Source organism: Oncorhynchus mykiss, chromosome 23, assembly GCF_057628025.1.
Source record: "Oncorhynchus mykiss isolate SJ-2025 chromosome 23, ASM5762802v1, whole genome shotgun sequence".
NCBI classification, from domain to species: Eukaryota; Metazoa; Chordata; class Actinopteri; order Salmoniformes; family Salmonidae; genus Oncorhynchus; species Oncorhynchus mykiss.
Window position 1 is genome coordinate 47,640,709 of NC_143044.1, and position 62,964 is coordinate 47,703,672.

General features: G+C 42.4%; 1 protein-coding gene across 1 annotated transcript; it reads right to left on the reverse strand.

The window, feature by feature from the left end:
- Positions 1-30,485: 30,485 nt before the first annotated feature.
- On the reverse strand, positions 30,486-53,779 carry LOC110503002 (polycomb group RING finger protein 5-A). The gene is made up of 9 exons (XM_036960866.2): positions 53,635-53,779; positions 52,505-52,808; positions 44,462-44,558; positions 44,263-44,318; positions 44,050-44,109; positions 40,555-40,700; positions 40,326-40,424; positions 35,814-35,903; positions 30,486-33,978 (listed from the first exon to the last, which is right to left on the reverse strand). Exons 2-9 carry the CDS (start codon positions 52,680-52,682, stop codon positions 33,931-33,933), a joined length of 774 nt encoding a protein of 257 aa, XP_036816761.1. The 5' UTR covers positions 52,683-52,808; positions 53,635-53,779; the 3' UTR covers positions 30,486-33,930.
- Between the last annotated feature and the right edge of the window lie 9,185 nt (positions 53,780-62,964).

Genomic DNA, 62,964 nt, shown 5'->3' on the forward strand with positions numbered 1-62,964 from the left:
TCCTGAACTCGACTCAGGAAACACTAATGTGTGGTCCTATTAATGAGAGTAAACAAACTGGCTGGCATAGCTTTATGAGTGACAGAAGAGCTCTGACCACTGTCCTCCCTCTCTCTTCTCACACAGCTATTAACATCCCTGAATGAAGGCATCCAGTTCCGGATGACGCTACACGCAACCCCATCCTGAGCCTGTCTCAAGTTGAGTTGAGCTGTCAGAGAACCCATTGTGTAGGGGAGAGAAGAATGCTGTGAGAAAGAAGGATAAGAGGCCGAGACATAGAGGAATACAGCAGGCTAGGTAACCCTTTATTTTATAGCTCAGTATTAGCCAAGTACTTACTTAGAAATGACTTGTTCAAATTTAAGTACCATCTTAAACTGGCCTGAATAATGAAAGTGTTATCACAGTCAATATAGACACAAAGACTGCATGGATAAAGATGTCTATTAAATACAGGATACTTCTGCCTCACATTTACATTGTTTTGCCATTGATTCTTGAAGAATATGAATATAAAATCTTCATGAGCTTGGTTAAACCCCATCAGCACCCAAAATACCCCATCAGCACCCAAAATATGAGTTTTTACTCCATTGTTTGTAAACAATGTAATTGTGAACAGACACAATATAGCTTCAAAACTATCATTTTGATATCACGGATGGTGCTTGCATCCATAGCTGTGTATAGAAATGTGAGTGGTTCCATTTCTCCAGCCCCATACCACAGCTGTATACCAAATCAGTGGCGAGGTGTCATCTTTGTTTGTTTTTTTACTGCAGATTGCCCCTTTAACTATGAACCTGCACTGTGCTTTCAATCACATCGCAGTCTGTAGTCTAACAACACGACATGAAACTCAAACTTGAATACTCAGCAAAGCATGGCCATAGACCTCTACTAGACACTGTGTAAAGGACCTCTCCTGAACCTTGTCAAATTAACCAGGAGATTAACTCTTGAAGGTGTGAGTTCCACTGTGGTACCAGTCCAGTATGGTGTCATGTTCCTGCCCGCCGCATAATGCCTCCTCCCTACCCATCAGAGGGCACTGTTCTGGGCAGAGTGCTCAACGTTCCAGCTAATGTGGCCAACCCAATGCCAGTCCTCATCTCTGAATGGGCACATAGTGTCCGCATGCATAATGTTCCATCACTGCAGTTGATTATGTGCAAGCAGAGCGGAAATAATCCAATATGAATTGAACAATGTCACTGATGGGAACTGATGGCATGACACAGATCATGAAGGTTGTTAACCCCTGTGATGCACTGCTAGAACACAGGAAGGTACAAGGCTGAGGAGAATCTACCTGCTCCTCATGTTCCAATGCTGCTCTCTATTTCCTATCGCTCTTCTCCTCTGCTGTCCTGGACCTATTTGTTCATTAGTATATAATAATAATATAATATAAGCCATTTAGTAGAAACTTTTATCCAAAGCTTACAGTCATGCATGCATACATTTTACGCATGGGTGGCCCCAGGAATCAAACCCACAACCCTGACATTGCAAGCACCATGCTCTGCCTTCTGAGCCACACTGGACCACTGAATGTGAAGTGGATAAAACAGCTGAATAATGACTGAACAGCCAGCTTGTACTGTAGAGTCTAGTCGTATTCAGAATGCTGGATAAATCAGAAAGAGGATTGAAAAGGATCATGCGTTGACCCCTGACTTACCTGTGGGACTGCCTGGTCCCAGGGTCTGATGGACTGATGGTCCCAGGGTCTGATGGACTGATGGTCCCAGAGTCTGATGGTCTGATGGACTGCCTGGTCCCAGGACCTGATGGACTGATGGTTCCAGGGTCTGATGGGCCCAGGGTCTGATGGACTGATGGTCCCAGGGTCAGATGGTCTGATGGACTGCCTGGTCACATGGCCTGATGGACTGATGATTCCAGGGTCTGATGGGCCCAGGGTCTGATTGACTGCCTGATCCCAGGGTCTGATGGAATGATGGTCCCTGGGTCTGAGGACTAATTGTCCCAGGATCTGATGGTCCCAGGGTCTGATGGACTGCCTGGTCCCATGGCAGCTGCCTGATGGTCTGATCCAAAGGCAGTTTTGTTTGTGTTATGCCCTAATCCCAGGGCAGAATGTTTATATCTCACTAGCTAGATTTCCATAAAATTGACAACATATTTTCAAGCAAATAGTCTTAAAGGTACACTATGAAAAATTGCTCCACCATTTCCTGGTTGCCAAAGTTTGAAAAGTTTGCCTAATTTCAGTTTGTGACAAAACAAGCAAGTATAATGTACCGCTGTGAAAAATCTTATCCATATCCCAAAATATAATATTTTCAGCTGTTTGTAGCTGGTGTACAAAACCTAAAGTAAAAGATGCAAAAACAAAACTTAAGAATGGGAAGCATGCTTTCAATGAAAATTGTATTATCTATAACTCACATTTCTATGTGAATTTGGTCAGGTTGCCAGTTTTACAACCTTATAAAAACAATTTTCATTTTCCCACCAGAGATGCGATACCATCAAATTGACTTGTTGCTGATAAAAAGCTGTGTGATGTCAAGGTGCACATAAAAACACCCTTTGCTGATAAATTCATATGTACCAAACACAAAATACAAGTTAAACGGGTTTCCATTGCATTTTCAACTATACTGATGGTTTTCTCATAAGAAATGTTGCATTATACAGTGCCTTGCGAAAGTATTCGGCCCCCTTGAACTTTGCGACCTTTTGCCACATTTCAGGCTTCAAACATAAAGATATAAAACTGCATTTTTTTGTGAAGAATCAACAACAAGTGGGACACAATCATGAAGTGGAACGACATTTATTGGATATTTCAAACTTTTTCAACAAATCAAAAACTGAAAAATTGGGCGTGCAAAATTATTCAGCCCCTTTAAGTTAATACTTTGTAGCGCCACCTTTTGCTGCGATTACAGCTGTAAGTCGCTTGGGGTATGTCTCTATCAGTTTTGCACATCGAGAGACTGAAATTGTTTCCCATTCCTCCTTGCAAAACAGCTCAAGCTCAGTGAGGTTGGATGGAGAGCATTTGTGAACAGCAGTTTTCAGTTCTTTCCACAGATTCTCGATTGGATTCAGGTCTGGACTTTGACTTGGCCATTCTAACACCTGGATATGTTTATTTTTGAACCATTCCATTGTAGATTTTGCTTTATGTTTTGGATCATTGTCTTGTTGGAAGACAAATCTCCGTCCCAGTCTCAGGTCTTTTGCAGACTCCATCAGGTTTTCTTCCAGAATGGTCCTGTATTTGGCTCCATCTATCTTCCCATCAATTTTAACCATCTTCCCTGCCCCTGCTGAAGAAAAGCAGGCCCAAACCATGATGCTGCCACCACCATGTTTGACAGTGGGGATGTGTTCAGGGTGATGAGCTGTGTTGCTTTTACGCCAAACATAACGTTTTGCATTGTTGCCAAAAAGTTCAATTTTGGTTTCATCTGACCAGAGCACCTTCTTCCACATGTTTGGTGTGTCTCCCAGGTGGCTTGTGGCAAACTTTAAACAACACTTTTTATGGATATCTTTAAGAAATGGCTTTCTTCTTGACACTCTTCCATAAAGGCCAGATTTGTGCAATATACGACTGTGATTGTTGTCCTATGGACAGTCTCCCACCTCAGCTGTAGATCTCTGCAGTTCATCCAGAGTGATCATGGGCCTCTTGGCTGCATCTCTGATCAGTCTTCTCCTTGTATGAGCTGAAAGTTTAGAGGGACGGCCAGGACTTGGTAGATTTGCAGTCTGATACTCCTTCCATTTCAATATTATCGCTTGCACAGTGCTCCTTGGGATGTTTAAAGCTTGGGAAATCTTTCTGTATCCAAATCCGGCTTTAAACTTCTTCACAACAGTATCTCGGACCTACCTGCCTGGTGTGTTCCTTGTTCTTCATGATGCTCTCTGCGCTTTTAACGGACCTCTGAGACTATCACAGTGCAGGTGCATTTATACGGAGACTTGATTACACACAGGTGGATTGTATTTATCATCATTAGTCATTTAGGTCAACATTGGATCATTCAGAGATCCTCACTGAACTTCTGGAGAGTGTTTGCTGCACTGAAAGTAAAGGGGCTGAATAATTTTGCACGCCCAATTTTTCAGTTTTTGATTTGTTAAAAAAGTTTGAAATATCCAATAAATGTCGTTCCACTTCATGATTGTGTCCCACTTGTTGTTGATTCTTCACAAAAAAATACAGTTTTATATCTTTATGTTTGAAGCCTGAAATGTGGCAAAAGGTCGCAAAGTTCAAGGGGGCCGAATACTTTCGCAAGGCACTGTATATGTGCCCACTGGTATTGGCACGTGCACTATAACCAACAGCTCGATATACACCTACATCAGTGGTTACCAACCATTTTTGGTTACTGTACCACCAACTGAATTTTGCTAAAGTACAGTGCCTTGCAAAAGTATTCATCCCCCATGGCGGTTTTCCTATTTTGTTGCGTTACAACCTGTAATTTAAATAGATTTTTATTTGGATTTCATGTAATGGACATACACAAAATAGTCCAAAAAAGTGAAGTGAAATGAAAAAAAAATCACTTGTTTCAAAAAATGAAAAAAAAAATGGAAAAGTGGTATGTATTCACGCTCTTTGCTTTGAAGCCCCTAAATAAGATCTGGGGCAACCAATTACCTTCAGAAGTCACATAATTAGTTAAATAAAGTCAAACTGTGTTCAATCTAAGTGTCACATGATCTCAGTATATATACACCTGTTCTGAAAGGCCCCAGAGTCTGCAACACTACTAAACAAGGGGCACAACCAAGCAAGCGGCACCATGAAGACCAAGGAGCTCTCCAAACAGGTCAGGGACAAAGTTGTGGAGAAGTACAGATCAGGGTTGGGTTATAAAATAATATCTGAAACTTTGAACATCCCACGCACGAAGCACCATTAAATTCATTATTAAAAAATTGAAAGAATATGGCACCACAACAAACCTGCCAAGAGAGGGCCGCCCACCAAAACTCATGGACCAGGCAAGGAGGGCATTAATCAGAGGCAACAAAGAGACCAAAGATAACCCTGAAGGAGCTGCAAAGCTCCACAGTGGAGATTGGAGTGTCTGTCCATAGGACCACTGTAAGCCGCACACTCCACAGATCTGGGCTTTATGGAAGAGTGGCCAGAAAAAAGCCATTGCTTAAAGAAAAAAAGAAACACGTTTGGTGTTTGCCAAAAGGCATGTGGGAGACTCCCCTAACATATGGAAGAATGTACTCTGGTCAGATGAGACAAAAATGTAGCTTTTTGACCATCAAGGAAAACGCTATGTCTGGAAACAAACACAACACCTCTCATCACCCCGAGAACACCACCCATATTATCCAGATGTTTTTCATTGGCAGGGACTGGGAAACTGGTCATAATTGAAGGAATGATGGATGGTGCATAAAAAGGTTGCCTGGTTAATGTAAACAAAACCCCTCTTTCTCATGATAGTTGCAGTGGATTCTTGACAAACATTCAATTCTAGCCATTCAGATTCTTATTATCAATGTTTCCATATTTATATGCCTTCAAATAAAATCTACACAACTAACAATAAAAGATAAGACTAATCCATGTAGACAAGAGCGTCAACAGAAAAGGTCAGAAAAATCACCCAGAAAAGGGTCCTGAAAACAATGTTCAGGCCTCTGTTTGTCAGAGTAGCCAAAATAATCTAAAAGGAGGTAAATGCGAGAGAAAGCATCATTGTATCTTTTCATTCAAAGAAGAAGATAAAATCACATGGACTTCAAGAGAAGTACCCATAATGAAGCCCTGGTACATTTGATTAGCAATCTCCTCCCTCCTTGCATTGGAGGACTAGTTTTAACAAAATTGAGCATAGATATGATCATGTATTCACTAACTGTTCAAATTCGGTGTGAGAAACACAAAGTACATTATCAGAAACTAAGCCCCTTGCCTCTCCACTATTCAGTTTGCATGTCAGGAAGAAGCCAAAAACAGGTGATTTTACATAAATACAACTCAAGTAGACAGGGTATCCTTTACAGTACAAATGGAAATAAACTAATTCCATCAAATAATGTGTCAGGCAGGAATCATTCATCAGGATGTGTATTATAGATAAAAAAAGGTTGCCTGGGTTTTCTTTCTTCGTTTTGTGTTACATAAACATTCAATATTAGGAGTTAAGATACAGTGGCATGTATTCATGGATGCCAATGTAAGCCCGGCTTCCCCCCCAAAATGTACCAATAAAAAAAATATATATATATATTTTGTCTCTCTGTGTTTCATAATTTTCCTTCAGTTCGCAAGAAGCTGAATGTGTCTCACAGGAGAAAGCATCAGAGCGAGCGAAACAGAGCCCCTAATATCTGATGCTGTCTGGTCTGACAAGTATGATATTGTTGCTGCCCGTAGCATTGAAGGCAAGGGAAGCCAGCGAACATCTGGCCTCCCTTGTCAAAATAATCATAAAAAAGTGGCCAATCAGCGTTGAGCTAAATTGATCGACCTCAACTGTGAATGGTCCTGGGCGCACCAAAAAAAGTGTCAAAGGAAGCCAGCTTGTATTTGGCTAATGTTAACTAGCTGGCGTTGTCCATGAATGGAAGTTCAGATAGCAAGCAAGCATTTTAGCCAGGTAGCCTAGAACAACAAAAAAATAAAAGTGTGTACTGTATTTGTATTTATTATGGATCCCCTGCTGCCAAAGCAGCAGCTACTCTTCCTGGGGTTTATTATGGATCCCCTGCTGCCAAAGCAGCAGCTACTCTTCCTGGGCTCCAGCAAAATTAAGGCAGTTTATACAATTTTAAAAACATTACAATACATTCACAGATTTCACAACACACTGTGTGTCCTCAGGCCCCTACTCCACCACTACCACATATCTACAGTACTAAATCCATGTGTATGTATACTGTGTATGTTATCGTGTGTGTATGTGTGCCTGTGCCAATGTTTGTGTTGCTTCACAGTCCCTGTTGTTCCATAAGTTTTTTTTAATCTGTTTTTTAAATCAAATTTTACTACTACAGTTACATGATGTGGAATAGAGTTCCATGTTGTCATGGCTCTATGTAGTACTGTGTGCCTTCCATTGTCTGTTCTGGCTGTGTCTGTGTCTGAGCTGTGTGCCAGGAGTTTAGACAGACAGCTCGGTGCATTCAACATGTCAATACCTCTCATAAATAAAAGTAGTGATGAAGTCAATCTCTCCTCCACTTTCAGCCAGGAGAGATTGACATGCATATTATTAATGTTAGCTCTCTGTGTACATCCAAGGGCCAGCAGTGCTTCCCTGTTCTGAGCCAATTGCAATTTTCCTATGTCCTTTTTTGTGGCACACGGCTGAACAGTAGTCAAGGTGCAACAAAACTAGGGCCTGTAGGACCTGCCTTGTTGATAGTGTTGTTAAGAAGGCGGAGCAGCGCTTTATTATAGACAGACTTCTCCCCATCTTAGGTACTACTGCATCAATATGTTTAGACCATGACAGTTTACAATCTAGGGTTACTCCAAGCAGTTTAGTCATCTCAACTTGCTCAATTTCCACATTATTCATTACAATATTTAGGAGGGTTTAGGGTTCAGTGAATGTTTTGTTCCAAATACAATGCTTTTAGTTTTAGAAATATTTAGGGGTAACTTATTCCTTGCCACTCACTCTGAAATGAACTGCAGCTCTTTGTTGAGTGATGCAGTCATTTCAGTTGATGTATTAGCTGACATGTGTAGTGTTGATTAATCCGCATACATAGACACTCTGGCTTTACTCAAGTCAATGGCATGTCATTAGTAAAAATTGAAAAAGCAAGGGGCCTAAACAGCTACCCTGGGGAATTCCTGATTCTAACTGGATTATATTTGAGGCTTCCATTAAAGAACACCCTCTGTGTTCTGTTAGACAAGTAACTCTTTATCCACATTATAGCAGGGGATGTAAAGCCATAACACATATGTTTTTCCAGCAGCAGACTATGATCAATAATGTCAAAAGCTGCACTGAAGTATAACAAGACAGCCTCCACAATCATTTTATCATCAATGTCTCTCAGCCAATCATCATTAATTTGTGTAAGTGCTGTGCTTGTTGAATGTCCTTCCCTATAAGCATGCTGAAATTCTGTTGTCAATTTGTTTACTATAAAATAGCATTGTATCTGGTCAAACAGAATTTCCAGAACTTTACTAAGGGTTGGTAACAGGCTGATTGGTCGGCTATTTGAGCCAGTAAAGGGGGCTCTACTATTCTTGGGTAGCGGAATGACTTCAGCTTCCCTACAGTCCTGCGGGCACACGCTCTATAGTAGGCTTAAATTGAAGATGTGGCAAATAGGAGTGGCAATATCGTCTGCTATTATCCTCAGTAATTTTCCATCCAGATTGTCAGACCCCGGTGACTTGTCACTGTGAAAGACAACAATAGTTTTCTCACCTCTTCCAAACTGACTTTACGGAATTCAAAAGTACAATTCTTGTCTTTCATCATTTGGTCCGATATACTTGAATGTGTAGTGTCAGTTTGTTGCTGGCATGTCATCCCTACGTTTGCTTATTTTGCCAATGAAAAATACATTAGTTTGCAATATCAGTGGACTTTGTGATGAACGAGCCATATGATTCAATGACTAAAGGAGCCAAGTTGGCTTTTTTCTCTAAAATTTAATTCAAGGTGCACCAAAGCTTTTAACTATCATTCTTTATATAATTTATTTGTTTCATAGTGTAGTTTATTTTTATTTCGTTTAGTCACATGATTTCTTAATTTTCAGTACGTTTGAAAATCAGTTGGGCTGCCAGACTTAATTGCCATACCCTTTGCCTCATCCCTCTCAACCATACAATTTTTCAATTGCTCATCAATCCAGAGATTTAACAGTTTTTACATAGGTTTTCTTAATGGGTGCGTGCTTATTAGTAACTGGAATAAGTAGTTTCATAAATGTGTCAAGTGCAGCATCTGGTTGCTCCTCATTACACACCACAGACCAGCAAATATTCTTTACATCAATATATTAATCACTACAAAACTTATTGTATGACCTCTTATACACTAGAGTAGGCCCAGCCTTTGGAACTTTGGTTTTCCTAGATAAGGCTATTATATTGTGATCACTACATCCAATGGATTTGGGTTCTGCTTTAAAGCAAATACCTGCAGCGTTAGTAAAGATGTGATTAATACATGTTGATGATTTAATTCCTGTGCTGTTTGTAACTACCCTGGTAGATTGACTGACAACCTGATTCAGGTTGCAGGCACTGGTTACAGTTTGAAGTTGTTTCCTGAGTGGGCAGTTTGATGATAGCCAGTCAATATTTAAATCACCCAGAAAATAGACTTTTCTGTTGAAATCACATAGAATATCAAACAGTTCACACATATTATACTGACTGTTAGCACTTGGTGGTCTATAGCAGCTTCCCACAAGAATGGGCTTTAGGTGAGGCAGATGAACCTGTAGCCACATTACTTCAACAGTATTTAACATATGATCCTCGAAGCTTTGCAGGAATGTGGTTCTTAATACAGACAACAACACTGCCTCTGTTGGCATTTCTGTTTTTTTGGTAGGTGTTATAACCATGTAGTGCTACTACTGTATCATCAAATGTATTATCTTAGTGAGTTTCAGAGATCAGATTATGAGAGTCAGATTATGAATGTCCTCGGTTACAAGCAAGTTACTGACTTCATGCACCTTGTTTCTTAGGCTACATATGTTAATATGGGCTATTTTTAGCACTTTTCTTTGATGCTTGATTGATTTTAATCCTCTACTGGGAAGCTTGTCAGAGGTAGACTTACTCATGTTATTTACATTGAACCTGATAGTGCAGGGTGAGCTGCATAAAGTGGTCTTCCTACTATTGCACACCGCCTCAGTGCTAACAGTGTAACTCTGGTTTATAGGCTCATGATTACTGCTTACAATAGCTGTAGGATAAACAGATGTATTCGGTGCAATTAGGGGTACATAAATTAAATGACTTATGTTGTGTTTGCCAATGCCCCTAAGATCATGTACATTTGATGCAGCATTATGACGACGTATTGTCACAATAGTAGGGATTGACGAAGCTGCTCTTGGATCATTTACCAGTCATTGTTTCAACGCAGCCTTGAAATGTGTGGAGTCGAGGAGCCAAGATGATTTGGATGGACTCCGTCATTCCTGTAGAGTATCTTCTGTTTCCAGAAGGTGTCAAAGTTATCAATAAAAGTGACGCTACAGTGGTCTTTTAGCGAGATGTGTAATGCCAGCAGTCTGCTGAATATTTCACACCCGTGGCCCAACAATGGTCCTGGACGTGAAATTATTGGCCATTTTTTGGAGTCTTTTAATGCTAAAATCAGTTCTTTAAAATCTATTTTCAAATGTTCCGAGCTAGCCCTCCTGATGTCGTTTGACCCCACATGGACTACGACAGTGTCATCTCTCGGCATCTTTGGTAGAACCGTCAGAAGCAGCCTTGTTGTGTGCCGTACTCGTGCTCCTGGGTAGCACAGGGTTTTTGCCTTGGGGACCCAGATGTTTCTCACCATAGAGCTGCCTATGATGACAGCTGGTGATGTTGAATGGGCCGGTCTCTCAGGCAGCCTCACGGTCTGGTGAGGCTGGGAGCTCCGAAGAGGATGGCATTGTCATTTCTCTACAAGTAGGGTGATTCAACATGAAAGAGAGGAGGATGGCATTGTCGTTTCTCTACAAGTAGGGTGAGTCAACATGAAAGAGAGGAGGATGGAATTGTCGTTTCTCTACAAGTAGGGTGAGTCAACATTAAAGAGAGGAGGATGGCATTGTCGTTTCTCTACAAGTAGGGTGATTCAACATGAAAGAGAGGAGGATGGCATTGTCATTTCTCTACAAGTAGGGTGATTCAACATTAAAGAGAGGAGGATGGCATTGTCGTTTCTCTACAAGTAGAGTGAGTCAACATTAAAGAGAGGAGGATGGCATTGTCATTTTGCTACAAGTAGGGTGATTCAACATGAAAGAGAGGAGGATGGCATTGTCGTTTCTCTACCAGTAGGGTGAGTCAACATGTTATTCTACTTACATGAATGCGCACTCACACACATAAATCAGAACCATGGACAACCACATCATATTTAGCTTACGTTGATTGGACTAAATTGTTTTTGGTATCTTTGAGTTGTCAATGTATTTGACTAAGCAGAGGTGACTTGATGATGTTGAAATTGAAATGGTGCTGGAATTGTGGAGGCAGCTTCTGTTTAGTTTGCGACTTGCGGTAACAAACTTGGTTCTAAATAAATAGTTGTTCAGTGACCATGCTGTTACTGTTACTGTACATGCAATATGCTTGATTGACTTCACTGAACAGAGGTTGCTATCCGGATTTGGGATAAAAAAGGTGCGGTTGAATTTATTCTACCACGTCTTCTTATTGTCTCGGCCTTTAGGCCAATATATCACTTTTGCAAGGGATATGGATTAAAAGGTTATAGAGCAAACAACTCAATTTTCACAACACATAGGTTGTAATATGGCTTTTTCTTTCGGGGGGGGGTGGGGTCTTGGAACCCCAAGTGATGGGAAAGAGCAGGAAAAAGAGTGGGAAAGAGCAGGAAAAAGAGTTGGAAAGAGCAGGAAAAAGAGTGGGAAAGAGCAGAAAAAAGAGTGGGAAAGAGCAGGAAAAAGAGTGGGAAAGAGCAGGAAAAAGAGTGGGAAAGAGCAGGAAAAAGAGTGGTAAAGAGCAGGAAAAAGAGTGGGAAAGAGCAGGAAAAAGAGTGGGAAAGAGCAGGAAAAAGAGTGGGAAAGAGCAGGAAAAAGAGTGGGAAAGAGCAGAAAAAAAGAGTGGGAAAGAGCAGGAAAAAGAGTGGGAAAGAGCAGGAAAAAGAGTGGGAAAGAGCAGGAAAAAGAGTGGGAAAGAGCAGGAAAAAGAGTGGGAAAGAGCAGGAAAAAGAGTGGGAAAGAGCAGGAAAAAGAGTGGGAAAGAGCAGGAAAAAGAGTGGGAAAGAGCAGGAAAAAGAGTGGGAAAGAGCAGAAAAAAAGAGTGGGAAAGAGCAGGAAAAAGAGTGGGAAAGAGCAGGAAAAAGAGTGGGAAAGAGCAGGAAAAAGAGTGGGAAAGAGCAGGAAAAAGAGTGGGAAAGAGCAGGAAAAAGAGTGGGAAAGAGCAGGAAAAAGAGTGGGAAAGAGCAGAAAAAAGAGTGGGAAAGAGCAGGAAAAAGAGTGGGAAAGAGCAGGGAAAAGAGTGGGAAAGAGCAGGAAAAAGAGTGGGAAAGAGCAGGAAAAAGAGTGGGAAAGAGCAGGAAAAAGAGTGGGAAAGAGCAGAAAAAATAGTGGGAAAGAGCAGGAAAAAGAGTGGGAAAGAGCAGGAAAAAGAGTGGGAAAGAGCAGGAAAAAGAGTGGGAAAGAGCAGAAATCGCTCCTAAAACCTTCCATTTCCAGACAGATTTTAAATTGTCTGCATTTTCTGTCCATAAACAATTACTATTTACAGCCCTGTACAAAAGTACAATTTACCCCTAGAGTAAAGGATTTGTAGTTTGTTCTTGGGGTTATTGATTTTTGTTTTTTGGGGGGGGAGTTGCAGAAGTCGTTAGCAGATTAGCAGAAGTTATTTAGTTCTAACCTTAGGTAGGTCATGTCATATCGCAGTGCTGCTCTCAGTTCTAACCTTGGGTAGGACATGTCATATCCCTGTGCTGCTCTCAGTTCTAACCTTGGGTAGGACATGTCATATCCCAGTGCTGCTCTCAGTTCTAACCTTCAGTAGGACATGTCATATCGCTGTGCTGCTCTCAGTTCTAACCTTGGGTAGGACATGTCATATCCCTGTGCTGCTCTCAGTTCTAACCTTGGGTAGGACATGTCATATCCCTGTGCTGCTCTCAGTTCTAACCTTGGGTAGGACATGTCATATCCCAGTGCTGCTCTCAGTTCTAACCTTCAGTAGGACATGTCATATCGCTGTGCTGCTCTCAGTTCTAACCTTGGGTAGGACATGTCATATCCCTGTGCTGCTCTCAGTTCTAACCTTCAGTAGGACATGTCATATCCCTGTGCTGCTCTCAGTTCTAACCTTGGGCAGGACATGTCATATCGCAGTGCTGCTCTCAGTTATAACCTTGGGTAGGATATGTCATATCCCAGTGCTGCTCTCAGTTCTAACCTTCAGTAGGACATGTCATATCGCAGTGCTGCTCTCAGTTCTAACCTTGGGTAGGACATGTCATATCCCAGTGCTGCTCTCAATTCCAACCTTGGGTAGGACATGTCATATCCCTGTGCTGCTCTCAGTTCTAACCTTCAGTAGGACATGTCATATCCCTTTGCTGCTCTCAGTTCTAACCTTCAGTAGGACATGTCATATCGCTGTGCTGCTCTCAGTTCTAACCTTGGGTAGGACATGTCATATCCCTGTGCTGCTCTCAGTTCTAACCTTCAGTAGGACATGTCATATCGCTGTGCTGCTCTCAGTTCTAACCTTGGGTAGGACATGTCATATCCCTGTGCTGCTCTCAGTTCTAACCTTGGGTAGGCTATGTCATATCCCTGTGCTTCTCTCAGTTATAACCTTGGGTAGGACATATCATATCCCTGTGCTGCTCTCAGTTAAAACCTTGGGTAGGACATGTCATATCCCTGTGCTGCTCTCAGTTAAAACCTTGGGTAGGACATGTCATATCCCGGTGCTGCTCTCAGTTCTAACCTTGGGTAGGATATGTCATATCTCTGTGCTGCTCTAAATTATTTATTTATTTTATTTTACCTTTATTTAACTAGGCAAGTCAGTTAAGAACAAATTCTTATTTACAATGACGGCCTAGGAACAGTGGGTGCCGCCTGTTCAGGGGCAGAACGACAGATTTGTACCTTGTCAGCTCGGGGGTTTGCACTTGCAACCTTCCGGTTACTAGTCCAACGCTCTAACCACTAGGCTACCCTGCCGCCCCATTATAGCCTTGGGTAGGACATGTCATATCTCTGTACTGCCCTCAGTTTTAACCTTGGGCAGGACATGTCATTTCCATGTGCTGCTCTCAGTTATAACCTTGTGTAGTACATGTTATATTTCTGTGCTGCTCTCAGCTATAACCTTGGGTAGGACATGTCAAATCCCTGTGCTGCTCTCAGACCTACCCATTTCTAGGACATATCATGTCCCTGTGCTGCTCTCAGACCTACCCATTGCTAGGACATGTCAAATCCCTGTGCTGCTCTCAGACCTACCCATTGCTAGGACATATCATGTCCCTGTGCTGCTCTCAGTTCTAACCTTGGGTAGGACATGTCATATTGGCAGCAGGTAGCTTAGTGGTTAGAGCGTTGGACTTGTAACCGAAAGGTTGCAAGATCGAATCCCCGAGCTGACAAGTTAAACATCTGTCGTTCTGCCCCTGAACAAGGCAGTTAACCCACTGTTCCTGGGCCGTCATTGAAAATAAGAATTTGTCTTAACTGACTTGCCTAGTTAAATAAAGGTAAAATAAATTTAAAATAATATTGCTGTGCTGCTCTCAGTTCTAACCTTGGGTAGTAGATGTCATATCCCTGTGCTGCTCTCAGTTATAATCGTGGGTAGTAGATGTCATATCCCTGTGCTGCTCTCAGTTATAATCGTGGGTAGTAGATGTCATATCCCTGTGCTGCTCTCAGTTATAATCGTGGGTAGTAGATGTCATATCCCTGTGCTGCTCTCAGTTATAATCGTGGGTAGTAGATGTCATATCTCTGTGCTGCTCTCAGTTATAACATTGGGTAAGACATGTCATATCGCTGTGCTGCTCTCTCTCCAAATTGAAAATCATGCATTAAACCTTCCCCCTCTGTGGGCCTGCCAAGAAAAGTGAAACCTTTCTTACTGTTACTGAGTCAGACATAGGCTTTTGGTAAGAAAATATCACAGCATCATGCAGAATTTGAAGGTGGAAAAAAAACTAGAGAGAGACTATCATCAGGCTAATCCCAGTAAGTAAGGGAAAGGGGGTATACAGTGCCTTGCGAAAGTATTCGGCCCCCTTGAACTTTGCGACCTTTTGCCACATTTCAGGCTTCAAACAAAGATATAAAACTGTATTTTTTTGTGAAGAATAAACAACAAGTGGGACACAATCATGAAGTGGAACGATATTTATTGGATATTTCAAACTTTTTTAACAAATCAAAAACTGAAAAATTGTTAGTGCAAAATTATTCAGCCCCCTTAAGTTAATACTTTGTAGCGCCACCTTTTGCTGCGATTACAGCTGTAAGTCGCTTGGGGTATGTCTCTATCAGTTTTGCACATCGAGAGACTGACATTTTTTCCCATTCCTCCTTGCAAAACAGCTCGAGCTCAGTGAGGTTGGATGGAGAGCATTTGTGAACAGCAGTTTTCAGTTCTTTCCACAGATTCTTGATTAGATTTAGGTCTGGACTTTGACTTGGCCATTCTAAAACCTGGATATGTTTATTTTTGAACCATTCCATTGTAGATTTTGCTTTATATTTTGGATCATTGTCTTGTTGGAAGACAAAACTCCGTCCCAGTCTCAGGTCTTTTGCAGACTCCATCAGGTTTTCTTCCAGAATGGTCCTGTATTTGGCTCCATCCATCTTCCCATCAATTTTAACCATCTTCCCTGTCCCTGCTGAAGAAAAGCAGGCCCAAACCATGATGCTGCCACCACCATGTTTGACAGTGGGGATGGTGTGTTCAGCTGTGTTGCTTTTACGCCAAACATAACGTTTTGCATTATTGCCAAAAAGTTCAATTTTGGTTTCATCTGACCAGAGCACCTTCTTCCACATGTTTGGTGTGTCTCCCAGGTGGCTTTGGCAAACTTTAAACTACACTTTTTATGGATATCTTTAAGAAATGGCTTTCTTCTTGACACTCTTCCATAAAGGCCAGTTTTGTGCAATATACGACTGATTGTTGTCCTATGGACAGAGTCTCCCACCTCAGCTGTAGATCTCTGCAGTTCATCCAGAGTGATCATGGGCCTCTTGGCTGCATCTCTGATCAGTCTTCTCCTTGTATGAGCTGAAAATTTAGAGGGACGGCCAGGTCTTGGTAAATTTGTAGTGGTCTGATACTCCTTCCATTTCAATATTATCGCCTGCACAGTGCTCCTTGGGATGTTTAAAGCTTGGGAAATCTTTTTGTATCCAAATCCGGCTTTAAACTTCTTCACAGCAGTATCTCGGACCTGCCTGGTGTGTTCCTTGTTCTTCATGATGCTCACTGCGCTTTTAACGGACGTCTGAGACTATCACAGTGCAGGTGCATTTATACGGAGACTTGATTACACACAGGTGGATTGTATTTATCATCATTAGTCATTTAGGTCAAAATTGGATCATTCAGAGATCCTCACTGAACTTCTGGAGAGAGTTTGCTGCACTGAAAGTAAAGGGGCTGAATAATTTTGCACGCCCAATTTTTCAGTTTTTGATTTCTTAAAAAAGTTTGAAATATCCAATAAATGTCGTTCCACTTCATGATTGTGTCCCACTTGTTGTTGATTCTTCACAAAAAAATACAGTTTTATATCTTTATGTTTGAAGCCTGAAATGTGGCAAAAGGTCGCAAAGTTCAAGGGGGCCGAATACTTTCGCAAGGCACTGTATAACCATCTCCAGGAAATAACAGACCTGCAGCTGAATTCAACCAATCGGTCTTCACAACTGTAGCAGTTGGTATGGCACTTACAATGCCGGGATAGTGTGTTTGATTCCCGGGACCACTCATATGGAAAAATAATAATTATGCATGCATGACTGTAAATCACTTTGGATGAATACATCTGCTAAATGGCGTATATTATTACATCTCAAAATAATGGTTTTGGGACCATGCCTCAAACAATGTTTTCAGCTATATCTCTGTTTTGAATATCTGTGTTTTGAGTAACCTTGTGACCCAACAAGTTGTCTGCCTAACCCTTTGACAACATGTTCAACCCAGTGTTCGAAGGTTTCCTGTGGGAGCTGATAAGGCACATGGGTCCTTTGAGCGCCAACTGCACCGAAACCACAGCCACCACAGCTTCTGGGTTGAGATGAAGTGCTTAACTTTCACAACACCTTCCTAATATTGAGTTGCACACCCCGACCCCCAATTTGTTGGGGCATAGACTCTAAAAAGTGTTGAAAGCATTCCACGGGGATGCTGGCCCATGTTGACTCCAATGTTTCCCACAGTTGTGTCAAGTTGGCTGGATGTTCTTTGGGTGCTGGAACATGGGAAACTGTTGAGCTTGAAAAACCCAGCAGCATTGCAGTTCTTGACAGAAACCGGTGCGCCTGGCCCCTACTACCATACACCGTTCAAAGGCACTTAAATATTTTGTCTTGCCTATACACCCTCTAAATGGCACACATACACAATCCACGTCTCAATTATCTCAAGGCTTAAAAATCCTTCTTTAATCTGTCTCACCCCTTCATCTACACTGATTGAAGTGGATTTAACAAGAGACATCAATTAGGGACCATAGCTTTGACCTGGATTCACCTGGTCAGTCTGTCATGGAAAGAGCAGGTGTTGTTAACATTTTGTATATTCTTGTATATATAGAAAATAGGGGGGGATTAATCCGGGGGTCTTATAAATGGGGGTACGGGCAGCCAGTTGCCCATCCCTGGTCTAGATGTTTACCGAATACATTTTGTGACCATTTATTTGGACCAGTATTTACATTTCTTTAGACATTGATAGGGGGGGTGCACGGTTTTTGCAGGTAGCGCTGACTTCCGATATGAACAATAACGTTTGATACAAATGTAGCTTAGGCCTACATTTCATTATACAGTTAGCCTACCATTTTGCGACTGAGTAGGCTATTTGCCCTAAAATGCCCTGTTTGGGAAAGTTTATCATGTGCCAGGCCTACCCGGATCAAGGGGTAGTACACACCTCCCCTCCACCCCAGCGGGAAGTCCACACAGTCCAGTCCACTAGGGATTCATATTTTCCAGGAAATCGGAAGTGCCCATTTAAAGCAAATAAGAGGGGCGCTGCACAACATCATTGGACTCCTGAACAGGTAATCAAATGGCTACCCAGACTATTTGCATTGTGTGTGTGTCCCCCAACCCTCTCTTTTACACTGCTGCTTCTCTCTGTTTATCATATATGCACAGTCACTTTAACTATACATTCATGTACATACTACCTCAATTAGTCCGACTAACCGGTACCCCCACACATTGGCTAACCGGCCTATCTGCACTGTGTCCCGCCACCCACCACCCACCAACCTCTCTTTTACGCTTCTGCTACTCTCTGTTTATCATATATGCATAGTTACTGTAACCGTATCTACATGTACATATTACCTCAATCAGCCCGACTAACCGGTCTGTATGTAGCCTCGCTACTGTATATAGCCTCACTACTGTATATAGTCTCTCTACTGTTATAGTCTCACTACTGTATACAGTCTCACTACTGTATGTAGCCTCACTACTGTATATAGCCTCGCTACTGTATATAGCCTCGCTACTGTATATAGCCTCACTACTGCATATAGTCTCTCTACTGTTATAGTCACTACTGTATATAGTCTCACTAATGTATATAGCCTCGCTACTGTATATAGTCTCTCTACTGTATGTAGCCTCGCTACTGTATATAGCCTCGCTACTGTATATAGCCTCACTACTGTATATAGCCTCACTACTGTATATAGCCTCGCTACTGTATATAGCCTCGCTACTGTATATAGCCTCACTACTGTTATAGTCTCACTACTGTATATAGCCTCACTACTGTATATAGTCTCTGTACTGTTATAGTCTCACTACTGTACATAGTCTCACTACTGTATATAGCCTCACTACTGTATATAGTCTCACTACTGTATATAGCCTCACTACTGTATATAGTCTCACTACTGTATATAGTCTCACTACTGTTATAGTCTCACTACTGTATATAGCCTCACTACTGTATATAGCCTCACTACTATATATAGTCTCACTACTGTATATAGCCTCTACTGTATATAGTCTCACTACTGTATATAGTCTCACTACTGTTATAGTCTCACTACTGTATATAGCCTCACTACTGTATATAGCCTCACTACTATATATAGTCTCACTACTGTATATAGCCTCGCTACTGTATATAGTCTCACTACTGTATGTAGCCTCTCTACTGTTATAGCCTCACTACTGTATATAGTCTCACTACTGTATATAGTCTCTACTGTATATAGTCTCACTACTGTATATAGTCTCTCTACTGTTATAGTCTCACTACTGTATGTAGCCTCTCTACTGTATATAGTCTCACTACTGTATACAGTCTCACTACTTTATATAGTCTCACTACTGTATATAGTCTCACTACTGTATATAGTCTCACTACTCACTGTCTTTTTGACTGTTTTTATTTCTTTACTTACATATTGTTCACCTGATACCTTTTTTTTCACTATTGGTTAAAGCCTGTAAGTAAGCATTTCACTGTAAGGTGAACCTGTTGTATTCGGCACACGTGACAAGTAAACTTTGATTTGATGTCAAAGCAATTGAAACTGATATTTAGTAATGATACCCACGCACACAGACAGCATGGTGAAGAAGGCGCAACAACGCCTCTTCGACTTCAGGAGGCTGAAGAAATTTGGCTTGTCACCGAAAACACTTACAAACTTTTACAGATGCACAATCGAGAGCATCCTGTCGGGCTGTATCACCGCCTGGTACGGCAACTGCACCGCCCACAACCGTAAGGCTCTCCAGAGGGTAGTGAGGTCTGCACAATGCATCACCAGGGGCAAACTTCCTGCCCTCCAGGACACCTACACCACCCGATGTCACAGGAAGGCCAAAAAGATTGTCAAGGACAACAACCACCCGAGCCACTGCCTGTATACCTCGCTATCATCCAGAAGACGAGGTTAGTACAAGTGCATCAAAGCTGGGACCGAGAGACTGAAAAACAGCTTCTATCTACAGGCCATCAGACTGTTACACAGCCATCACTAACATTGAGTGGCTGCTGCCACCATACTCAAATATCCAGCCACTTTAATAATTAAAAATTGGATGTAATAAATATATATCACTAGTCACTTTAAACAATGCCACTTTATATAATGTTTACATACCCTACATTACTCATCTCTATACCATCTACTGCATCTTGCCTATGCCGCACAGCCATCGCTCATCCCTATATGTCTGTACATATTATTATTAATTCCTTTACACTTGTGTGTGTATAAGGTAGTTGTTGTGAAATTGTTAGATTACTTGTTAGATATTACTGCACGGTCGGAATTAGAAGCACAAGCATTTCGCTACACTCGCATTATTTGATTTGATTTTGTTCCTCAATCAGTAGCGGTGCGTGGGTAAAATCACTGATAAAGCCAAGCAAAGGAAACAAGCCATATTACCACCTATGTATTGTGATAATGCCTTGCGACTGTGATATATTGGCCTAAAGGCCGAGACATTCAGGTGGAATAAATTCCACCACACCAACCACACCTATCCCCAAACCAGAGAGCAACATCTGTCCGTTGGAGTCCAGAAAGCATTCTGCATGTAACAAACAGTTACATGACCTACAGCACGGCCAATCAAGTTAATGTTTCCGTCATTTTGGGACTACTGAACTACCAGTGATTTAGAACTCCGGAGAGTTACTGCAAGTCACAAACAAAACAGGAGCTGCCTCCACTATTCCAGCACCATTTCAACTTCAACATCATATAATCCCATATGTTTAGTCTAATACAGTGCCATCATCCTCTCTTTCATGTTGCCGAAATGGTCTGTCATACAGTACAGGCTTTTAGTATTTTGTTGTCCTAGGCTACCTGGCTAATGCCTGCTTGCTAGCCTAACTTCTACTTATGGGCAACGATGAGCCAGCTAGTTAACATTAGCCTACTACATCTAGTTACACACATAACTTTCATCCTCTCAGGCCAGGGGCACAATGTGTGAATTTATGTTCGGATCAGAATCGCCTTTATAATCATTAGCCAGTATGGAGAATTAAGTAAAACGACAAGTCCAAATCCCTATCTCCATCCGTGGCTAATTTACAAAAGGGACAACTTTTGCTAGCTACCAGAGGACAACAACACAACAATTATTTTTTTTTTGTCAATTATGTTTAGCTTCTGATGTACAAATTACCTGAGCTCACTCAGTTTAGCTTAACGCTGATTGATTATTATTTTAAACCCATTCCATGAAGCTCCCGACGAACAGTTCTTGTGCTGACGTGGCTTCCAGAGGCAGTTTGGAACACTGTAGTGAGTTTTGGAACCGAGGACAGACCATTTTTACTTGCTTCAGCACTCAGCAGTGCCGTTCTGTGAGTTTGTGTGGCCTACCACTTCGCGGCTGAGCTGTTGTTGCTCCTAGACATTCGTACCTCATATATTTGGACAAAATTAAGTTGATGATTATTCATGAGCTGATCTAACGGGCAGACGAAGAGTGGAAATTGTTTAAATATCAAGTTATCTTAACAGGGACCAACTCAGTTTTAAAATATCCATATCTACTCTCATAACGTTTGTTGATCAAACATTCTCTACCAAAGCTCTAATATGCGCAGCAAGTACAAGAAAGTGCAGAGAGGTGGGAAAAATGTTATAGCGGTATTTTGACATGCATAGGCAAGAGGCGTGCTTTTATAATGCAACCTATGGATTACAGAATAAAGTTAGGATTTGGGGTTTCAGTGGAATTTGACTGGAGAGGGATAAAGCCTAGGATCAAGGACAGGGGAAGATATCCACTTGGCTCCCAAATGGATGGGCCTATGACCTCCCAGGCCCACCCATGGCTAAGCCCCTGCCCAGGCATGTGAAATACACAGATTAGGGCCTAATGAATTGATTTCAATTGACTCCAATCCTTATATGAACTGTAACTCAGTGAAATCTTTGAAGTTGTTGCATGTTGCGTTTATATTTTTGTTCAGAATACATAACATATTTTTTTTGTTGGGATTACAGGACAGCCATTATACACAAATTCCCCAGTCTTATCTAGCACCACTGATTTGTTTGTGAGCTATTCCCTCCCTCTTATATGTAAAAACAAAATAGATGTTCCACTTGCTTGGCCAAATGGAGGATCTCATTCATAACATACACACGGCTGCATCATTATCAATAATGCAGAGGCCAGAATTAGCCTCTACACCGTGACGTGTGCAGTGTGGGACTTTATAGGCTAGACGTTGGCCTATTTCAAATTGGAATGAGGGTGCAACTCTGGCGGTAGGGGATGTTGCCCTTAAATTAGCAATGCAGGAAATAAATAGCCAATCAACCATATCATTTGTTAATCAATCTTTTGTGTCAGAGAGAAAACCAGTCGGTAGAACTGGAGTAATGTAGAATGGCCAGTTGGTGGCGACAGAGCTCCATCTCCTATGGTAATCTGTGTTTTGGTCTGAAGCGTTTCAGCCGGCTATTGTTTGAGATATTGAAGCAACATTTGATCCCCACACGTACTTGATGGGTTATTTTTTCCCAACTTTGCTTTAAATTGGAATTTATATCAGAAAAGTTCTCTCTCCTTTCTGATTGGACATTGGATTACCAAGTGACTGTTGAAGGTAATACTTCTGTACTTTATTAATGTCAAAGTAGTTATTTCCCATGTTTATAAATATTCAAATGTCGACCTCAGTTTTTCAAATGTTCCCATTTGATATTTGCCGAACACATACAGAGCATGTTTTTTTGTACCCACGACCAGAACAGTCCTTCCCAAGAAGTACAACCTTTCTCCCTGAGGGAGCTCTGGGGGAAACTCCAGAGTGCCCTGAATACCCAGAGGTCCCTCACAGAAATATCTGAGGTGAGGTGACAAAACTGATGGGCAAATAATGGGACCACACAACCGGAGGGGCCGGGCAAGGACTGCAACGTGAAGTAATACCTGACCCAGATGAAGGATCCAGGTGAAGAATCCAGATGGAATCAGGATGGGGACCTGGAGGGTCACTGTCCAGCAGAGAGTGGATCCCAAGGGCTATGGTGGGTTGAAAGCCATCATGTCCACCATAGTCCTCGGGGAGAACAGGTGCCATGTTTATTACCAGGGCCACCGCAAGCTGTGATGGAAATGTAATGAACATGGCCACCTAGCAGAGACTTGTGACAAAGCGGTCTGCATGAAGTGCTGGGAGGTGGGACACTGCTACGAGGAGTGCAGAAATGGAAGGGCCTCTGTGGAGAGCGGTCCCACCCAGCCATGTGAGGGGAACGGCAGTTGCTGCGGAGGTGGAAAATGTGGTTGCAGAGGAGGCTGGAAGAGCACCCTCCCCACGAAAAAGAAATGCTGAGGAGCTCTCTGACCCTGAATAAGTGGAGGGGAAAAAAGTTAAAGGGGGGTGGGAGAGCTCAGAGGGCGAGAGGAAGACTAACTCCCCCAACCAAGCTTTCTTTTTAAGGCTGATTTTAACCTCCTTTCCCTGCCACCCTCCCTTACCCGGAGCGAGAGAGGGAAAAAGACAGCACCCCTCTGAGTGTCCAGAGTAACCCCTATTAAACTGTTTTAAAGCCAGTACACCTTGATGAGAGAGACCCCACAGGTGGTGGTAAAGTCAAGTACAGTGGTGGTTGGTGGGTGTGCTCTTTAAGCTAAATGGACCTTTTATAGAGAGGGATTTTAATGTGCTAAATGTTTATGGTTTGAATGGCAAGAATGACCGGTGCGCACATTCAGAAGACCTGCAGTCCCAGATGGTAGGGAGGAATCCTTCAGTTGTGGGTGGGTAATTTAACTGTGTTTTAAGTAGAGTAGACAGGGGAGGGGTGCTAGAAGATTTTAAGGTAGATAAGTTCAGTTTTTTGTTGCAAGGGTTGTGCAGGGATTTTCAAATGACTGACTGTTTCAAATCCCTGCATCCAAGAGAAGAGGGCTTCATCTGGACCAGTGGTGACGGCACCAGAGCCTCTCTATCGACTATCTGTTTACCCGGGACTGTCCCCCAACTGATGCTAGAATAACCCCTGCTTCTTCTCAGATCACATAATGCTGACGTGTATCCTTACAATTACTTTGGGTGTGACTTTGGGAAGAGGGCCCTGGAAACTGAACTGCTCCCTTTGTCATTGTCTAAGACTAGTTAGCCAGTACATGGTGCAGTTCAGCCAGCAGCAGACATTACAGGACTCTTTTGACACACGAGCACAATGGTGGAAAATGGTGAAGGGTAAGACGAGGACCTTCTTCAGAGAGGAAAAAGACAGACACCGCATGGTTGGACTGCAGAGGCGACTGGAACTGTGTTTAAACTTAACACGGCCTTGATTTTAACTAAAGAAATAAAGGAGGTAAAGAGAGAAATTTCATTTTTAGCAGAGCATAAAAGAAAGGAAGTAAAGATAGGGAACTAGAAGAAGGGGAGAAGTGGCCAAGGTCCTTTAAGAAAATAGTTAGCAAGGGAGGGGTAATTATGGGGTTAAAGACTAAAGATTGGTGTTTTTTCTAAACATATTCAGAGGGAATTAAAGAAGTAGTCAAGGACTTTTATGGGGTACTGTTTGGGGAAAAAGATGTATAGTACCAGTCAAATGTTTGGACACACCTACTCATTCAAGGGTTTTTCTTTATTGTAGAATAATAGTGAAGACATCAACACCATGAAATAAGACATATGGAATTATGTAGTAACCAACAAAGTAGCCAGGCTTTGCCTTGATGACAGCTTTTGCACACTCTTGGCATTCTCTCAACCAGCTTCGTGAGGTAGTCACCTGGAATGCATTTCAATTAACAGGTCTGCCTTGTTAAAAGTTAATTTGTTGAAGTTCTTTCCTTCTTAATGTGTTTGAGCCAATCTGTTGTGTTGTGACAAGGTAGTGGTGGTATACAGAAGATGGTATTTTACCAAATAGGGCTAAGTCCATATTACGGCAAGAACAGCACAAATAAGCAAAGAGAAACGACAGTCCGTCCTTACTTTAAGACATGAAGGTCCGTCAACACGGAAAATTTCAAGAACTTGGAATGTTTCTTCAAGTGCAGTCTCAAAAACCATCAAGAGCTATAATGAAACTGGCTCTCATGAGGACCGCCACAAATGGAAGACCCAGAGTTACTTCTGCTGCAGAGGGTAAGTTCATTAGAGTTACCAGCCTCAGAAATTGCAGCCCAAATAAATGCTTCAGAGTTCAAGTAACAGACACATCTCAACATCAACTGTCCAGAGGAGACTGTGTGAATCAGGCCTTCATGGTCGAACTGTTGCAAAGAAACCACTACTAAAGGACACCAATAATAAGACGAGACTTGCTTGGGCCAAGGAATACGAGTAATGGACATTAGACTGGAGGAAATCTGTGGACTGATGAGACCAAATTTGAAATGTTTGGTTCCAACCACCGTGTCTTTTTGAGATGCAGAGTAGGTGAATGGATGATTTCCGCAAGTGTGGAGGAGGTGTGATTGTGTTGGGGTTCTTTGCTGGTGATATATTTAGAATTCAAGGCACACTTAACCAGCATGGCTACCACAGCATTCTGCAGCGATACGCCATCCCGTCTGATTTGCGCTTATTGGGACAATAATTTGTTTTTCAACAGGACAATGACACAACACACCTCCAGGCTGTGTAAGGGCTATTTGACCAAGAAGGAGAGTGATGGAGTGCTGTATCAGATGACCTGGCCTCCACAATTACCCGACCTCAACCCAATTGAGATGGTTTGGGATGAGCTAGACCGCAGATTGAAGGAAAGCAGCCAACAAGTGCTCAGCATATGTGGGAAATCCTTCAAGACAGTTGGAAAAGCATTTCAGGTTAAGCTGGTTGAGTGAATGCCAATAGCGTGCAAATCTGTCATCAAGGCAAAGTGGCTACTTTGAAGGATCTAAAATATATTTTCATTTGTTTAACACTTTTTTGGTTACTACATGATTCCATGTGTTATTTCATAGTTTGATGTCTTGACTATCATTCTACAATGTAGAAAATAGTAAAAAAATAAAATAAAAACTTAAAAACTTGTGTCCAAACTTGACTGGTACTGTATACTGTAAAACATGTGATGACGTCACCTAAGGCAGACATATGGAGTACTTGCTACACAGGGTGAAGTCATCCTCAGGCGAGGTCAGCAATCAAAGTGTTAGTGACAGTCACTGCTGTTACTAATTCTATATTTAGAGTTGCTGTGAGGAGTGTACCACAGTGGGCTTAGAGTTGATTTGTATTTTTTAAACCTTTATTTAACTAGGCAAGTCAGTTAAGAACAAATTCTTATTTTCAATGACAGCCTAGGAGTTAACTGCCTTGTTCATGGGCAGAACAAACCAATTTCAGCTCAGGGATTCGATCTTGCAACCTTTCGGTTACAAGTTCAACACTCTAATCACTAGGCTACCTGCCGCCCCTGTGAGGACTGTTGCTGTGGGCTGAGGCTACCAGTTGCTGTGAGGACTGTACCACCGTGGGCTGAGTTGATGTGAGGACCGTACCATCGTCGACTCCTAATAAGATACTAACTTTTGGCTGATGATGACGTGTCAGAACGGTAGCCAAACACGTGACCTTATGATTAAAGGCAGATTGAGATCATAGGTCATAACATGAGATGGTAACTGTGTTGATAGATGGGTAGTATAAAGGGTAGAATGACATGTCATTGGTAGTTATGATCCATTGGATGAAGCCAAGATTAGCAGTGTTGCACCACAGAAGTGGCTGAACCTTTAATACATGTCATTCACATAGATCCTTCTTAATGTGAGATAAAACACACCTACATTTCTCTCTGTTTTGTCTGATACAATCAGTCTGTAAAGATGAATCTGTGTGACAAAAGAATCACGTAACCATAGCAGGGAAAGATGGTGCAACAGAGCAATGTACTCAAGACAGTTGACCAGCCAGGATCACAACTAGACATTATTGACCAGCCAGGATCACAACAAGGCAACCCACCTAGACATTGTTGACCAGCCAGGACCACAACTAGACATCCAAACATGCCCAACACTCCATATCGGGCCAAAAATAACTAAGCACCCTTAAAGCGATGGCTACTAATTTGCCTCTCTGTGCTACTCCAACAGTTTCTCTTGACAGGCGTATTCAACAACTCATTCTGCCATTTATTTCTTGAATTCTGTGTTGAGCTACCAAATTAGCTGCACGTTTCTCCTCTCATCTGTTAAAACACAATATACTGATCAAAAACAGTGTGAATGTATTGATCTTAAATATAATCATTTTACTTAATGTTTCATTTACATGATAAATAATCTCTGCACAATTAACAAACCAAAATGGAGAAGGATGTAACGGTTGTCGTTGGTGGAAGAAGGAGAGGACCAAGGTGTAGCATGGTACGTGTTCATGATCTTTTAATTACACTGAACACTGAAACAAAAATAACAAAATGGAACAAACGAAACAGTCCTGTCTGGTACAGAGACAGAAAACAACTACCCACAACTCATGGGCGAAACCAGGCTGCCTAAGTATGGTTCTCAATCAGAGACAACGATTGACAGCTGCCTCTGATTGGGAACCATACCAGGCCAAACACATAGAAATACAGACATAGAACAAAACAGAATACCCACCCACATCACACCCTGACCAAACTAAAAATATAAACATACAAAGCATTCTACGGTCAAGGCGGGACAGTACTACCCCCCCCCCCCAAAGGTGCAGACTCCGGCCGCAAAACCTAAACCCATAGGGGAGGGTCTGGGTGGGCATCTGTCCGCGGTGATGGCTCTGGCGTGGGACGTGGACCCCACCATAGTCTTGGACCACTTATGTGGTGCCTTTGGAGTGGCGACCTCGGACTGGGGACCCTCGCAGCAGGCCCCGAAATGAAGGGCGACTCCGGCAGCGCCGGAGTGAAGGGCGTCTCCGGCAGCGCCGGACAAGAGGGAGCACCTGAGGGAGGAGACTGGAGAGAGAGCCTGGTGCGTGGGGCTGCCACAGGAGGCCTGGTGCGTGGAGGAGGCACCGGATGGGCCGGACCGTGGAGCCACACTGGAGGTCTCGAGCACCGAGCCTGCACAACCTGTCCTGGCTGGAAACTCACCGTAGCCCGGCAAGTGCGGCGGGGTGGAACAGACCGCACTGGGCTGTGCTGGCGAACCGGGGACACCGTGCGTAGGGCTGGTGCCATATAACCCGGGCCGAGGTGACGCACTGGAGACGAGATGCGCTGAGCCGGCTTCATTGCTCGATGCTCACTCTAGCCCGGCCGATACGAGGAGCTGCGATGTAGCGCACCGGGCTATGCCTGCGCACTGGTGACACCGTGCGCCTTCCAGCATAACACGGTGCCTGCCCGGTCAATCTCTCGCCACGGTAAGCACGGGGAGTTGGCTCAGGTCTCCTACCTGACTGTGACATTTTTGGGGCTGCCTCTCATCCCTGTTGCGCTGCCGTGCTAACTCCTCATATCGCCGCCTCTCGGCCTTAGCTGCCTCCAGCTCTTCCCTGAGGCGGCGATATTCCCCAGCCTGTGCCCAGGGTCCCTTACCGTCCAAAATCTCCTCCCATGTCCAGGAGTCCAGAACCCTCTATTCCTTGTTACCACGCTGCTTGGTCCGGTTGTGGTGGGTAATTCTGTAACGGTTGTCGTTGGTGGAAGAAGGACCAAGGTGCAGCGTGGTACGTGTTCACGATCTTTTAATTACACTGAACACTAGAACAAAATGGAACAAACGAAATAGTCCTGACAGAGACAGAAAACAACTACCCACAACTCGAGGGGAAAACCAGGCTGCCTAAGTATGGTTCTCATTCAATCAGAGACAACGATTGACAGCTGCCTCTGATTGGGAACCATACCAGGCCAAACACATAGAAATACAGACATAGAACAAAACATAGAATACCCACCCACATCACACCCTGACCAAACTAAAAATATAAACATACAAAGCAATCTACGGTCAGGGCGTGACAAAGGACAAGAGCCACTGTTATTATGGAGAGTTCTCGTTCATGTTAAGACAATCTTCTTCTTTCCAGAACATGTGTTTGTGACGGAACATTGCAGTGTCAATGTTTACTCAGTAAATAAGTCCCACGCAACTCATTCCCTAAAATGTACCAACTCAGAAATATAGGAGAGGAGCTGCATACAGTATAACATTTTATCAGAGATGCCTTGAAGCACTGGGCTTTACGGGATCACCCTAGTTTCATCCAGATGATGAACAACTGTCGTCAGGTTGTCAGTTAAATGTGGATGTCACAGGGCGGCAGAGTAGCCTAGTGGTTAGAGCGTTGGACTAGTAACCGGAAGGTTGCAAGTTCAAACCCCCGAGCTGACAAGGTACAAATCCGTTGTTCTGCCCCTGAACAGGCAGTTGTCACTGTTCCTAGGCCGTCATTGAAAATAAGAGTTTGTTCTTAATTGACCTGCCTAGTTAAATAAAGATAAAATAAACAGAACCCTCTTCATTATGTGTCACAAACAAAATGACACAAGATATTGTATTGAGGGGTTTTAGGACCCTTGAGACATCTTACAGACTCAATGGTGCAAATATAATGTTCCCTATATCCTTCAGACCCAAATGCCCGCTGGCATCAGAGTGAATGTACAAAACGTACAGTATGAAGCCTGTAGGGAACTTTGGCCTAGATACATGTATACAGTATTTTCTGACCTTAAAGCTCCCTGATGAGTAGGAAGTACAACACGGACAGCTGAGTTGTCAGATATAAATCCAACTGAACACTAAACAGATGTCAAGAGATGTCCTAAACAGATGTCCTACTTGGATTCCAATTAATATAGGCAAGAAAGAAACCGTTCTCAAACTCATCTCAAAATGCAATGACATTCTCCTGATGACAAGTCTACCAACCGGAGACTAATAGTGTCAGCCTAATTGTCACACTTTTGCTCCAGCCCCATTTATCACACCGGACTAATCAACTAATCATGATCTAGAAACACTATCCTCCTGCCTGTCCAGCCAGACAAACAAAGCAGGTAAATCGTAGTCTTTCCAACTGGACCCGACCAGGAAGGGGTTCCGTAGTTTGGGCAGGAGCACGTTGTAATAAACCTATAAAACATACTTTCAAGGCGTTCAAAGGAGGAAACAGAATACTAGATTAGATATAACAAGTTGCTAATTCAACAAGGACATAAACATGAGTATTGGTGAAAGAATCAGTCCTTTATCCAGGCCCAAAGCCCGAGCAAACCAGAAAAACTCAATGGAAATTGAAGAAATTCATACACCATTTCCTGGTTTGCATAATTTCAGTTCATGTCAAACCAAGCAGTAATTGTGTAGAGAACAATCATTTCATTATAGCATCTAAACCACTGTGAAATATTGGGTTTTCAGCTGTTGGAAGCTGGTGTACAAAAGTAAAAGGCAAAAATGTAAATGTAGGAATGGGAAGCATAGAAATAGATCACCTAAAGCAGATCTACCGCTTCTTAGACTTGCTTTCAATGAGAAAGACATGTGAGTCACAAATCTGTCAATGTGAACTTGGTCAGGTTGTCCAAAAAGGTACAGATTGTAGCTTTAAATCAAGACAGTAGGTAGAATACAAAACATTTAATTTATTCATGAATAATAATTATAAATCAAGTACAGATATGAACTATTTTTCTTCACAGCTCTCTCTCAAGAATGATTCAGAGGCAGTACATTTCAAAAATATATTCTAAGCAGCATAAAACATTAACCATAAGAATATGTACATGTTTCCAAAAATGCATCCTATTTTTCAGCAGATGGACAGCTTGTCTTCACCTCAAATGTTCTTCACATATAAAGCATATCAACATAGATGAAAAGGCTAAACATGAGATGACTAGGTAAGGAAGCAGATACCGTATACTCTCTATACTGAATTACTCTGAAAGAGACCACTTCAGTACACCTCAACGTTAATAGAATAAGCTTTATGGCCAACCAGCTCTTACAGTGCACAAAGCTGTTCTTTGATCAAATATATCCAAGATCCATAATACATATATCTTACTCTCATGTTGTAATGTCATCTATTTCATGAAACACATTTAGATCAAAAGGTCTAGTAACAATATGAAATGTGCACACCATTAGTTTCTTTTTAAAAACATGCAAGATAGTAGATCTCTAGTCTAAACATACTATGATCAATCTGAAATGTACCTCCTCACTCAGAACGGTGCCAAAAAAGCTATTAGCACAAGTCTGAGATTGGCAGGAGCCAGGGTAATCACACCGCAGTATGGGTTGAGTGTGTGTGACAGAGAAAGAGAGAGAGATGCTTAATGTTTCTCTCCCCATCCTGCAGGTTGCCCAGCCTCTGCCAGAGAGCGTTTGTAGATTTCAGCAGCTTGTCAGACTGGTTATTAACTGAGCATGGAACAGAATGAAGACGAATGGGCTTCGGTTTAGACTCTTTGAAACTTGTTGACAACATTATTAAGGTGCCCTGTCACAGGCAAATTTCCATAATTGATTGATGGTGGGCAAATCTGTGGATATGTTATGTGCATTTATAAAAGACATACAGTGCCTTGCGAAAGTATTCGGCCCCCTTGAACTTTGCGACCTTTTGCCACATTTCAGGCTTCAAACATAAAGATATAAAACTGTATTTTTTTGTGAAGAATCAACAACAAGTGGGACACAATCATGAAGTGGAACGACATTTATTGGATATTTCAAAAAAATTTAACAAATCAAAAACTGAAATATTGGGCGTGCAAAATTATTCAGCCCCTTTACTTTCAGTGCAGCAAACTCTCTCCAGAAGTTCAGTGAGGATCTCTGAATGATCCAATGTTGACCTAAATGACTAATGATGATAAATACAATCCACCTGTGTGTAATCAAGTCTCCGTATAAATGCACCTGCACTGTGATAGTCTCAGAGGTCCGTTAAAAGTGCAGAGAGCATCATGAAGAACAAGGAACACACCAGGCAGGTCCGAGATACTGTTGTGAAGAAGTTTAAAGCCGGATTTGGATACAAAAAGATTTTCCAAGCTTTAAACATCCCAAGGAGCACTGTGCAAGCGATAATATTGAAATTGAAGGAGTATCAGACCATTGCAAATCTACCAAGACCTGGCCGTCCCTCTAAACTTTCAGCTCATACAAGGAGAAGACTGATCAGAGATGCAGCCAAGAGGCCATGATCAGAGATGATTGTGAACTGCAGAGATCTACAGCTGAGGTGGGAGACTGTCCATAGGACAACAATCAGTCGTATATTGCACAAATCTGGCCTTTATGGAAGAGTGGCAAGAAGAAAGCCATTTCTTAAAGATATCCATAAAAAGTGTCGTTTAAAGTTTGCCACAAGCCACCTGGGAGACACACCAAACATGTGGAAGAAGGTGCTCTGGTCAGATGAAACCAAAATTGAACTTTTTGGCAACAATGCAAAACGTTATGTTTGGCGTAAAAGCAACACAGCTGAACACACCATCCCCACTGTCAAACATGGTGGTGGCAGCATCATGGTTTGGGCCTGCTTTTCTTCAGCAGGGACAGGGAAGATGGTTAAAATTGATGGGAAGATGGATGGAGCCAAATACAGGACCATTCTGGAAGAAAACCTGATGGATTCTGCAAAAGACCTGAGACTGGGATGGAGATTTGTCTTCCAACAAGACAATGATCCAAAACATAAAGCAAAATCTACAATGGAATGGTTCAAAAATAAACATATCCAGGTGTTAGAATGGCCAAGTCAAAGTCCAGACCTGAATCCAATCGAGAATCTGTGGAAAGAACTGAAAACTGCTGTTCACAAATGCTCTCCATCCAACCTCACTGAGCTCGAGCTGTTTTGCAAGGAGGAATGGGAAAAAAATTCAGTCTCTCGATGTGCAAAACTGATAGAGACATACCCCAAGCGACTTACAGCTGTAATCGCAGCAAGAGGTGGCGCTACAAAGTATTAACTTAAGGGGGCTGAATAATTTTGCACGCCCAATTTTTCAGTTTTTGATTTGTTAAAAAAAAGTTTGAAATATCCAATAAATGTCGTTCCACTTCATGATTGTGTCCCACTTGTTGTTGATTCTTTATGTTTGAAGCCTGAAATGTGGCAAAAGGTCGCAAAGTTCAAGGGGGCCGAATACTTTCGCAAGGCACTAACACATGTTTTAGTCAGGCATTGGGGTGGAAGCCCTTGGACATGGGAGTAAATACAACTTTGATATATTCATACACCCATGTTTCAGCGAAGCTTGTCTTTAGTTACTTGTCTTAAATCACTTTGGCCACAAGCACAGAATGGTCAACAACGAAGGACACAGGACGACACAGAATGTTCCAACAACGAAGGACACAGAATGTTCCAACAACAAAGGACACAGAATGTTCCAACAACAAAGGACACAGAATGTTCCAACAACGAAGGACACAGAATGTTCCAACAACGAAGGACACAGAATGTTCCAACAACGAAGGACACAGAATGTTCCAACAACGAAGGACACAGAATGTTCCAACAACGAAGGACACAGAATGTTCCAACAACGAAGGACACAGAATGTTCCAACAACGAAGGACACAGAATGTTCCAACAACGAAGGACACAGAATGTTCCAACAACGAAGGACACAGAATGTTCCAACAACGAAGGACACAGAATGTTCCAACAACGAAGGACACAGAATGTTCCAACAACGAAGGACACAGAATGTTCCAACAACGAAGGACACAGAATGTTCCAACAACGAAGGACACAGAATGTTCCAACAACGAAGGACACAGAATGTTCCAACAACGAAGGACACAGAATGTTCCAACAACGAAGGACACAGAATGTTCCAACAACGAAGGACACAGAATGTTCCAACAATGAAGGACACAGAATGTTCAACAACGAAGGTCGCAACTAAATGAAACAGAATGAGAAAAAAAAACAAATGGTCAAATGTAGAGAAGTTCAGAAAGGTTTGGAAGGACAGAGTTCATGGCTTGGCTGCATGTACATCCAGTCCTTGCTTTGTTTGTCTATGGAGGCTTCCAGGGCTTCGTTCAGCCAAAGTCTATTCGTGGCCTGTACTCCAGGACCATGGGATATCTCTGAGGAGAATGTAGAAAGAGACATTAGTTGTTTATTCTCAGTTACCTTCAAGTTTATTCAAAAGACAACTTGCAAAAGTAAATAGCCTAGTAGATGCTGGCACGTTCTGACAAGCAGAGCATATTTAACTAATGAGCTTTGCAATTCCATATTAAATGGCCCATATTTCACAGGAATGGATGCCACGAGACAGAATTGCCCCTTTGAACAGACTTCAAGCCAAAGTTTTCCTGGATGGTGTTTTAAGGAGAACACACTTTCCTGTGAACCATCCCAGATCCCTAAGGCTGACAGTTGAAACAAGACAGGAGGCAGCATTGGACATTCAGATGCACAGCATTGAGTAATGCTTTTATGATTTCTCTCTGAACTAACTGCAGTCAGTCCATACTTTACTGCAATTGATGATTCCTAGGGGCTTGCTCAATATGCATCTATAAAACACTGTCTGGATTTATTTCTAAGTGTTTATATGGTAGCCATTAACCATCAAGGCATTGAGAAGTAGTATAATTAGCTGAAATGGTTCAGTGAACAGAAGGCTGTCATTTAGATGTTGTGAGGACATGGCCAGTTCCCCCCAGTGTCCTGTCTCTGGGGTTAAACACACCCGTACCTGCGTCAGCTGCCTGTGAAAGGCTGTTCAGCATTGCAGGACGTGTTTTCAGCCCCAGGAGAGCAAGGCTAGATTCCAGAAACTTTGAAAAACTGTTTTTACTGAAGATGAACCATAAATTCTTCAACTTCAAGTAATCAGTTGTGATGTCCTCATATTCCTACAGTGAGGTTGTGTGCAGTTCTATATGTACTTGTGATGAGCTCATCAGCTACATTTTTTTTTATGTATAGGGTTCTATACATTTCTACAGGATGTTCATTCTAAAGCAAAGTGACTGATCGTAACTGCATGCGATTACTCTTTACATTCCTTCATTAAGGCATAAATATATTTTGTCTGTATGAGATGTATTTTCAAGTGTTGCCTATTTGAGAATCCATTTTTTTTTATCTGAGCACTTCTTGCATCCGTAAGACTGTTACCTTTCAGAAAAACTCAAGCTCAAACCAAATAAGAGGTCTGGCTGTTTTGCTTTTTGGATATATAGATCTTACATACTTTTTCCACCACTGCCCCATGCCCCCCCCCCCCCCCCCACGTCCAGTATGTCCAGTTCCCCACCATGTCCCCCATATGCAGTTGCCCCCCGTGTCCAACCCCCCCCCCCCCCCCCCCCATGCCTGACCTTGGTAATGACAGTTGTCTAACAAGACAGACAAACTAAAGCTGAACATGTCAAGGTAATGACAGCTGGGTCGGAGGGCACGGTAGGTAAAGACAGCTGGTCAGAGGGCACAGAAGGTAAAGACAGCTGGTCAGAGGGCACAGAAGGTAAAGATAGCTGGTCAGAGGGCACAGAAGGTAAAGACAGCTGGTCAGAGGGCACAGAAGGTAAAGATAGCTGGTCGGAGGGCAGGGAAGGTAAAGACAGCTGGTCAGAGGGCACAGAAGGTAAAGACAGCTGGTCAGACGGCAGGGAAGGTAAAGATAGCTGGTCGGAGGGCAGGGAAGGTAAAGACAGCTGGTCGGAGGACAGGGAAGGGGCAGCAAATGACATAACACAATCCCATGATGTTTATACTGTAGATGTATGATGTCATACTTTACATGGACATGGTGTATTGGGAATTTGGGTGGGTGTGGAAGATGTCAGGACATGCCAGAAAGAACATGATCAATAACCGGGCATTGAGAAGTACAGAGGTTACCTAAGAACTGGATGAGACAGGGGGAGTGTGGAGAAAAGAACAGGAAGGAATGACATAACAGACTCACGTTGTCACTGTGCAGCCTCCAGCGGGTCATGTAGATGAACTCCAGAGTGTGGTCCTTCCCCATGATCTCCCCATTACACAGCACATCCAGCTGGGGAGAGAGGACACACACAGGGGCGGACTGGGAGAAGAATTCGGCTCTGACATTTTATTCTCACCAGCCCATATCACCGCACACGACCCCACCCCACCAACAGGTCACCATTAATACATACACCCATCCCCACACATACACCCTGACCCTACGTAGACACAGGCAGTAGTGCTGACACATAACATTGGCAGTACAGTACAGCGTTTCTCAACCATTTCTGTACCAGTGACTGGCGAGACATGGTCCTCCTCTTTTTTTATCCAACTCACCACTATAACTGTTCCTCTGCCTGGAGATCCAACTCACCACTATAACTGTTCCTCTGCCTGGAGATCCAACTCACCACTATAACTGTTCCTCTGCCTGGAGATCCAACTCACCACTATAACTGTTCCTCTGCCTGGAGATCCAACTCACCACTATAACTGTTCCTCTGCCTGGAGATCCAACTCACCACTATAACTGTTCCTCTGCCTGGAGATCCAACTCACCACTATAACAGGGCCTCTACTCTAGCCATTTTGTTGTGCTGTCCATCTGTCTCCTCAGCATCTTCTCTGCGGTCACTGTGCTTATCCTTGTTCTGTGTGCATGTCTGCTTAAGCCATGAACAATGCCTTCGAAAAGTATTCAGACCCCTTTTTCCACATGTTGTACTGTTACAGCCTCATCCTAAAATTGAGTTGTTTTTTTCCTCCATCAATCTACACATAATACCCCATAATGACAAAGCAAAAATGGGTTTTTAGAAATGTTTGCTAATTAATCAAATAAAATGGAAATAACACATTTACATAAGTATTCAGACCCTTTACTAAGTACTTTGTTGAAGCACCTTTGGCAGCGATTACAGCCTCAAGTCTTCTTGGGTATGACGCTAGAAGCTTGGCACACGTGTATTTGTGGAGTTTCTCCCATTCTTCTCTGCCAGGTTGGATGGGGAGCGTTGCTGCACAGATATCTTCAGGTCTCTCCAGAGATGTTACATCAGGTTCAAATCCAGGGCCTGGCTGGGCCACTCAAGGACCGTTCAGATATTTGTCCCGAAGCCCCTCCTGCGTTGTCTGTTTGCTTAGGGTTGTTGTCCTGTTGGAAGGTGAACCTTTGCCCCAGTCTGAGGTCCGGAGCACTCTGGGGTAGGCTTTCATCAAGGATCCATCTGTACTTTGTTTCGTTCATCTTTGCCTCGATCCTGGCTAGTCTCCCAGTACATGCCCTCGAAAAACATCCCCACAGCATGATGCTGCCACCACCATGCTTCAATGTAGGGATGGTGCCATATTTCCTCCAGACGTGACACTTGGCATTCAGGCAAAATAGTTCCATCTTGGTTCCATCAGACCAGAGAATCTTGTTGCTCATGTTCTTTAGGTGCCTTTCAGCAAACTACAAGCGGGTTGTCATGTGCCTTTTACTGAGGAGTGGCTTCTGTATGGCCACTGTACCATAAAGGCCTGGCGGAATGAGATGGTTGTCTTTCTGGAAGGTTCTCCCTTCTCCGCAGAAGGTTCTCCCTTCTCTACCATCCGGTTCTTGGTCACCTCCTTGAGGTTCATTTTGGCCAGGTGGCCAGCTCTAGTAAGAGTCTTGGTGGTTCCAAACATCTTCCATTTAAGATTGGAGGCCACTATGTTCCTGGGGACCAAAAATGCAGAATTTTTTTTTGGGGGGGGGGGGCTACCCTTCCCCAGATCTGTGCCTCGACTCAATCCTCTCTCCGAGCTCTACATATAATTCCCTTGACCTAATAGCTTGGTTTTTGCTCTGACATGCACTATATCTATCCATTTATCCATTTTTTTTATGGTACTTTTTACCACCTTTTCTTCCCAATTTTGTGATATCCAATTGGTAGTTACAGTCTTGTCCCATTGCTGTAACTGCCGTACGGACTCTGGAGAGGCGAAGGTCGAGATCCATGCGTCCTCCGAAACACGACCCTGCCAAGCCGCACTGCTTCTTGACACACTGCCCGCTCAAACCGGAAGCCAGCCGCACCAATGTGTTGGAGAAAGCACCGTACAGCTGACGACTGAAGTCAGCGCCCATGTGTCCGGCCTCAACACAAGGAGTTGCTAGAGCGCGATGGGACAAGGACATCCTAGCCACCCAAACCCTCCCCTAACCTGGACGACGCTGGGCCAATTGTGTGCCGTCTCATGGGTCTCTCGGTCGGTCACAGCCCGGGATCGAATCCGGATCTGTAGACCTTAGACCGCTGGGCCGGGAGGCTGGGAACTTACATAGACAGGTGTGTGCCTTTTCAAATCATGTCCAATCAATTGAATTCACCACGGGTGTACTCCAATCAAGTTGGAGAAACATTAAGGCTGATCAATGGAAACAGTACGAGCTCAATTTCAAGTCTCATAGTAAAGGGGCTGAATAGTTATGTAAATAAGGTATTTCTGTTTCCGCTTTGCCATGATAAAGTATTGTGTGTAGATTGCTGAGAAAAAAATACATATTTAATCCATTTTAGAATAAGGATGTAACGTAACAAAATTTGGAAAAAGGGAAGGGGTCTAAATACTTCAGGAATGCATTGTACATTATAATAATATATATGTGTGTGTCAACTCTGACCAGCCCACCCAACTAAAAAAATTGTCCAGCCCATCTGGCATTTGCCAGAATTGCCAGATGACCCTGGACACACAAAACAAACAAAAGCGCACACAAGCGCAATAAATCACAAAAGGCACGTTATTTACATTATTCCCTTTTCTAAACCCATCATCAAAATAAAAGTGAAGTTACTGTACATTATAATATACAGTGCCTTGCGAAAGTATTCGCCCCCCTTGAACTTTGCGACCTTTTGCCATATTTCAGGCTTCAAACATAAAGATATAAAACTGTATTTTTTTTGTGAAGAATCAACAACAAGTGGGACACAATCATGAAGTGGAACGACATTTATTGGATATTTCAAACTTTTTTAACAAAACAAAAACTGAAAAATTGGGCATGCAAAATTATTCAGCCCCCTTAAGTTAATACTTTGTAGCGCCACCTTTTGCTGCGATTACAGCTGTAAGTCGCTTGGGGTATGTCTCTATCAGTTTTGCACATCGAGAGACTGACATTTTTTCCCATTCCTCCTTGCAAAACAGCTCGAGCTCAGTGAGGTTGGATGGAGAGCATTTGTGAACAGCAGTTTTCAGTTCTTTCCACAGATTCTCGATTGGATTCAGGTCTGGACTTTGACTTGGCCATTCTAACACCTCGATATGTTTATTATTGAACCATTCCATTGTAGATTTTGCTTTATGTTTTGGATCATTGTCTTGTTGGAAGACAAATCTCCGTCCCAGTCTCAGGTCTTTTGCAGAATCCATCAGGTTTTTTTCCAGAATGGTCCTGTATTTGGCTCCATCCATCTTCCCATCAATTTTAACCATCTTCCCTGTCCCTGCTGAAGAAAAGCAGGCCCAAACCATGATGCTGCCACCACCATGTTTGACAGTGGGGATGGTGTGAGCTGTGTTGCTTTTACGCCAAAAATAACGTTTTGCATTGTTGCCAAAAAGTTCAATTTTGGTTTCATCTGACCAGAGCACCTTCTTCCACATGTTTGGTGTGTCTCCCAGGTGGCTTGTGGCAAACTTTAACCGACACTTTTTATGGATATCTTTAAGAAATGGCTTTCTTCTTGCCACTCTTCCATAAAGGCCAGATTTGTGCAATATACGACTGATTGTTGTCCTATGGACAGAGTCTCCCACCTCAGCTGTAGATCTCTGCAGTTCATCCAGAGTGATCATGGGCCTCTTGGCTGCATCTCTGATCAGTCTTCTCCTTGTATGAGCTGAAAGTTTAGAGGGACGGCCAGGTCTTGGTAGATTTGCAGTGGTCTGATACTCCTTCCATTTCAATATTATCGCTTGCACAGTGCTCCTTGGGATGTTTAAAGCTTGGGAAATCTTTTTGTATCCAAATCCGGCTTTAAACTTCTTCACAACAGTATCTCGGACCTGCCTGGTGTGTTCCTTGTTCTTCATGATGCTCTCTGCGCTTTTAACGGACCTCTGAGACTATCACAGTGCAGGTGGATTTATACGGAGACTTGATTACACACAGGTGGATTGTATTTATCATCATTAGTCATTTAGGTCAACATTGGATCATTCAGAGATCCTCACTGAACTTCTGGAGAGAGTTTGCTGCACTGAAAGTAAAGGGGCTGAATAATTTTGCACGCCCAATTTTTCAGTTTTTGATTTGTTAAAAAAGTTTGAAATATCCAATAAATGTCGTTCCACTTCATGATTGTGTCCCACTTGTTGTTGATTCTTCACAAAAAAATACAGTTTTATATCTTTATGTTTGAAGCCTGAAATGTGGCAAAAGGTTGCAAAGTTCAAGGGGGCCGAATACTTTCGCAAGGCACTGTAAAAACAGTAGTAGCGGTCTTACCTCACAAGAGCTAGAAAGCTTTAACTTTAGACTGAGAAACTTCTTGATGGTTCCCACCGTGACTCGACTAGAGCAATGAATGAACTTCTTCATTAAACACTGGGGTGAATAACAGAAGTATGGCCATGTTACATTCAGATAGAACACAGAGTACAGAATACCAGAACTGGTCACGTGAGCATATTGAAAGAAACACTCCCATGGGAAGAGGAAAATGATTCACACATACCTTCACTGTGTTGTCTGCAGCATAGCCATTGTTGTGGAGACAGTCGAGGCAGATGGCTATCTGGGGGTCGCTCCTGTGGTAATCCTGGTCATCTTCATCACCATCCTCATCACTGAGCCCAAGCTTCTTAGACCCAAGGCCGTCTCCTGTGGGATAGCAGAGCTCAGGTGATTTTAGGAGATCACACTAGCAATCAGGGCAGAGATAGATAGATACACACACAGTGTATTTGGAAAGTATTCAGACCCTTCACCTTTTCCACATTGATAACAGCCATAATATAAAGATGATTAAATAAATAATTCTCAGAAATCTACACACAACACCAAATAATTAAAAAGCAAAAAACAGGATCTTAGAAACTGTTAGAAATGTATATATAAAAACATATATTTAAAAAAAAGAAATACCTTATTTACAGACATAGGCCTTTATTTTTTTAAGAATAAGGCTTCTCCCTAACAAAATGTGGATAAAGTCAAGGAGTCTGAATACTTTCCGAAGTCACTGTATATACACACACACACACACACACACAGAACAAAAATATACACCACATTACAGCCTCGTATTATAGAACAACCCAAACCCACATTAACTCTACACATACAGTGCCTTGCAAAAGTATTCATCCTGCCTTGGCGATTTTCCTATTTTGTTGCATTACAACCTGTAATTTAAATGTATTTTTATTTGGATTTCATGTAATGGACATACACAAAATAGTCCAAACTTGTGAAGTGAAATGAAAATTATAACTTCAACAAAATAAAAAACTGAAAGGTTGTGCATGCATATGTAATCACCCACTTTGCTATGAAGCCCCTAAATACGATCTGGTGCAACAAATTACCTTGGCACAAATTAGTTAAATAAAGTCCACCTGTGTGCAATCTAAGTGTCACATGATCTGTCACATGTTATATATATATATATATATATATATATATATATATATATACACACACACCTGTTCTGAAAGGCCCCAGAGTCTACAACACCAATAAGCAAGGGGCACCATGACGACCAAGTCAAACAGGTCAGGGACAAAGTTGTGGAGACGTACAGATCAGGGTTGGGTTATAAAAAAAATCCAAAACTTTGAACATCCCATGGAGCACCATTAAATCCATTATTAAAAAAATTCAAATAATATGGCACCACAACAAACCTCTCAAGAGAGGGCCACCCACCAAAACTCATGGACCAGGCAAGAAGGGCATTAATCAGAGATCAAAGATCAAAGATAACTCTGAGGGAGCTGCAAAGCTCCACAGCGGAGATTGGAGTATCTGTCCATAGGACCACTATTAGCTGTACATTCCAGAGTTGGGCTTTACGGAAGAGTGGCCATAAAAAGCCATTGCTTAAAGAAAAAAATAAGTAAACATGTTTGGTGTTCGCCAAAAAGGCATGTGGGAGACTCCCCGAAAACATGGAAGGTACTATGGTCATATGAGATTAAAATTATTTTTTAGCCATCACCATGTCTGGCGCAAACACCTCATCACCCCGAGAATGCCATTCCCACAGTGAAGCATGGTGGTGGCAGCATCATGCTGTGGGGATGTTTTTCCATCGGCAGGGACTGGGAATTGAAGGGATAATGGATAGCGCTCAATACAGGGAAATTGTTAAGGGACACCTGTCTTCCAGAGATTTGAGACTGGGACGGAGGTTCACCTTCCAGCAGTACAACGACCCTAAGCCTACTGCTGAAGCAATACTCGAGTGGTTTAAGGGGAAACATTTAAATGTCTTGGAATGGCCTAGTCAAAGCCCAGACCTCAATCCAATTGAGAATCTGCGGTATGACAAAGATTGCTGTACACCAGCAGAACCCATCCAACTTGAAGGAGCTGGAGCAGTTTTGCCTTGAAGAATGGGCTAAAATCCCAGTGGCTAGATGTGCCAAGCTTATAGAGACATACCCCAAGAGACTTGCAGCTGTAATTCCTGCAAAAGGTGGCTCTACAAAGTATTGCCTTTTTTTTGGGGGGGGGGGTTTACTATTTATTCTAAAAAAATTAAATAAAAACTGAAATTGGGTTTGTCACTTCTAAATCAAAATTGACAAAACAAAATTACTCTAAATTATATTTACACTTAATAAAAATATAAATGCAACATTTATGAACTGAAATAATAGATCCAAGGCATGTTCCATACACAAAAAAAGCTTATCTCAAATGTTATGTACAAATGCTTACATTTCTGTTAGTGAGCATTTCTCCTTTGCCAAGAAAATTCATCCACCTGACAGGTGTGACATATCAAGAAGCTGATTAAACAGCATGATCATTACACAGGTGCACCTTGTGCTGGGGACAATAAAACACCACTAAAATGTGCAGTTGTGTAACACAACACACTGAGACTGATGTCTCAAGTTGAGGGAGTGTGCAATTGGCATGCTGACTGCAGGAATGTTCAACTAGAGCTGTTGCCAGAGAATTTAAGGTTTATTTCCCTACCATAAGCCACCTCTGTCATTTTACAGAATTTGGCAGTACGTCCAACCGGCCTCACAACAGCAGACCACGTGTATTGCATCATGTGGGCGACCTATTTGCTGATGTCAACATTGTGAACAGAGTGCCCCATGGTGGCAGTGGGGTTATGGTAGGCAGGCATAAGCTACGGACAACGAACACAATTGTATTTTATCAATGGTAATTTGAATGCAGATACCGTGACGAGATCCTGAGGCCCATTGTCATGCCATTCATCCGCCGCCATCACCTTATGTTCCAGCATGATAATGCACAGCCCAATGTCGCATTGATCTGTACACAATTCCTGGAAGATGAAAATGTCCCAGTTCTTCCAGGGCCTGCATGCACACCACCAGACCTGTCACCCATTGAGCATGTTTGGGATGCTCTGGATCAACATGTAGGACATTGTGTTCCAATTCCTGCCAAAATCCAGCAACTTCACACAGTCATTGAAGAAGAGTGGGACAACATTCCACAGGACACAATTAACAGCCTGATCAACTCTATGCGAAGGAGATGTGTTGTGCTGCATGAGGCAAATGGTGGTCACACCAGATACTGACTGGTTTTTTGATCCACGACCCTACTTTTTTTTTTTAAAGGTATGTGTCCAACCGATGCACATCTGTATTCTCAGTAATGTGAAATCCATAGATTATGGCCTAATTTATTTATTTCAATTGACACACTTCCTTATATGAACGCAGTGAAATCTGAAATCTGACTCAGTACCAGTGCCCCCAGTATATAGCCTTGTTATTTTCCTATGGTACTTTTTATTCTTTAGTAAATTATTTCTTAACATTTCACGGTAAGGTTGAATTCAAATACCCGTTGTATTCGGCGTGTGCAAATCAAATTTGATGTTGCATTTATATTTTTGTTCAGAGTATATATATGATTTACTCCACTAATGTCAAATAACGTACTTATTACATTTTACAGTAAGACCCAGCACAATTTGTAAGAGTGACCTTAATTGAGACTAATCCCATACCTTGTGAATTTTCTTTTGACTTATTCTTCCTCCAGAAATCAATCTCCTGCTGTCCCTCTTCTGGTCAACACACACAATCATAAAGAAAAGAGGATATACAAGGTCATTTCAGTCCCACTACATCTAATGACTCCCCCAAAGAGTGACTGAAATGATTGACTGGGATATCATTAAGAAATATATCTTGGTTTTTCCTAGTTGACGAGAACTCACTTTCTCGTAATCCAGGCACAAGCTTGAAAATGATTTCCTCAAGAGTATTGTCCAACCTCAGAAGGAGAGGATCAGTGAAGATGTGAGAGGAAGGGTAAAGATAAAGAGGAAGCAGTGGTTTGTGTTGACAGTGCACTTGCAGTATTCAAAGCAAAGTGAAGGCTAAATGTTTGGAGGACTATGTTTGTATGTGTCGTACCTTAGCATCTCTAGAGGGTTCGTTTCGTGGACTTGAATGCCACATTTGGGACAGTCATTACTGTCTTCAAAGTGCTGGATGATGCAGCTCTTACAAACTGGAAAACAAGAAAAATCCTATTACATAATGTAAGATGCTTAGAGTCTTTGGGAGAGGATGGACAGAGGACATAGAAGGAAGGAAGCAATAGAACGTTAGAATATTTTAATTTGACCAGTTTCCTCACAGCAGGAAAATGCAGCATATGAATTATTAGGTGGATGATAATTAATGGACATTTTAGTAGGGGTTGATACATTTTTGATACACGTTAGTAGAAATGAAATTTTGAAGCCTTTTTAAAACCTTGAATACAGTTCAAGTTTGCATTTCCTGCTGCACAGCAGGGTTCAAATTAATACAGTACAGTGAAAAGAAAACTGAGCAGAGAAATAATATTAAGAAATGCTATAGACGGAAGGAAACCTACCAAAAAACAATTAGGCAACAACAAATTCAATACCTTTTAGACAACTTCCTGGACAAAACGTTCCACTGTAATAGCGAAGGTGTTAACAAGGCAGAAGAAAATCCAAACAGAATATTTGACCTCTCAGTTTCCCTATCCAATCAAAAAAATTGAAACAAAAAAACAAAGAAAATGAACAATGACAAATGGTTTGATGAAGAATGCAAAAACCTAAAAAAAAAAGAGAACTATCCAACCAAAAACATAAGAGACCCAGAAAACCTAAGTCTACACATTCACTATGGTGAATCACTAAAACAATACAGACATAACACTACGGAAAAAAAAGGAACAGTACGTCAGAAATTCTCAATGTAACTGAAGAATCAACACGAAGAATTATCTATCCAAAATGGAGATGTATGGGTAAACCACTTCTCCAATATTTTTGGCCTTATAACAGAGAACAAATAGCAAAAACAATCAATCACATACAAAATATGAGAATCAACTATTAAAAGACTACCAGAACCCACAGCATTATCCAATTACATTTGAATGAACTACAGGACAAAATTACAAGTCCTCAATGAAATAATAAAATATACACACAACAAAATACAATTGGCTATTTTAAAACTAACATCATCCTTAGCTCTGGCATCTTCCCTGATATTTGGAACTAAGCACTGATCAACCCAATCCACAAAAGTTGAGACACATTTAACCCCAATAACTACTGTGGGATATACATCAGCAACCTTGGGAAAATAACTACTTCCGGCGCCGACAGAGATGGCCGCCTCGCTTCGCGTTCCTAGGAAACTATGCAGTTTTTTGTTTTTTTACGTGTTATTTCCGCGACGCGGATCCTGTGTTCTGCCTTACAAACAGGACAACGGAGCGGATCCCATGCAGTGACCCAAAAAAACGACTCCGAAAAAGTGGGAAACGAGGCGGTCTTCTGGTCAGACTCCGGAGACGGGCACACCGTGCACCATTCCCTAGCATTCTTCTTGCCAATGTCAAGTCTCTTGACACCAAGGTTGATGAAATCTGAGCAAGGGTAGCATTCCAGAGGGACATCAGAGATTGTAACGTTCTTTGCTTCACGGAAACGGATAGCGTCTCTCCAGTAAGCCACGCTATCCGAGGCGGTGCAGCCAACGGGTTTCTCCACGCATCGCGCCGACAGAAACAAACATCTTTCTGGTAAGAAGAGGGGCGGGGGCGTATGCCTTTTGGCTAACGTGACATGGTGTGATGAAAGAAACATACAGGAACTCAAATCCTTCTGTTCACCTGATTTAGAATTCCTCACAATCAAATGTAGACCGCATTATCTACCAAGAGAATTCTCTTCGATTATAATCACAGCCGTATATATCCCCCCCAAGCAGACACATCGATGGCTCTGAACAAACTTTATTTAACTCTTTGCAAACTGGAAACCATTTATCCGGAGGCTGCATTCATTGTAGCTGGGGATTTTAACAAGGCTAATCTGAAAACAAGACTCCCTAAATTTTATCAGCATATCGATTGCGCAACCAGGGGTGGAAAGACCTTGGATCATTGTTACTCTAACTTCCGCGACGCATATAAGGCCCTGCCCCGCCCCCCTTTCGGAAAAGCTGACCATGACTCCATTTTGTTGATCCCTGCCTACAGACAGAAACTAAAACAAGAGGCTCCCACGCTGAGGTCTGTCCAACGCTGGTCCGACCAAGCTGACTCCACACTCCAAGACTGCTTCCATCACGTGGACTGGGATATGTTTCGTATTGCGTCAGATAACAATATTGACGAATACGCTGATTCGGTGTGCGAGTTCATTAGAACGTGCGTTGAAGATGCCGTTCCCATAGCAACGATTAAAACATTCCCTAACCAGAAACCGTGGATTGATGGCAGCATTCGCGTGAAACTGAAAGCGCAAACCACTGCTTTTAATCAGGGCAAGGTGTCTGGTAACATGACCGAATACAAACAGTGCAGCTATTCCCTCCGCAAGGCTATCAAACAAGCTAAGCGTCAGTACAGAGACAAAGTAGAATCTCAATTCAACGGCTCAGACACAAGAGGCATGTGGCAGGGTCTACAGTCAATCACGGACTACAGGAAGAAATCCAGCCCAGTCACGGACCAGGATGTCTTGCTCCCAGGCAGACTAAATAACTTTTTTGCCCGCTTTGAGGACAATACAGTGCCACTGACACGGCCTGCAACGAAAACATGCGGCCTCTCCTTCACTGCAGCCGAGGTGAGTAAGACATTTAAACGTGTTAACCCTCGCAAGGCTGCAGGCCCAGACGGCATCCCCAGCCGCGCCCTCAGAGCATGCGCAGACCAGCTGGCTGGTGTGTTTACGGATATATTCAATCAATCCCTATACCAGTCTGCTGTTCCCACATGCTTCAAGAGGGCCACCATTGTTCCTGTTCCCAAGAAAGCTAAGGTAACTGAGCTAAACGACTACCGCCCCGTAGCACTCACTTCCGTCATCATGAAGTGCTTTGAGAGACTAGTCAAGGACCATATCACCTCCACCCTGCCTGACACCCTAGACCCACTCCAATTTGCTTACCGCCCAAATAGGTCCACAGACGATGCAATCTCAACCACACTGCACACTGCCCTAACCCATCTGGACAAGAGGAATACCTATGTGAGAATGCTGTTCATTGACTATAGCTCGGCATTCAACACCATAGTATCCTCCAAGCTCGTCATCAAGCTCGAGACCCTGGGTCTCGACCCCGCCCTGTGCAACTGGGTACTGGACTTCCTGACGGGCCGCCCCCAGGTGGTGAGGGTAGACAACAACATCTCCTCCACGCTGATCCTCAACACTGGGGCCCCACAAGGGTGCGTTCTGAGCCCTCTCCTGTACTCCCTGTTCACCCACGACTGCGTGGCCACGCACGCCTCCAACTCAATCATCAAGTTTGCGGACGACACAACAGTGGTAGGCTTGATTACCAACAACGACGAGACGGCCTACAGGGAGGAGGTGAGGGCCCTCGGAGTGTGGTGTCAGGAAAATAACCTCACACTCAACGTCAACAAAACTAAGGAGATGATTGTGGACTTCAGGAAACAGCAGAGGGAACACCCCCCTATCCACATCGATGGAACAGTAGTGGAGAGGGTAGCAAGTTTTAAGTTCCTCGGCATACACATCACAGACAAACTGAATTGGTCCACTCACACAGACAGCATTGTGAAGAAGGCGCAGCAGCGCCTCTTCAACCTCAGGAGGCTGAAGAAATTCGGCTTGTCACCAAAAGCACTCAAACTTCTACAGATGCACAATCGAGAGCATCCTGGCGGGCTGTATCACCGCCTGATACGGCAACTGCTCCGCCCTCAACCGTAAGGCTCTCCAGAGGGTAGTGAGGTCTGCACAACGCATCACCGGGGGCAAACTACCTGCCCTCCAGGACACCTACACCACCCGATGTTACAGGAAGGCCATAAAGATCATCAAGGACATCAACCACCCGAGCCACTGCCTGTTCACCCCGCTATCATCCAGAAGGCGAGGTCAGTACAGATGCATCAAAGCTGGGACCGAGAGACTGAAAAACAGCTTCTATCTCAAGGCCATCAGACTGTTAAACAGCCACCACTAACATTGAGTGGCTGCTGCCAACACACTGACACTGACTCAACTCCAGCCACTTTAATAATGGGAATTGATGGGAAATGATGTAAATATATCACTAGCCACTTTAAACAATGCTACCTTGAATAATGTAGGGTAAGTAACATTATATATCTCATATGCATACGTATATACTGTACTCTATATCATCGACTGTATCCTTATGTAATACATGTATCACTAGCCACTTTAACTATGCCACTTTGTTTACATACTCATCTCATATGTATATACTGTACTCGATACCATCTACTGTATCTTGCCTATACTGCTCTGTACCATCACTCATTCATATATCCTTATCTACATATTCTTTATCCCCTTACACTGTGTATAAGGCAGTAGTTTTGGAATTGTTAGTTAGATTACTTGTTGGTTATTGCTGCATTGTCGGAACTAGAAGCACAAGCATTTCGCTACACTCGCATTAACATCTGCTAACCATGTGTATGTGACAAATAAAATTTGATTTGATTTGAAAATCATCTGCATTATCATTAACGGCAGACTCGTACATTTCCTCAGTGAAAACAATGTACTGAGCAAATGTCAAATTTGGTAAAAAGCCAATTACCGTACGACAGACCATGTCTTCAACCTGCACACCCTAAATGACAAACAAACAAACCAAAACAAAGGCAAAGTCTTCTCGTGCTTTGTTGATTTAAAAAAAGCCTTTGGCTCAATTTGACATGAGGGTCTGCTATACAAATTGATGGAAAGTGGCCCGGGGGGAAAAACGACATTAAACATAAAATCCATGTACACAAACAAGTGTGTGGTTAAAATGGACAAACATCAAACTTTTTTTTTGTTCCACAGGACTGTGGGGTGAGACAGGGATGCAACTTAAGACCCACCCTCTTCAACATATATATCAACGAATTGGCGAGGGCACTAGAACAGTCTGCAGCACCCGGCCTCACCCGACTAGAATCTGAAGTCAAAGGTCTACTGTTTGCTGATGATCTGGTACTTCTGTCCCTAATCAAGGAGGGCTTACAGCAGCACCTATAGCTTCTGCACAGATTCTGCCAGACCGGGGCCCTGGCAGTAAATCTCAGTAAGACAAAAATAATGGTGTACCAAAAAAGGTCCAGTCACCAGCACCACAAATACAAATTCCATCTCGACACTGTTGCCCTAGAGCAAACAAAAAAAAACATACCTTTGGCGTTGATATTTAGGCCAAGGTAACTTCCACAAAGCTGTGAACAAGCTGAGAGATGAGGAAGGAAGGGCCATCTATGCCATCAAAAGAAACATCAAATCGTCATACCAATTAGGATCTGGAATAAAATACTTGAATCAGTTATAGAACCCATTGCCCTTTATAGTTGAGGTCTGGGGTCCGCTCATCAACCAAGAATTCACAAAATGGGACAAACCCCATATTGAGACTCTGCATGCAGAAGTCTGCAAAAATATCCTCAGTGTACAACGTAAAACACCAAATAATACATGCAGAGCAGAATTTGGCCGATACCCTATAATTATCAAAATCCAGAAAAGAGCTGTTAAATTCTACAACCACCTAAAAGGAAGCGATTCCCAAACCTTCCATAACAAAGCCATTACCTACAGTGAGATGGAACCTGGAGAAGAGACCCCTAAGCAAGCTGGTCCTGGGGCTCTGTTCACAAACATACCCCACAGAGCCCCAGGAGAGCAACACAATTAGACCCAACCAAATCATGAGAAAACAAAAAGATAATTACTTGACACATTGGAAAGAATTAACAAAAAAAGAGCAAACTAGAATGCTTCTTGGCCCTAAACAGAGAGTACACAGTGGCAGAATGACTGACCCAAGCTTAAGGAAAGCTTTGACTATGTACAGACTCAGTAAGCATAGCCTTGCTTTTGAGAAAGGCCACCGTAGGCAGACCTAGCTCTCAAGAGAAGGCAGGCTATGTGCACACTGCGCACAAAATGGAGGTGGACACTGAGCTGCACTTCCTAACCTCATGCCAAATGTACAACAATATTAGAGAGACATATTTCCCCCAGATTACACAGAGCCACAAAGAATTTGAAAACAAACCCAATTTTGATAAACTCCCACATCTACTGGGTGAAATACTACAGTGTTCCATCACAGCAGCAAGATTTGTGACCTGTTGCCACAAGAAGAGGGCAACCAGTGAAGAACAAACACCATTGTAAATACAACCCATATTTATTTTCACATTTTTACACACACACAATATGTCATGTCTTTATTCTTTTGGAACTTCTGTGAGTGTAATGTTTTCTGTAAATTTGTATTATTTATTATCTACTTCACTTGCTTTCGCAATGTTAACATACACTGCTCAAAAAAATAAAGGGAACACTTAAACAACACAATGTAACTCCAAGTCAATCACACTTCTGTGAAATCAAACTGTCCACTTAGGAGGCAACACTGATTGACAATAAATTTCACATGCTGTTGTGCAAACGGAATAGACAACAGGTGGAAATTATAGGAAATTAGCAAGACACCCCCAATAAAGGAGTGGTTCTGCAGGTGGTGACCACAGACCACTTCTCAGTTCCTATGCTTCCTGGCTGATGTTTTGGTCACTTTTGAATGCTGGCGGTGCTTTCACTCTAGTGGTAGCATGAGACGGAGTCTACAACCCACATAAGTGGCTCAGGTAGTGCAGCTCATCCAGGATGGCACATCAATGCGAGCTGTGGCAAGGTTGGCTGTGTCTGTCAGCATAGTGTCCAAAGCATGGAGGCGCTACCAGGAGACAGGCCAGTACATCAGGAGACGTGGAGGAGGCCGTAGGAGGGCAACAACCCAGCAGCAGGACCGCTACCTCCGCCTTTGTGCAAGGAGGAGCAGGAGGAGCACTGCCAGAGCCCTGCAAAATGACCTCCAGCAGGCCACAAATGTGCATGTGTCTGCTCAAACGGTCAGAAACAGACTCCATGAGGGTGGTATGAGGGCCCGACGTCCACAGGTAGGGGTTGTGCTTACAGCCCAACACAGTGCAGGAAGTTTGGCATTTGCCAGAGAACACCAATATTGGTAAATTCGCCACTGGCGCCCTGTGCTCTTCACAGATGAAAGCAGGTTCACACTGAGCACATGTGACAGAGTCTGGAGACGCCGCGGAGAACATTCTGCTGCCTGCAACATCCTCCAGCATGACCGGTTTGGCGGTGGGTCAGTCATGGTGTGGGGTGGCATTTCTTTGGGGGGCCGCACAGCCCTCCATGTGCTCGCCAGAGGTAGCCTGACTGCCATTAGGTACCGAGATGAGATCCTCAGACCCCTTGTGAGATCATATGCTGGTGCGGTTGGCCCTGGGTTCCTCCTAATGCAAGATAGTGCTAGACCTCATGTGGCTGGAGTGGGTCAGCAGTTCCTGCAAGAGGAAGGCATTGATGCTATGGACTGGCCCGCCCGTTCCCCAGACCTGAATCCAATTGAGCACATCTGGGACATCATGTCTCGCTCCATCCACCAACGCCACGTTGCACCACACACTGTCCAGGAGTTGGCGGATGCTTTAGTCCAGGTCTGGGATGAGATCCCTCAGGAGACCATCTGCCACCTCATCAGGAGCATGCCCAGGCGTTGTATGGAGGTCATACAGGCACGTGGATGCCACTACTGAGCCTCATTTTGACTTGTTTTAAGGACATTACATCAGCCTATAGTGTGGTTTTCCACTTTAATTTTAAGTGTGACTCCAAATCCAGACCTCCATGGGTTGATACATTTGATTTCCATTGATAATGTGTGTGATTTTGTTGTCAGCACATTCAACTATGTAAAGAAAAAAGTATTTAATAAGAATATTTCATTCATTCAGATCTAGGATGTGTTATATTAGTGTTCCCTTCATTTTTTTGAGCAGTGTATGTTTCCAATGCCAATAAAGCCCATGAATTGAAAGACAGATGGAGAAGTACAGGGTGTGTGTCTTACATGTGTGCAGGCACTCAGTGACCGTGGTGGGTTTGATCAGGTAACCTCTGCACAGGTAGCAGGTAATGAAGTGGTTAAAGTCTTTGACCAAGCTGGTTTGGACCAAGGGTGTCCTCCGAGTGGCCATGGTGAGCCCCTGCAGAGCTGGGGAGATCAGGGATGAGGTAGGGTCAACCATCACAGAGGTCCCTGCAGCCCCTGACACTGCTGGGGTGTCCCCTGTATATGCATCATCTTCGTCATCCTCAGCCAGTCCTCATCAGCTGGGAAACACAATCTGAAGATATTTTCACTCTCAGATTACCTGTCAGACACAGAATACAAGGGAAAAGAGAGAAGAAAGTAGATGATTATGCCATATGCTGTGATGCACAGGTTCATTCACCTCTTGGATTGGCATGTTCATTCAAATACAATGTGCAAAATAAAAATAAATACAAGTATTTACCACGTTTCTGAATGCATCTTGCCTACATGCCTGACAAAACTAATGCCTGACAACATTGCCTAACAAAATTATATTTACTGTCACGCTGCCACTAAAACATGCCTAAAACATGCCTCATCTATCCCCATAATATACCACGCATTGACAAGCAGATAACAGTTTGGAAATGTTATATTGACAAAACACACTTGTAAATGAACTATAAATAGTATTCGTACAAATAGCGTAATCATACAAATGCCTCCCTCGGTTTACTAATAAAAAATAATTGATACACAGTTAAGAAATACAAAAGCTTTGTGAAAATCGGTAGGCTGCACTAGGCTCATCGTAGAGGACCTCACGCTTTGCGTGACCTGTATCACCGTGTGCATCACCAAAACAACATTAAAGCACCAAACATATAGCTTGTAGCCACGACATTCGCGACGACAACATACTCGAAACAAAGTTGCGACTCGCAAGGAGATAGCAGAATGAAGTCAAGTCAAATTAAACCTGTTCTATAAACGTAAAAAAGGAAAAGCACTAGCAACCTAAATACAGTTATGTCACACACGACACATTCGCAATCATCACACCCCCAAAGTTTGACTTTAACAGGGATGATGTGAAAGCCGATTTCTTTGTAGGCTATTTCTGTCTGAAACGTTTGAACAATATAGGCTACATTTAATCTTACCTCGTAACCTCTCTACTTTTTCCATTAGGTTATTATAGCTGGTAGAATGGGAATAATAGAGTGACCATGACACTGCGTTCTCCTGGTGATATCAGCGACGTAGGCTAGTATGAAACTAGTGGCAAGAATACGGAATTTAAGTTTCGTTCAAGACAACTTGGAACTAAAAAAAAACGACCTCGTGACGTTATTAATCTTCAGCTCGGGGAGGTAGGAGCTCTTGGAGGATGGGCGAGTTTCCGAATTGTATTTACGAGTTCGATTACCAATCGGAAATCGTTTTTTCCAGAGTTCCCACTTTGCATGAACGCACGGATGTCGGAGGTCGTAGATATTAATAGTTCCGAGTTCCAAGTTGTCATGAACGCACCATTACCCCAGCCACCAGTTTATGCAGATAGGAAAAGTGGGGCGGGAGATCACGAGCATGTGTGATTTTGCTAATTCATAGGCCTACTACAGTGTTTCCTCGGGACCCCAAGGGGTACATATTTTGTTTTTTTGCCCTAGCACTACACAGCTGATTCAAATAATTTAAGTTTAGTTAATTTTTTGAATCAGCTGAGTAGTGATAGGGTAAAAAAAACTAAATGTGTGCCTCTTGGGGTTCCAAATAACTCATATTTCTTGTTTTGGCAAAAAAATGGATTAAAACAAGCAGGGGCACAACTTTTCATAGCCCCACTAAAAACAGGAAATGAGAATGAGCAGACCTACCCAACATTTGACATAAGGTTGTACAGCAAACTGAGATTTGTTAACCTACCAAACGTTTTTATAATTTCTGGGGAAGGATAAACACCCCAAACAGCCTACCCAACCAGTCAGAGGCGTCTGCATGGTCCTAAAGCACACATCTGCCTAGTTTTGTATCACATTCCAATGATAAAACTGGATAAAAATGCCATTTCAGAATGACATTCTCCCCCCGAGTTACAGTTCATATAAGGGAATCAGTCAATTGAAATAAACTAATTAGGCCCAAATCTATGAATTTCACATGACTGGGCAGAGGTGCAGCAATGGGAGGGCCTGGGAAGGCATAGGCCCACCCACTTAGTAGACATGCCCGCCCGCCCACCCACCGGGGAGCCAGGACAAGCCAATCAGAATGAGTTTTTCCCCACAAAAGTGCTTTATTACAGACAGAAACACTCCTCGGTTTCATCAGTTGTCCGGGTGGCTGGTCTCAGATGATCCCGCAGGTGAATAAGCCGGATTTGGAGGTCCTGGGCTGGCATGGTTACACAGGGTCTGCGGTTGTGAGGCCGGTTGGATGTATTGCCAAATTTTCTAAAACAGCGTTATGGTAGAGAAATTAACATTAAATTATCTGGCAACAGCTCTAGTTGACATTCCTGCAGTCAGCATGACAATTGCACACTCCTTCAAAACTTGAGACATCTGTGGTATTATGTTGTGACACAAAATTGCACATTTTACAGTGGCATTTTATTGTCCCCGGCACAAGATGTACCTGTGTAATGATCATGCTGTTTAATCAGCTTCTTGATATACAATACCTGTCAGGTATATCTTGGCAAAGGAGAAATTATCACTGATAGGGACGTTAACAAAATTTGAGAAAAAAAACATTTTTTTGAGTATGGAAAGTTTCTGTGACCTTTTACTTCAGCTAATGAAACATGGGAGCGACATTTTAAATGTTGCATTTATAGTTTTGTTCAGTATATACAGTATATACAGTTGAAGTCGGAAGTTTACATACATCTTAGCCAAATACATTTATACTCAGTTTTTCACAATTCCTGACATTTCATCCCGGAAAAAAATCCCTGTCTTAGGTCAGTTAGGATCACCACTTTATTTTAAGAATGTAAATTGTTAGAATAATAGTAGAGAGAATGATTTATTTCAGCTTTTATTTTGTTCATCACATTCCCAGTGGGTCAGAAGTTTACATACACTGAATCAGTATTTGGTAGCATTGCTTTTAATTTGTTTAACTTGGGTCAAACGTTTCGGGTAGCCTTCCACAAGCTTTCCACAATTAGTTGGGTGAATTTTGGCCCATTCCTCCTGACAGGGCTGGTGTAACTGAGTCAGGTTTGTAGGCCTCCTTGCTCACACACACTTTCAGTTCTGCCCACAAATGTTCTATAGGCTTGAGGTCAGTGCCTTGTGATCATCCCTGTTAAAGTTCAATACCTTGACTTTGTTGTCCTTAAGCCATTTTGCCACAACTTTGGAAGTTTGCTTGGGGTCATTGTCCATTTGGAAGTCCCATTTGCGACCAAGCTTTAACTTCCTGACTGATGTCTTGAGATGTGGCTTCAATTTATCCACGTAATTTTCATTGCCATCGAATTTTAGAAGTGCACTAGTCATTCCTGCAGCAAAGCACCCCCACAACATGATGCTGCCACCCCAGTGCTTCACGGTTGGGATGGTGTTCTTCAGCTTGCAAGCCTCCCCCTTTTTCCTCCAAACGTAACGATAGTCATTATGGCCAAACAGTTCTATTTTTGTTTCATCAGACCAGAGGACATTTCTCAAAAAAGTATGATCTTTGTCCCCGTGTGAGGTTGCAAATCGTAGTCTGACTTTTTTATGGCAGTTTTGGAGCAGTGGCTTCTTCCTTGCTGAGCGGCCTTTCAGGTTATGTCGATATAGGACGTGTTTTTCTGTGGATATAGATCATTTTGTACCTGTTTCCTCCAGCATCTTCACAAGTTCCTTTGCTGTTGTTCTGGGATTGATTTGCACTTTTTGCACCAAAGCACGTTCATCTCTAGGAGACAGAACGTCTCCTTCCTGAGCGGTATGACGTCTGCGTGGTCCCATGTTGTTTATACTTGCATCCTGTTGTTTGTAAAGATGAATGTGGTACCTTCAGGTGTTTGGAAATTGCTCCCAAGGATGAACGAGACGTGTGGATGTCTACAATTGTTTTCTGAGGTCTTGGCTGATTTCTTGTGATTTTCCCATGATGTCAAGCAAAGAGGCACTGAGTTTGAAGGTAGGCCTTGAAATACATCCACAGGTACACCTCCAATTGCCTCAAATTATGTCAATTAGCCTTTCAGAAGCTTCTAAAGACATAACATAATTTTCTGGAATTTTCCAAGCTGTTTAAAGGCACCGTCAACTTAGTGTATGTAAACTTCTGACCCACTGGAATTGTGATACAGTGAATTATAAGTGAAATAATCTGTCTATAAACAATTGTTGGAAAAATTACTTGTGTCATGAACAAAGTAGATGTCCTAACCGACTTTCCAAAACTATAGATTGTTAACAAGAAATGTGTGGAGGGGTTGAAAAACAAGTTTTAATGATTCCAACCTAAGTTATGTAAACTTCTGACTTCAACTGTGTTTATATATACAGTGCTGCTTGAAAGTCTTGGTGTCATCAGACCAGATAATCGTGTTTCTCATGGTTTTAAAGTCCTTTAAGTACCTTTTGGCAAACTCCAAGCGGGCTGTCATGTGTCTTATACTGAGGAGTGGTTTCCATCTGGCCACTCTACCATAAAGGCCTGATTGGTGGAGTGCTGCAGAGATTTTTGTCCTTCTGGATGGTTCTCCCATCTCCACAGATGAACTCTGGAGCACTGTCAGAATGACCATTGTCTTCTTGGTCATCTCCCTGACCAAGGCCCTTCTCCCCCGATTGCTCAGTTTGGCCGAGCGTCCAGCTCTAGGAAGAGTCTTGGTGGTTCAAAACTTCATCCATTTAAGACAGATGGAGTTCATGGGGGCCTTCAATGCTGCAGAATTTTTTTGGTACCCTTCCCCAGATATGTGCCTCCACACAATCCTGTCTTGGAGCTCTACGGACAATTCCTTTGACCTCATGAGTTGGTATTTGTTCTGACATGCACTGTCATCTGTGGGACCTTATTTAGACAGGTGTTTGCCTTTCCAAATCATGTCCAATTAATTGAATTTACCACAGGTAAAAGTCAAGTTGTAGAAACATCTCAAGGATGATCAATGGAAACAGGATGCACCTGAGCTCAATATCAAGTCTCATAGCAAAGGCTGAATATTTATGTAAATAAGTTAATTCTGTTTTTGCATACATTTCTTAAAACAAGTTTTTGCTTTGTCATTATTGAGTATTGTGTGATGATTGATTATGGGGTATGAATACTTTCCAAATGCACTTTATATTTATTGTACATATTCCTCTCTCTGCCCGGGTTGCTAGTATTATCTCCTAAAATCACCCGTGCTCTGCCATCCCACAGGAGACGGCCTGAAACATGGGACCAACACTTTACATGTTACGTTTAAATTTGGCATACGTGTTGAGACAATTCAAGAATGCAGCCTATGTAAGCAGAACTTCCCTGCCCCAGAGTTGAGAAAACTACAAATTGTGTGGTTTTAAATTTTTAAAAGGCTGTGGTTGTGTACGCAGTGGAGGTATAGTTTGCAACTGAAGGACTAGGTCAAACAGTCAGGGTTATTGGTCACCACTACAGTGCCTTGCAAAACTATTCATCCTGCCTTGTCATTCTTCCTATTTTGTTGCATTACAACCTGTAATTTAAATTGATTTTTATTTGGATTTCATGTAAAGGACATACACAAAATAGTCCAAAGTCGTGAAGTGAAATGAAAAAAATAACTTGTTTAAAAAAATTCTAAACAAATCAAACTGAAAAGTTATGCGTGAAAATGTAATCAGCCCCTTTGCTATGAAGCCCCTAAATAAGATCTGGTGCAACCAATTACCTTCAGAAGTTACATAATTAGTCAAATTAAATCCACCTGTGTGCAATCTAAGTGTCACATGATCTGTCAAATTATCTTAGTTTATATACACCTGTTCTGAAAGGCCCCAGAGTCTGCAACACCACCAAGCAAGCAGCACCATGAAAACCAAGGAGCGCTCCAAACAGGTCAGGGACAAAGTTGTGGAGACGTACAGATCAGGGTTGGGTTATAAAAAAATATCAGAAACCTTGAACATCCCATGGAGCACCATTAAATCCATTATTAAAAATGGAAAGAATATGGCACCACAACAAACCTGCCAAGAGCGGGCCGCCCACCAATACTCACAGAACCAGGCAAGGAGTGCATTAATCAGAGAGGCAACAAAGATACCAAAGATAACTCTGAATGAGCTGCAAAGCTCCACAAAGGAGATTGGAGTATCTGTCCATAGCACCACTTAAAGCTGTACACTCCACAGAGCTGAATCTGAGGTTTGTAGTTTTTTATCGAATATACAGTGTCTATGGGGTCATATTGCACTTCCTAGGGCTTCCACTAGATGTCAACAGTCTTTAGAACCTTGTTTGAGGCTTCTGCCATGAAGGAGGGGGGAATGAGAGCTGATTGAGTCAGGGGTCTGGCAGAGTGCCATGAGCTCAGTCTCGCACGCTCCAGTGAGAGTTTGCTGCGTTCCATTGCATTTCTACAGACAAAGGAATTATTGAAGATTTGATAAAAACATCCTAAAGATTGATTCTATACTTCGTTTGACATGTTTCTACGAACTGTAATATGACTTTTCGTCTGAACCTTTGCCTGGACTTACCTGCGCCTCGTGAGTTTGGATTGTGTACTAAACACGCAAACAAAAAGAAGGTATTTGGACATAAATGATGGACTTTATCGAACAAAAAAAACATTTATTGTGGAACTGGGATTCCTGGGAGTGTATTCTGATGAAGATCATCAAAGGTAAGTGAATATGTATAAGGCTATTTCTGACTTCTGTTGACTCCACAACATGGCGGGTATCTGCATAGCTTGTTTTTGTGTCTGAGCGCCGTACACAGATTATTGCATGGTTTGCTTTTTCCGTAAAGGTTTTTTGAAATCTGACACAGCGGTTGCATTAAGGAGAAGTGGATCTAAAATTCCATGCTGTCACTTCCTGACCTTAGCTCCTTTTTTTATGTCTCTATTTTAGGTTGGTCAGGGCGTGAGTTGGGGTGGGTATTCTATGTTTGTATTTTTAGGTGTTTGGCCTGGTATGGTTCCCAATCAGAGGCAGCTGTCAATCGTTGTCTCTGATTGAGAACTATACCTAAGCAGCCTGTTTTTGCCCTTGAGTGGTGGGTAGTTGTTTTCTGTCTGTGTGTCTGCACCAGACAGAACTGTTTTGCTTGTTCCGCTTTGTTGTTTTTTTGTTCTAGTGTTCAGTTTCTCTATTAAATTTACCATGAACACGTACCATGAACACGTACTACGCTGCACCTTGGTCCTCTTCACCTTCTTCCACCTACGACAACCATTACACATGCATTACACACACACATGCAATGTTTATTATGAGTATTTCTGTAAATTGATGTGGCTCTCTGCAAAATCTCTGGATGTTTTGGAACTACTGAACATAATGCGCCAATGTAAACTGAGATTTTTGGATATAAATATGAACTTTATCGATCAAAACATACATATATTGTGTTTCATGAAGTCCTATGAGTGTCATCTGATGATCATCAAAGGTTAGTGATACATTTTTTCTCTTTCTGCTTTTTGTGACTCTCTCTTTGGCTGGAAAAATGGCTGTGTTTTTCTGTGACTAGGTACTGACCTAACATAATCGTTTGGTGTGCTTTCGTCGTAAAGCCTTTTTGAAATCAGACACTGGCTGGATTTACAACAAATTTATCTTTAAAATGGTGTAAAATAGTTGCATGTTTGAGGAAATTTAATTATGGGATTTTTGTTGTTTTGAATTTGGCGCCCTGCAATTTCATTGGCTGTTGGTGAGGTCGGACACTACCGTCCCACATATCCCAGAGAGGTTAAAGAAAAAAATAAGCAAACATGTTTGGTGTTTGCAAAAAGGCATGTGGGAGTCCCCTTAACATATGGAAGAAGGTACTATGGTCAGATGAGACTGTAGCTTTTTGGCCATAAAGGAAAATGCTATGTCTGGCGCAAACCCAACACCTCTCATCACCCTGAGAACACCATCCCTACATTGAAGCAAGGTGGTGGCAGCATCATGCTGTGGGGATGTTTTTCTCGGCAGGGACTGGGAAACTGGTCAGAATTGAAAGAATGATGGATGGTGCAAAATACATTGAAATTCTTGAGTGAAACCTATTTCAATGACCCTAAGCATACTGCTAAAGAAACAGTCGAGTGGTTTAAGGGGCAACATTTAAATGTCTTGGAATGGCCCAGACCTCAATCCAGTTGAGAATTTGTGGTACGACTTTTGATTGCTGTACACCAGCGGAATCCATCGAAAAGGAGCTGGAGCAGTTTTGCCTTGAAGAATGGGCAAAAATCCCAGTGGCTAGATGTGCCAAGCTTATAGAGACACCCCAAGAGACTTAGTTATGCATACTCAAGTGTTCAATGTTTTTGTCTTATTTTATAAATATGAATAAAAAATTAAAAAAATAGCATCTTCAAAGTGGTAGGCATGTTGTGTAAATCAAATGATACAACCCCCCCCCCCAAAATCCATTTTAATTCCAGGTTATAAGGCAACAAATTAGGAAAAATGCCAAGGGGGTGAATACTTTCGCAAGCCACTATATCTGGATTTCTGCATAAATTGGTCATAAAATTAGATCTGATCTTCATCTAAGTCACAACAGACAAACCCAGTCTGCTTTAGCTAATATCACACAAATTATTGTATTTTCTTGTCTAAATTGAATACATAATTTAAACATTCACTGTGTAGGCTGGGAAAAGTATGTGAACCCCTAGGCTAATGACTTCTCCGAAAGCTAATTGGAGTCAGGAGTCAGCTAACCTGGAGTAAAATCACAGACCAGATTGGAGATGTTGGTTAGAGCGGCCCTGCCCTTTAAAAAAACTCACAAAATTTGAGTTTGCTATTCACAAGAAGCATTGCCCGATGTGAACCAGAAGTACAGGTAATTCCAAAGGGTTCACATACTTTTTCTTGCCACTGTATGTATGGTATGTATGTATGTTTTCAATATATTTACATATGAGAGGGAACAAGATTTCCTTCCTCCTTGGGATAAACTGACTAAAACATGTTCATTCATATTCTATACTGCTGCATTGTGAAGAAACCTGTAGGCTACTATTTAACAGTAGTCATGTCATTCAGCCATCCCATAGTATTGGCTGAGTGCACATCTCCGTGGCGTATCAAAGTCTTAAAGGTCCAATGCAGCCGTTTTTGTATCAATATCAAATTATTTCTGGGTAACAATTGAAGGTAGACTAGGCTAAATTACGTTACCACGAGCAGCACCACAGGTATTGAGATTCCAGACTTTGCTCTCACACAGTCACACACAGTATCTGCGCATGGATTCGCTTCGCACTGTTACAGCGTGGTAGCCAGGGGACCAAACCAGCTGAGAATTTACTGGTGATGTCACCACACATGCCAAAACTCCATCACACCAAAACAGCCAGAACTTTTCAAACAACTCTTACACTTCCAACCGCATAGTATGGAAATATTTATTAAGCACACGTAAATCACGTTTTTTGACTGCACTGGGCCTTTAAATACCATCTTTCTGTTCTCAATCTATTTTGGAACTATTAGCCTTCCCTATAAAAGCAGCCAGAGAGAAGAGGAGTGGAGGGAGGGAAGGAGAGAGTGAATGAAGGCTTTCTCCAGTCTTGAGATCCTGCATGTCTATTCTCCCTCAGTCTGCTTTGGCCAAGATAAGACTGCCATCATTTGAATAATGAAAAAGGTGGTTGACGCAGTGAGCCAAGGGAAATTACGTGTCAGTCATGCACTCTGACTGGTTTAAAATAAAAGGACAGTTATTATGATTCTGGACTATCAGCATGCTAATTCCACACACAGTACTTAAGCCCACCTATGGTCAAATCATGCAGATATCGCAGATTTATAACAAAACCACAAGTACACAGTAAAGGGGTTACTCTGAATTTGACAGTAGCTTACAGGCAGCTCAGTGGCAAATAACATTCTGTATTTCATATTACAGTAGATCTATTGTAATGTAAACACAGTATCAACCCAAGTACTGTGTAATGATACACAGTACAATAGTGTAAAATATACTGTATTATACTGTAAAAAAAAGTAAATGCTACCGTAATCAGAATTAATGAATGAAAGAAATTAATTGAGGGGAGGGGCTTGCATTTCACAGTATTTTACTGTAACTACAAGGGATTGGTGGAAGCAGGTTGGCTGCTAGGTAAAGTGTTTACACATTACATTATGCATATTGGTGTTTTATATCACTTGCACTTCCAGGCCAAACTTCAACGGCATCGGTGTCCCGTCTACGGGACGGTTAAGCTAACATAGGCTAATACGATTAGCTAATACGATTAACAACACTGTCCATTTTACAGTAGCTATTACAGTGAAATAATACCATGCTATTGTTTGAGGAGAGTGCACAATTTT

Excerpts from the sequence above, each read along its gene's own strand:
- LOC110503002 (XM_036960866.2), bottom strand. The coding sequence starts at position 52,682 with ATGGTTGACCCTACCTCATCCCTGATCTCCCCAGCTCTGCAGGGGCTC. Across the intron at positions 44,559-52,504 it reads CACTGAGTGCCTGCACACAT|TTTGTAAGAGCTGCATCATC; the intron begins GTAAGACACACA and ends CTTGTTTTCCAG. Across the intron at positions 35,904-40,325 it reads AGCTTTCTAGCTCTTGTGAG|CTGGATGTGCTGTGTAATGG; the intron begins GTAAGACCGCTA and ends CTCTCTCCCCAG.